Raw genomic sequence first — 72,089 nt, forward strand, 5'->3', positions numbered from 1 at the left:
ACATTATCGGACGTTTCGTGTGATGTTCCTGCACCGTCATACGTGTTTTCAGACATCCCAATCTGGTTTTCAGAATTCTTTAAAGCTGCACAGAACATAACATTAGATATTCCAGAGCACCATGTCTTATAGATGAAGATGTCTCATTATTGATAAACCGGGCTCCATACTTACCCCATGCTCCGGCAGTGACCTGCCTCAAACGCTCTGGAGGTTTGCTCAGCACGACATCTTCATCCCTGTCGGCGGATGCCACCTCAGCTGTGGACAACAGTGCCTTTCAGTGGCGCAACAGAGGAAAAGAGCTCAAACGAACACACGCCGGCTGCGGCTCACACGCCGTCTCCATGACTCTCAATCACATTTCTGTGTAAGACTCTCTCAGCAGGAGGGTCCCACAGTGTCATTAGTACCACAATAAAATAAATTTAACTCTTCTTTCCCCGCGTCAGTTATTCAATTAAGCCTTCAGTTATATTTTCTGTTAATTTTATACCTGGGTAATTAATGGTTTAAGTGCTGCTTCAAAGAATTTTCCACACTGCCAGGAAGTATATTTAAATCGCTTCATTTTCTTTGAATGTAATTTGATTATTTTGCCTTAATACGGTCAGATTTAAAGACATTAACACAAAGCAATATCTGAATCAGTCATAAAAATCCTGCCATGTGTAATTCACACTGTCACTGTAGGACGGGCTGTGAATATGTCCACATTCCCAGACATGGAGTTGTGGGGGGGTGGGGGGGGTCACAGCGGGGTCGCTGAGGTCACAGGAACCTCATGTCCTGTGGCTGCAGCCCCCGCTGGCAGACATGGACCTCACAGCTCACTGGATTTTGAACTGTTTTTGCATTTAAGGTTTAAACTCAAATTTGATTCCAGATTCAAACTTTGGACCAAAAAAAACGAAAATCTCAAACAGTTTGTGTCTCATGTCTCCTTAATGACAGCGTGTGTGTGATGAGCGTGGCAGAGATCAGGTTAACTGGGTGTCACTTCTGCTGTCTCCTTATCTAGCTCCATCTTTTCTTTGGATCCAAGTCTGTCGACCTTCCTCCTACCTTCAGTCCTCCCACCATCCTCCTCCTCCTCCTCCTCCTCCTCACTCTGTCCTGGTTAAATGTCTTGATTGTCGTGTAATAAACAGCAGCCTGAACTCTTCTTCGCTCGTGTGTTTTATCTGCGGATTCTCTAACAATTAATCCCCCCCCCACACACACACACACACACACCACCCTCTCTCCTCCCTCCCCAGTGTGGGATCGTTAATATTCTGCTCCACTCCACGCGCAGATGTAAAAAGCATTCTCAGCTGACACACATAATTACTATGATACATCCCGGAAAGGTTTCCGTGTCTGAGCGCAATTCCAAATAACCAAGTGCTGCGCTGCTAATTATTGATCAATAAAATTAGTTGGGAGAACTTTAGGTGGGCGGGGCCGCGCGCAGGTGTCTGCCAAGTGCGGTGCGTGCGTGCGTGCGTGCGTGTGCGTGCGCAGAGGAGGGAGAGCGGCACTGACCTGTAATCACCGAGAACAGCGGGGACTTAATGATGTTTTGGTCTGCTGATCAAATTTCACATTTTCGCACAATCATTTTGGGCACCTGCGCAGAAAACAAAGCCTGGGCGGAAACTGCTGGCCCGGAGGAACAACTGGTTCTGTGTGTGTGTGTGTGTGTGTGTGTGTGTGCAGACACTGGCTTTTTAGATGTTCTCCTTTATTGTGTTAATAATATATGCACGCACAGATGCATTTAAAGTTTGTTTCCTAGTTTCCTCACACTTCCGGAGGCACCCTCGCAGAAACGAGGCGGATAAATGGATATTTATCTCCCTCTAGTGGCCGCTGGCAGTGAGGCCGCTCTGCCGCCTTCAGGTGCTCCTCAAAGGTTCCTGCTTAATCAAACAGAGCGACTGAGACACAGTAACACCTGAAGCGTGACTTAAACTCCAAAGTGTGGGACCAGGCTTTGTGCAGAAGGCCGAGCGGGTGGAATAAGGTGTAAATATGTAGTTGTGAGTTGTAGACAATGTTGGACATGTCTCTGCTGTTGGTGGTGAATGTGTAGTGTGGAAGAAGAGCCTGTCAGCGGCTTCTTCTAGTAAGGAAATATTCCAAATGGACATTTTAACCTTTGACCAATACTTCCACCTCCTCCCATCCCATAATGTCCCACAGTCCGGTCTCCAATTTCCACTAAAAGGTCGAAGCAATGAGCGGCAAAGAGTTATCCTAAAATATTTGTACAAAGAAATAAAAATAATTATACCAACGAATAATAGATAAAGACAGAACACTTCCACCATCGTGAGAAAAATGAAAAATAATGCCAGATGTGTAAAGAGCTAGTGAAGGTGCTCCTTCTCACTTTTCCTGCAGCACGTGAAGGCAGCAGTCATGTGTGTGTACGTAGTGCAGACGACAAGGATTATGGGTACAGCGTCGGGTGAGTTGCATAAGGTTACCAAAGGCAACAGAGACCATGGCGGCGGTGTCAGCCCCGGCCCGTGGTTCCACAGCTGCCGGTAACGCTGCGTCCTGCTCGGCCTGATGCAGCGCATCAGCAGCCTCGCTGCATGCCGGGAGCTCGGCAGCCTCGCAGCGGCCTCCCCCGGGGGATGCGCCCGGTACTGGGCCTGCAGCAGGCGGCCGGCCGGGCACCGCTGGTGGGCGGGGATGTGTGTGAGTCCCGCGTGTCCTTTCAGCGCGGAGCCCGTCGCTCCGGCCCGCGGGCTGTGCCGGCACAGGGTCGTGTTCGCCGGACAGAAACACAGACCGTTCAGCTCCAGGCCCGGAGACGACGGGCCGCCGCGGAGCTCCGACCGTCTGCCCGCTGTGTCTGTGGTCGGCATCCCGGACCCGATCACATGGATCCGGTGCAAAGTCTTGACGCTGCTCATCAAGCTGTACTTCGAGGTTGACCTCAGCTCTGAGGAGTTTGAAAGAGGAGTGAAGCAGGTAACTACCGACAGGTCTCCTTCTGACTGCAGCTGCTGCACCAGCAACAACCAGCTGGTCACAGTTCACCTTCTGCAGCCTCATGTCTCCAAAACAGTGCACATGATTCTCTCACTGCATGTGGCAAGTTGTTTTAACACTGCTTGCGATTCTGCAAGTGTCAATGAAACATGGAAAAGAGGTTTTGACATTTCATAGAGGTCAGACAGGATGGATGAACAGATGAAAAGCTAGAGGGGAGGAGTCACAAGCTCACAAGTCATAATCACACAATCAGTCACTCAGGGGGAATTTAGAGTGACCAGTTAACCAGTGTAAATGTGTTTGGACTGAGTCCCCACAGGAAAGCCAGGCTAGCACAGTGATCCTCATCAGCAGATGGGGTTTTCTCTCCTCTTCTAGATGTTCACATTCCATTTTTTTCTGAGTGCTCTGTGGTTCAAAGTCCTTAAAATGCTCAGAGGAAAAAAATGTAAATTCACACTTCACACACAAATTCCATCTGTTGATCAAGTGATTGAAAGCTCCAGAACAGAGAATGAACTTCCCTTTTTTTTTTTTTTAGCTTAGAAGACTTCATGTGAATTTCAGACACTCTGGGAGTTCAAACTTTATGTATTATTTAATTTTTTGCCAATTATAACCTGGTTTAAGACAAAGCCAGATGTTCCCAGCCTGGTATGAAGCTGAGACATCATAGTTTTAACACAGTGATGCAGCGTTATCCATCATGGTGCAGGAGAATAAATCACCTAATCGTCCCTCATCTGTCCCAGGCTTTGGTCCACGTCTCCAGCATGATGTCCAGCAGCAGTTACCACAGGCTGGTGGGGATAGTGTCCACAGAGGTAATAAATAACACAGATGCACACTCAAACTGGACATATATTCACATGTAAAGTCAACGTTTCTGACTTTTTCTCCTGTGGGATGCGAACACTTCCTAGAGCTTTTACGACCAGCTAGTGCACTGAAAAACCTACGTGTACTGATAAATGACACTCTTTTCCTTTTCACGGGGAATTGTGGTCATTTTCTAAAAAAGAATATCCTTTTTTGAAGGCGTCTCTCCACCTTCAAAGCAGTCTGGCAGTCCTGTAACGTAATAAATTCTCCAAAAATGAAGGTTCAAATTCATCACAAGGGTCTAGCGATCAAAGGTAATTTATTTGTCGGGACACGGATGAATCCCCGTCACTTTTTTTTTTTGTTTTGTTTTGATGATCTCTTTTGTCATTCCAGATGATAGAGTATGTTGAGGAGAAGTGCAGGGCCCTCACCGCCGCTCAGAGACGGCAGCTAGCTGTCAAAATGGATGATATTTTGTTTGTGCTGCCGGAAGAAGTGTCTGTCGTCTTTGATGAATATGGTGAGTATTGTGCGATCAGTCTTCGTACAGAACATGCACAGATTGCCAAGTTGGAGGGAGATGGAGTTATTTAAAGCTCTCTGTGCTCTCTTCCCAAAGATACGGTCACTTTGTCAGCGTCTCTGCTGCTAACCCCTCTGCCGGATGCCCTCTGGTTTCTGTCTCTGTCCCTGCAGGCAGAAAGTTCTGCTTCGTCGTCTTGAGGTTTTGGCTGCTGTCAACCCACGAAGGCCCCGACGACCCCGAGGGCACCAAGATCTTCAGAGTGGCCTCCAGTGAAGACGGCGGCCCACAGAAGAAATTAGCCACGGCCGTCTATGAGTAAGTGCTCAGCCTGTCATCCGCGCACGTCGCAAACATAAGTCCAAAAGTATGGATTACAATCAAATCTGCCTTCACTCAGCTTTGACATGTTCAAATCTGTTTCATGCAGTCTGCGCTGACTCTTTTTAGCTTCAAGCTCATTTTTGATCATTAATTTGCTCAGAAGTTATGTGCCAAAATCTGTTTGGTTTCTTTCTCCACACAGAGCATGCTGAATCACAATTAAAAGGCACAAATATTTACTTAGAGAGATAATTATATGTTGGCAAAAGCTCAAAGTTACCTGCAGGCTCGCCAACATATGGCGTGTCTGTTTTCGTTGGGAGGGTAACAGAGACACAGCTGATGGCGGTGAGTTAAATGTTTTTCCAGTTATATTTGGAGAGGATAATTTAGGAGAAATGTTCCAAAGTGTCATGTGTGGATGGAAGTGAGTTCATCTAATGCAAAAGTGACATATTTATTCCACTGAAGGGCTGCCACTAATACACTTTAAAGAGTGAAACAGGAATCCTGTGACTGTATTCACTGTAATACAGTGAGGCGTAGCGGCACACTTTCTAAATATTGTAACATTAATTCTATTAACAGACACACAGACGGTCGAGGAGTGACTTGTTAGCTCTTTTCAGACGTGCGCCTCTTTTATGTAAATGTGAGGACAATTTTAACACGGTGGTCTTATGTTTGAATAAAGACCAAAGTCACTTTAACAGTAAAGTGACAAAAGCAGTCTGCCGAGGTTGTCATTGTCATTCTGCAGCAGCAGGATGCACGATGAAATGCAAGTTGTGCTCCCTTTAAGTCGCACTGGAAATAAATGTGTTCTGTGGCGGAGTTGCAGACGATGAGCTGAGCAGTCTCACAGCCTGAGGAAGGCTGCTCTGCTCAGTCTGTTGGAGTCTGTCTCCTGCATGACAGCAGCAGGGAGAGCAGGGTGTGTGTGTGTGGTCCTTTAATATCTGTTGGGCTCTGCACAGGCACCTCACTTCACCTCATCAACATCACTGGTGCTTGCTTACATGGGTACCAGTGATGTTCTGGGCTGTTTCCGTCACCCACTGCAGAGCCCTCCAGCCCTGGGCCGTACACACCCTGTACAAGGCCGTGGCATGGGAGTTTTGCTTTCTTAAGAAATACAGCTGTTTCTAAGCTTTCTTAATCAGGGCGGAGATGTGTGATGACCATGAGAAGGTTCTCTGGGATGCTGATTCCCAGGAACCCAAAACTGCTCACCAGCTCCACCTCGGCTCCACTGATGTAGACGGGGGGGGGGGTCTTTGCCTCCATCTTTCTCAGATCAGTCATCAGCTCCTTGGTTTTGCTGAGGTTGGTCAGTAGGTCAGTAGGTTGTTCTCTGTGCACCACTCTGCAAGACCGTTGATCTCTGATGACGAATTTTCATCGTTGTTTATAATCAGGATGGACGATCTGACTTCAAAACAGAGTTGATTTGTGTCCATGTATGTCTTTATGTATCACTTTTCACCCGGCACATGTCCAAATTGGCTCATCTCGTCCCGATAATGTTTGATATTTAGGATTTAAAATCCGGATGTCACTACGTCACCACTCTCTGTGTTGGCTAAGCGGTAGCACTACAAGCTAACATCAGTCCGGGAGCAGCTGATGGTGCCGCCAAGCAATGATATGGTTGTTATGATTTAAGATATTAAAGCTGACGGTAAAATCTCACCTCCATTGTCTAAAGAACAGACAACTCATGCTGACAGCATCCACCCAACCATTTTTTCACCCAGACTCGTTAAACTTTTTTGTCACTGCAAAGCACCACCAAGTCCCATCAAGTCGGTCTCTGTTGTGTTTACATCTGAATCCCCATTAAACCACAAGAGATCTTGTGAAATGGTGCAATGCTCCCTCTGGCATGATACTCTTAATAATATCCTGTAGTGCGTTATGTGCCACTATTTTCAAATGTAATGTGTGCATGTTTGAGATTACAGAGAAGAACATCTGTGAAGTTTCTCTTTATGTATTTTCAAAATCAGTTAGGGTTCTGAAATTCCTGTAGTGTGAACCTGGCATCAAACATGTCATGAGGAGACACTCCATACATTTATCCCAGCTCCATCTGTTACTTTGTTTTCCCAAAGCAACGTAATATAACTAAATGAAACCCAAAACTCTTTGAATTTTAAGTAGATTTTTGATTTTAGCTTGTGAGACTCTCCTCGTGGCGGACCAGTTTAAAATAAAATGACTTTTCCTCTTGTGATGCAACTGGGGCAAGAGAAATCGTGTTAGCAGAGTAATAATCCCACCAGATGTCTCCCTCTTTATATCTTAAGTTTTAATTCCTGCCAACTAGATGGATGAAACGCACCACAAAGTGCTTCACATACAGCTTGTGAGAAAACAAAAGTCCCATTGTAATGTCTTGTCTTTCCATTTTTAATGAACGTGGGATTGAAAAATAGGCTCTTATTCTGTAGCTCTTCGTCCTTGGTATCTATTTAATTTACCGCTCTCAACACCAGTTGCCAAATCTCGTGAGCATTATTGTGGCTCTTTACTGAAATATCCTGTCATGTCTGAAAGAGGCTGTGAGGAAAATGAACGCAGTGGCCCCTCATTTCATCACTTGAGCAGCCACACGAAGCCTGCAACGTCGTGTGTTCCATGTCTGAAAGGGATCTTCTGACGTAAAGAGTGCAGTTCAGATTATGTAAAATTCTGCCACTGCATCATTTCAGTTGTTCTGATTTGGGTCTAAAGAGCCCCTGATGATTTGTTGCTGTAACAGAAAGGGTCATTTCACTCCCAGTGCATGTAACAGTCAAAGCCTCTTTCCATTTCCATCAGTAATCCAGTTTAGTGGCTGGACCGCATGGTGTGGCTATTCTACCTAATGCCCACCTATCTAGTTAGCCAGATTCTCTTGCCTATTGTTTCAGGTCTTAGAATCCCGTCTGAGAAAGCCTGTTACACTTCAAATGGTATCCCAAATGCCAGCAAACAGACAGTTTAGGAGGATAAAGAAGCCATTTTCAGAACACTAACCTTATTATTTTCAAGGTGAGACCAGTGAGCCCTTAGTTTGAGTTGAGAGTTCGTCAATCTGCTTTTTCCTTAAGGACTTTTTACCGCTAAGAGTTTAGGATACTGAATTTCAGTAGAAGAGACACCGGGTGCATGTTTTACTTCAGTCTGGGCAGCTGTGAATGTTTAGAATGAGAGTAAACGACCTTTAGCTGCTGTTGAACATAGCTGTCCCTTTTTCTTTCCAGATTCCACAGAGAGCTGACGAGGGGGGCCTGTCCTGACTGGAAGGTCACGACTGTTTGGCACTGGCACTGGAAAGTGGCTGAGTGATTTGACTTGACTCTGCAAGGCCATCTGTGGGTCATCAGGACACAAGGGGAGGAGGGGGGGGGGGGGGGGGGGGCGCAGTGATGGGCTGAATTTATTTATTCATAAAGACAACATGACACTGGACAGACGTCTGTTTGGATCACATGAAACGGGACCCGGAGCCACATCGCTGAAGCTGTGCAGACACCTTGCAGACCTCGGGAACTCAATGAACGAGCCCACTTTCCTACTTGAAGACCCTTAGTTGCCTTTAAATCCCATCTACTGTTTAAATGCGTTGCCAAAAAAAATCTAAACCTCACTCCAGGTCCGTGTACCGGCTTTTTCCAGAGCTCTCAATCGCATGTTCAAGTGCTCCTCTGAGAATTGCGCAGTTGTCATGTTGATGGCGCAGGTGTTTGACAAGCGCTCGTGTATGGTTACTGTTGGTCACGTGACCAAAGTTCTACACTTGCGGTGCACCCACCTCAGATGTTAGAGCCGGTTGACAAGGAAACCAGGTGTAGCCAGCATGACAAACACTGCGGTAACGTGTCCACTGATCGATGTGAGACAGTGTCATGTGATGACAACTGAGCCATCTCCATGACAAGAAAAATCAAACCATCGAGGAAGACCACGAGATGCAGCTGAAAGTTCCAGAAAAAGCTAGTAATTATATTTTGTTCAGCCTCTATTTCCAAGGTGAAGAATGAACTCTGACTCCTCAATTCCTTCGACTTTGTTAAATTCACTATGTTGCATCAATAAATTGCTTGTGTTCGCTCGACCCAATCAGTGCCTGTGAGATCTACTCTATGCTACAGCGGTAGTAAGCCTTTCTGACACTGCACTGATAAACTGTACAAACATTCTTCGGCTGGTAAGGGGAGCTGACCCTTATGTTTCATGTTGTAAAATAGTAAGGCCCTCCCCAGTGTTAGGTTTGTTTTCACACCCTCATTCGACCTAGAAAACTAGTCAGTGCTCTTCATATGGCTTAATGCACCTTCAGGAACCATGGCGCAGATGAAAGCTGTCCTTTTGAACTCTTTAACTGTCAACCATATTATTTTTTTATATTTTATCATATTTATTTAGTAGGATGAATAAATGATAAATTCAGGATGATAAAAAAAAACAGGCTCTCCCTGAGTAATTTCTGTATCGTGTCTGAGCACAGCATCAGCATTAAAGGTGAAGTTCTAATATTCCATAACTGAATCCTCCACATGTGATTCATAAAACATACATGAGAAGAAATACATGAGAGTTGTGGTTCTAATGATAACAAGCAACAAGATAATCCATTTTCCATAGCAGGAGGGTGTGTTTTTTTCTGCTACACGGTTGTCACGCAAGTACTTTATGGATCAACAAGAGATCCCAACAAGACTCTTCCACCAAGTGAAAATAGTTGTATGACATCGCTGCAAGCTACAGTGACAAATTCTACCAGAACATTTCCCAGCGGTTTAACCAAGTCAAACGCAGCCCGCGTCTGAGCCCACGGCCACCGCCAGAAACGTGTCACTTGTCAAAAACATCACGTCTGACAGGCTGGTGAATGCTGCGTGTCATCCCATTCTGTTCAGGCTTGCTGCAATATTATTAATGTTGACAACATATCTGACAAACAGAGAAGATTCTGTCATTAGCGGCCGCTAATTCATGCATAATGAAATACGCTGGGGATTATTCTAATTTTTGCCGCATAGTAATATGTGGTCTGTGGAAGTTTGCGTGGGGGTTTTTGGTTCCAGTGGAGCATCTTGCAGAGTCATAATGAGATTAAATGAGTGCGGTTAGCTTAGCACATGTCAATATGCTTATGGATATGGTGAGAGCACATTAAACAATTTGCCACGCCTGTGCATCACTCAGTTTAATGGAAATTAACAAGAAAACAAAAGCAATTGGTGAATATACAAAAAGCAAATGATTTTTTTTATTAGTTATTTTCCTGTTTTGTAATGTTCTGACATGTGGATCAGTCGAGGCTGCGTGCCAACCTGTTTCATTAATCTTGTTAGCGAAACAGAGTGCAAACAATTCCCTGCATCTCTTTGAGTCTGTGTCACAGTCTTGTATGTCTGCACGTGTTTCAGCTAAAAGAGGCCATAAATTAATTGTGCTATCCCTGTCAGACACCCATTTTAAGGGTGATTAATAGAATTAGAAGATAAATAGGCTCGGAAATTAAATCTAATACTCTGACAGAGCGAATGATAAGGCATGGAGAACGTACCTCTCAGTATTTACTCAGGTCTTTCTTAAGCATAGAAATAGGCTATAATATTAAAGCGTAGACAATCAACCAAAGATTTAACAATTTCACAGCAGCTTACGTGCACCAACAAAAGACAGGTGACATGCTGACATGACACAAATGAGCTTTTTCTGTGCACGAGATTCTGTCATTCATGTTAATAGAGAACATTCTTCTCTAGAAACTGAGCCGAAATAGGGGAAAAACATTGTTTGCTGACATGTTTATCTCCAAACTTGTAGTGTCTCTGATATTGTCTTGTTCTTACTAATGATTACAGAGACATGACAGGAATACAAAGCCTTTAAATTGCCTTAGTGTATATTGTTTGTTGTGCAGGGGGATAAAATAAAACCAAAACTACATTTTATGCCATTCAGTGTCGTGCAGATGATTCCACACTGTGAGTTTGTCTTTAATACGTTGACTGGTGTTAATGTTCAGGCCAGAACAAAGACAGCTCAAGTCAAGCCCGAGACTCAAACCCAAATCATAATAAACATTAATGATAAACACATATTCCCTTATTCAACTAATCCATTTTGGGGTTTTTGTCACATACCTGCATGCTGCTGTGCCCTCTGCTGAATACAAACCTGGTTGGTTTGTATTCAAGAAGAAAACTCACCTGTAAACCTGACAGGTACGCTCTCTTTGAGGAATTCTCAGAACAGTGAAGGAAATGTTCATTTAAGGAGCAGTTTGGCTCTCCAGCAACTGAGTGTGCACTAAATACTAGTCCATATACTGAAAATGGTGTGGCAGGTACAGAAATGTTTCTGTTTCTTCACATAACCCCCTTTTTGTTGGGTGCCCTTCCTGGCTGTCAGAGAATTCATGAAGTAAGAGGATCAGTAACACTGCTGTATGCTCATATGATAAAACCCATTGGTCAGGCAACTTAAATGGACACTACGTTTTCTCTATTTTGTTATCTCTAACATTTTAACATGGACTATGAGCAGCATCCACATTACACCAATCCATGATGCCCTTCACTGAGTTGTAGAATTGATTTTGAGAGATTGCCCCAAACCAATACATTACAGCCTCTTAACAGCTACTTGCTAAGGTGGTCTACTGGACCAGTTCCAAAACCTTTTGGACATTTTTGTTTCAGACCAAAAAAAGTATAAATGTAGGGCCCAGGTTTAAAAATATCTTAGTTATCCTTTAACTGATGGTATTCATTGTAATTATTCTAATTCTTATGTTGTCTACAGCTGAAGTTCAAACTTTTATGATCTGTTTTTCGTGTGAAACATATGAAGTGTAAAAATAAATAAATTCTATTTATACTTTTTATGTGAGGTGTGTCCGTCCCTTTTCCACACAATCTACTCAAAGGGTCTACATACAGTGGATAAGGATGCACACTATCACAGTGCTCCATGTGTCATACTGTCTTATACAAACCATAATTGTAATAACTTAAAAACATGCCTCATGCATATACAGTGGGGCAAAAAAGTATTTAGTCAGCCACCAATTGTGCAAGTTCTCCCACTTAAAGATGAGAGAGGCCTGTAATTTTCATCATAGATATACCTCAACTATGAGAGACAAAGTGAGAAAAAAAAATCCAGAAAATCACAGTCTGATTTTTAAAGAATTTATTTGCAAATTATGGTGGAAAATAAGTATTTGGTCAATAACAAAAGTTCATCTCAATACTTTGTTATATACCCTTTGTTGGCAATGACAGAGGTCAAGCGTTTTCTGTAAGTCTTCTGTAAGTGGGCTGCAGATTCAGTCTTCCCAGCCTGGTGCAGGTCTACAATTTTGTTTCTGGTGTCCTTTGACAGCTCTTTGGTCTTAGCCATAGTGGAGTTTGGAGTGTGACTGTTTGAGGTTGTGGACAGGTGTCTGTTATACTGATAACGAGTTCAAACAGGTGCCATTAATACAGGTAACGAGTGGAGAGAGAGAGGACAGAGGAGCCTCTTAAAGAAGAAGTTACAGGTCTGTGAGAGCCAGAAATCTTGCTTGTTTGTAGGTGACCAAATACTTATTTTACCCAGGAATTTACCAATTAATTCATTAAAAATCCTACAATGTGATTTCCTGGATTCTTTCCCCCCATTCTGTCTCTCATAGTTGAAGTGTACCTATGATGACAATTACAGGCCTCTCTCATCTTTTTAAGTGGGAGAACTTGCACAATTGGTGGCTGACTAAATACTTTTTTGCCCCACTGTATTTCTACATTGAACTACTGATATGCAGGAAATGGTTTTTACTTTGGGGTCTTAATCACCCTGTCGGCATTTATTTTGCCGGTTGCAGTAGTTTAGTAACTTTATCTAGTGTAACTACAACTAGTCTGTAGGTGCTCATTTGTCCATATTACAGGAACTTGGTGAGAAAGTTGAAGTTTCACAGGGTTTTATTGGTCTATTTATTGCTACTGTCCACATACATTACGTGCTCAATGTCGCCAGTGTTACAGTGTGAAATACAAATAAAACATTATTGTTTTCATTATGGTTGCTTACATCATGGCTTTCATGGGAAAACTTCATAAAAGCAAACTATCATTATAATTGTTTACTCCTGTGTGCCAGTCAATTTTGGCTGTGGAAATCTATTCTTCAATACGTCAAAACTACATTTTAGAGCTACAGAGTTTTCTGCAGACAGCAGAGATATTGTTTAGACAGAAATATTAACTGTGATGAGGTAAAAACATCTTAGTACAAACATGAGTATTACACTGCTTTTATTTCCTTGAGGATGTCACGGAAAACCTCGACACAAACCTCCCCAGCTGGATGCCTCATAGACGCCAGCTTCCAGGCCTCCTCGAACGTCTCCTCAGAAATATTCACACCCACATTCTTGAAGATCTCTGCAATCTGTGAAAGAGGGAGGATTAAGGCCTCAGTGTCAAAAACCATTTTCACTAAAGCACATTACTACAACCTCCTTTACCTCCTTCTTGGTGCGAGGACAGAAGAAGTGTTCCTCGTGAACACCATGAATGGCATGAACTGATGGATGCAGAAGATCTCCAGCTGTGGACGTATCACCGTAGTTGTTAGTGTCACTGACTCTCTTTATACGCGGAGCTGGAAGGTCTGAACGCACAGAGGGGATCCCATAGGTGCGGCTACCTATGAAGAGAGAGACCACATGAAGAGGGTGAGATGAATGAAATGGAAATAGGACAAATCAAAGGACAATTTCTGCAAAAAGGCCTTTAACGCAAAAAAATACAGTGGGGCAAAAAAGTATTTAGTCAGCCACCAATTGTGCAAGTTCTCCCACTTAAAAAGATGAGAGAGGCCTGTAATTTTCATCATAGGTACACTTCAACTATGAGAGACAGAATGGGGGGAAAGAATCCAGGAAATCACATTGTAGGATTTTTAATGAATTAATTGGTAAATTCCTGGGTAAAATAAGTATTTGGTCACCTACAAACAAGCAAGATTTCTGGCTCTCACAGACCTGTAACTTCTTCTTTAAGAGGCTCCTCTGTCCTCCACTCGTTACCTGTATTAATGGCACCTGTTTGAACTCGTTATCAGTATAAAAGACACCTATCCACAACCCTAACCCTAACCCTAACCCTAACCCTAACCATCACACTCCAAACTCCACTATGGCCAAGACCAAAGAGCTGTTAAAGGACACCAGAAACAAAATTGTAGACCTGCACCAGGCTGGGAAGACTGAATCTGCAATAGGCAAGCAGCTTGGTGTGAAGAAATCAACTGTGGGGGCAATTATTAGAAAATGGAAGACATACAAGACCACTGATAATCTCCCTCCATCTGGGGCTCCACGCAAGATCTCACCCCGTGGGGTCAAAGTGATCACAAGAACGGTGAGCAAAAATCGCAGAACCACACGGGGGGACCTAGTGAATGACCTGCAGAGAGCTGGGACCAAAGTAACAAAGGCTACCATCAGTAACACACTACGCCGCCAAGGACTCAAATCCTGCAGTGTCAGACGTGTCCCCCTGCTTAAGCCAGTACATGTCCAGGCCCGTCTGAAGTTTGCTAGAGAGCATTTGGATGATCCAGAAGAGGATTGAGAGAATGTCATATGGTCAGATGAAACCAAAATAGAACTTTTTGGTAAAAACTCAACTTGTCGTGTTTGGAGGAGAAAGAATGCTGAGTTGCATCCAAAGAACACCATACCTACTGTGAAGCATGGGGGTGGAAACATCATGCTTTGGGGCTGTTTTTCTGCAAAGAGACCAGGACGACTGATCCGTGTAAAGGAAAGAATGAATGGGGCCATGTATCGTGAGACTTTGAGTGAAAACCTCCTTCCATCAGCAAGGGCATTGAAGATGAAACGTGGCTGGGTCTTTCAGCATGACAATGATCCCAAACACACCGCCCGGGCAACGAAGGAGTGGCTTCGTAAGAAGCATTTCAAGGTCCTGGAGTGGCCTAGCCAGTCTCCAGATCTCAACCCCATAGAAAATCTTTGGAGGAAGTTGAAAGTCTGTGTTGCCCAGCGACAGCCCCAAAACATCACTGCTCTAGAGGAGATCTGCATGGAGGAATGGGCCAAAATACCAGGAACAGTGTGTGAAAACCTTGTGAAGACTTACAGAAAACGTTTGACCTGTCATTGCCAACAAAGGGTATATAACAAAGTATTGAGATGAACTTTTGTTATTGACCAAATACTTATTTTCCACCATAATTTGCAAATAAATTCTTTAAAAATCAGACAATGTGATTTTCTGGATTTTTTTTTTTTCTCACTTTGTCTCTCATAGTTGAAGTGTACCTATGATGAAAATTACAGGCCTCTGTCATCTTTAAGTGGGAGAACTTGCACAATTGGTGGCTGACTAAATACTTTTTTGCCCCACTGTATATGCATGAGGCACGTTTTTAAGTTATTACAATTATGGCTTGTATAAGACAGTATGACACATGGAGCACTGTGATAGTGTGCATCCTTATCACCACACATCTCTATTTCCGACTCACTTGAAGTGGGCGGACCGCCGCTGACAGCCCGGATGAGGGAGGAAGAGGTCATGAAGTGGTCTGGGGCTGCCCTTGGTCGCCTCAGGGTCCTGAGGGTTTTCAGTGAGCTACCTGGCTCAACTGGCTCCAGGTCCTCAGGCTTAACCAAGACCTGAGAGGCAGGAAGCTGTGCAGATCCTGACGAAGGCCTCCTCTCTATAGTGGCTGGAGCCGTGCTGGTCGGATGCTCTGCAGGAGACAAAATAAGAGGAAAATGTTGCAGAAATGAGCCTTTGCATGTCACCTCCACGTTACCCTGATGAAATCCACTACCTGTACTTGTGATTCAGTACCTGAGCTCTGAGCAGGGGAAATGAATGCATAAATCGGTGAAAGTGAAGCAGAGCTGCATGGATAAAGTCTTGGTAAATAAATTGATGCATTACATTTAACTGACCATTTGTAATTATGCGTTGCTCTAGACTGTTGATGGGCATCTTGTCCTTCCAGTTGAGGAAGTTACCAAACTCCAGGAAGCTGATTAGTCCGTCCTTGTCTGTGTCACAGTACTCCATCAGGTCGCCCAGAACTGACTCGCTCACATCTAGTTGGAACTGACGGCACACTGCCTGCAGGTCCTCTTTGTCGATCATTCCCTTGCCTTTCTAGAGATTTCCATAAATAGATTCACACGAAAAGGCTGTGATATGAGAATTATAGAAGCAATGCTACTTAACTGCATGTCTTAACAACAGGGTCACATCCCTGACCTTATCTCAGACCCTGCAACTGACCTTTCCCACTGCAGACATTTCACCTTGTCAAACACCATTAACATGTATAATAGCTGCCAGGGCCAAACTAGAAGCCAGCATTTATAACAATGAGATACCATTTATTAGTATTCGTTCTACCTGTCCTGCTATCACAAGTAAAAATGGCCACTGTGAGAAAGGACTGTGCTCTGACTTCACCATGGGGGTAGTGTCGAGGTGTCACCCTGCCTGCAGTCATACCTTGTCATAATATCTGAACGCCTGCAGCATGGAGGGGAAGTTATGGAAGTTGACCTTCTTGAGGTGGTGCCGCACCGTGTTGACCAGGCTGCGCTGTCGGTCTCTGCCTCTCACGTACTGGCCCGGCTCTGTGGAGTGGATTATGTCTCCAGCACCTGCAGAGAGAAAGCAAAATGTCATTTGATGACTTGAACGGTTCCCGTATGTCAGTACCAGTATTACAAATTATGTCCTGAGGCGTGTTCACGCACGTGACCCAGGAGAGACATTTTTTTACATAAACTCTACCGAATTCTTCTTTTGGAAAGACATTCCCAAAGGTGTGACCTGGTGGAAGATTCAAGGTATTTCCTCTCCTTGAAAGACGGGTTTAATAAAAAAGAAATGAAGTTAAAGATTAGTTAAGTATGATATGGTATAGTCCATAGAGGTCACAGAATTGGTCAGAAGCGGTGTGACAGAAACTTACACATTGTTCATTCTGCCAGTTTCTAGCACCACGTTTTCCCTGTTCCCAGATCTCCTCCATGCAGTTTTCTTTGGGTTGTAAAACCTGTGGCAAAATGATATGGGTGCAAGATCAGGCATGCTTCCCCCTCAAGTTCAATATACACTGAACGAATACATAGTGTTATGAATATTAACAACAAAACATTTGTACACGGTTATTTCAGCACTTGCCTCAGCGTCTCCCCCAGTTTACGGCCGTCATTGAAATGAGGTGTGAGGATCCCAAACCTGCTGTCTTTACTGTAATGACTCCAGTCGTACTTCCTATCAATCCGCTCACCTGGAGTAGAGCAAGGTGATTTTATTGTGGTGAAACGCAGACATTGCATTTCAAAATGATTGACAAAAAAAAATCAACAAATAGATAACAGTAAAGGTGTTATGAATAACATCCATTTTTCCACTACTCTTACCAACAAAATAGGCATTGTGGCTACGGATGTAAGCCTCATGGCTTTCCTGAGCTTCCCTCTCCACCTCCTCTACTGTTTTTGAAGGGTTAATAATCTCCCGCACGTCCAAGTCTGGACAAAAAAAGGAACAAGACACATTCAAAAGAGAAGGGGCTCATCATTTCATCAAAATAATTCCTTCACTAAAACATACATTTGAGGACTTAAAGTTATTTCTTCCTTTTCTATTTAACAGTGTCAGCCATGACCTTATTTGACAGCACACCTACCTCTAACTGTTTTCACTCCATGCGTAGTTGCGTCATTGTTCCAGGTGGGAAGTCCGACACGCTGTCCACGTGACCTGCCCAGCGGTGCTTTCTGGCTAGAAGCGTACTCTGCTTCACTGAGCTCTTGTAACTTTTGTTGGAACAAGGTCTTTTGGGGAGGATTTAGCAAGCTGCTGCCCTGTTGGAATCACAGGAAGAAAAACAAAAGAAGAACTTATTAATCCATTTTCCTTTTGAATGTGTGAAACTGTGAATGCAAAAGCAGCTTGTGGCATGAACTAATCACACAGTGGTTTCACACACTACATATCAAAACAAATACTGAACACACTACAGCAAAAATGCCACTCATCTTCTTCTCTTAACTTGACCCATTAGCTATGACTCACTGGCAATGATCTAGAAATATGTCTACCTACCAAATCAATTGGTGAAAACCCTCCCTATTGCTGTGTTAACCCACAGGAGTGTGTGTGTGTGTGTGTGTGTGTGTGTGTGTGTGTGTGTGTGTGTGTGTGTGTCTGTGGTGCTCACAGTGAGGGAGGATGTTGTGCTGATGCCGTGAACAAGGCTACTGGCAACATCTGGATCATTTGCCTTCCCTTGGTGCACTCTGATAGCTCCAGGCTCGGGTTGGGTGCTGTTGCGAAATTTCCTCACCAGCGGTGGGGTGGGGGGCTGAAACAAATATGGATATGGCACATTAGACAGACAGGGAATGCACCTTCAGACTTTTCAAAGGTGGCTGACGCTTCAAATTGTAAGTCATACTTCAGATGTGGCACAGCACCCAGAAATAAAACCGTGAGTGTTCATAATTAAGATGTATACATATACATATCAATTTAATGTGTATTGTTATTATGCCATTGTTCATACCAATATTTTATATCTTGATGCTTTGATGCCTATAAAGCCCCTTTGAATTGAGGATTGAGCTGAAACTGATACTGTAACCATGCAAATACAAAATGCAAATAATAAAAAATTAAACTTACTCTTGCCACCTCTTGTAAGCAGGTCATGGCCCTGTCTCCTATAGGAAGTAATTTCCCGGCCTGGTGTTAAAAGACACACAGTAAGACGAAGGTTTATTAATTCACCATCGAAGGAGTGAGCAGTAAGCTAACGCAGCGTTAGCTGGCTACGCTAACTTCTTACAGGAGACGTACCGCCGCTATGTTCGGACTTCTGTCAATGTACTTCAGTCGGTCAGAAGTATTTCTGCCAGCCACACTCATCTTGAATCCACTTGTAGCAGCAACAGAGGAACCCAAGGCAGTCTGTATGTGTTAAATGTACTGCACCGGGGAAAGGCTTCACCCTAAAAGTGTCCAGCTGCACCAAGTTCTCGTTGGACGCTGAGTGGTGCGCCTGTTTGAGTTTGGTTGCCTAGCAACAACTGTGAGGTCACTTTGAAATACCATTACAGGTATTTTAAAATACTTTTCAGGTGAATATAAAACTATGCAGATGTAATTGTGGCTACTGTGTGATTATATAAGGTCACAGTCAACCACAAATGTGACAAATAATTGTTTTTGTGCTTATTTTTATTTAACACAAGTACTGTATTCAGTGTTTTTTGGCCTTGTTGTTAAGTTTTGCCAGTGTTTTGTGGTTTCATTGCAGTTTTAGTGCAGTTTTTTGGAAAGGGAAATTGGGAATAAATCCTTGCATGTGATTGGTCCGTCGCAGCGATACGTAGGCGGATTGTCAATTCCAGTCATACGATCTGTCATCATCGTTCGTACAATGCGAAAAGGGAAGTTGAAAGAAGTGGGAGAGGGACATCGCGGAGCCTTATGAAATCTAACGTTACAGCAGCTGGCTGGGTAATCGACACACTGTGAAGTGCCGCCAATACTGTCCCGGAGACGCCATTCACATTAACTAGCTTCCTCTTTTTGGTAGGTGAGTAGCTAATATTAGCGTTAGCCGGAGGGCTCCTCCCGATGCGGCCACAGCTAAACAACCGTGTTAGCCTGCCCAGCGTCTATTATGTGGCTAGCTAACGTTAGCTAGCCGACACTGGAAGGGCCAAGCTAGTTAGCATAGTAAGTTAACGTTGTACGGCTGGTGAATCCGGATCAGTCGTCATGTTTACACCACTAACACATTGACGTTAACCCACGTTTGATATAACAACCATCTGCGATTGTAGCTTTAGTCAAGTGATCGGTGAGGCTGCTCACTAAATTAACGTCATGCCGCTAAGGTTAGCTAGCTGTCACTAGCTGTACACACCCAAAACTGCATCATCTGTGTTTTGGCATTCTCAAAGCTTATATTGAGGTCAGATGTAGAGTGTATTAGCTCGGCGTGTATGATATTACCCAAATGAAACGTAACATACGCTAAATGATGCTCTCTTACAGACAGAGATTGGTGTTGGAGTAGACGTTGTGAACTTAGTAGGTAGCTGTGTTGCTAACGCTAGCAGTCGTTACTCTGCTAATTCGAGCTAGTCAACAACAACAACATAGGTTATTTGTGGTGGACTGTGTGTCGTAATGCGATTTCTACGAAGTTGAGTTATTACTTTTGGACCGATGCGTTGTGTTTACGTGGTTTTTTTTGGTAATGAGGAATATGTGATTTACTGAAACTATTGTTGATTGTGTGATTAGTTCGGTTGGTGTTGTTATTCACCTTAAACGCACAGAAAACTGTGTAAGTTCACCTTGAAGCATTGAGCCACACGTGTGCCCGGAGCTGTGTCTCACTGTGGCTCTGCCTCACATCACATACAGCTACAAGTAAGGAGTTACTAGAAGTTTGCTGTCACTGATTTTCACTCTGTGTGATATCAGCTGCCAGAATGTTGGAATTACTGTCAGGCAGAAAGTTGACACCAAGGCCCCCTGTGTCTGCCAAGCCCTGTTATGTTGTAGCCATACCTGTTCTACTTATCTGCTCAGGTAGTTATGGCGAGGAACCAACTATTGTTTACAGAGGAAAGAAAGTGTGGCTGGTAATGTGAACCCTTGTTGACTCGCTGTGTCATGAACAACCATAAATTTCCCTGCATGGTTATCGTGTTGACCTTTGGGTTTGGCCCGTCTTTAATAAATATAGTCTGCATAAAACAACAGCATAAAACATTATAAAATCTGAATATCTCTGCCATTCTACAGTGTGGCATTATAAACATTTTAGGTTCTGACAGACGTCTTTGCTTTTTAGTCCACAATCTCTGAAATAAAGTGTGTAAATTAGCCCCCTTTTTTCAGAGAATGTTTCATAAAGTATGGTACGGTGTACTTTAGATTCTGGATTATACTAAGAATGGTTTCACAGTTCTCAGTTCACGCTTGAGTTATGAGAAATTATACATTAACCAAGTATTCTTGCTTTGGCAAATTTAATTTTAAGTTTTTGTAGAGTGAGCTGCACATTTTTGCTCATTAGTATATATGTTGCATATTTTTTTCACATAAAACCTAACTGGTATTGTGAGGTTGTCACAATGTTTTAGGCTGATCCTCCAGAGAAGATATTTGTGTTATTCAATCTTAAAATCAGTAAACAACTATGCACCAAATGTCTTTTTGTTTTTTATGATTTTACGAAAATCATCAATCAGTACACAATAAAATATAATAATATAAACTCCTAATTTTTGAACACAAACGCATCAACCCTGTGAATTTCAGTTTTACCCAGACTTGTCTCCTGACATTGATTCGTCTCTGTTTTCGTATGTGATGGTGACGTTATGCTCTCTCTTCTCTCTCCTGCTCAGGTGCTTTCCACAGTTTTTTGCAGAGCGCCAGCGGCCAGAGGGAGACCGGACAGCGTGACATGGCAAATAGAGGCGGAGCTACGCGACCCAATGGGCCAAACGCAGGCAACAAGATCTGCCAGTTCAAACTCGTGCTTTTAGGAGAGTCGGCTGTGGGGAAGTCAAGTCTTGTACTTCGTTTTGTCAAGGGACAGTTTCATGAATTCCAAGAGAGCACAATTGGAGGTATGTATCGTCATAAGGCAATGCTGTGGTGTTTTCTTCTGTGAACAGGCCTCCGACTTTATATCCGAGAATTGATATTGCTACTAACATTCTATTTACCGTCTTGCCACTGAGCATTGATCGTCTCGATCATCATCGTAAGGGTACAAACAAATAGAATCAGCTTCCCAGTCACTAAATAGTTTACCAGCGACAATAACTTCAGTGTGTCAGAGTATAGGAATTATTACAAAGAGAAGGGCAAATGGGTAGAAAATGACTGAGTGTGAAAGTAGTCCCTGGACATCACCCCCACATGTTCCTGATGTGTTCAGCAGTTGACATGAGGTTACAGCTGTTTGTTATCAGCTACATAATAAACTTACTGCATAGAGTATGGTTAAATCACATTCCATCTATTCCATTGCATTGCTATTATTAGACTCACCTTAGGCCAAATACAGAAGAGAAGTGCAAAGATGGCACCGATCACAGAAAGCAAATATTCTCCCACTGGACGACTAGGCACAAAGAAGACAATCGGAGGTACAATCCGTGTTAATATACACAGTAAAGTGACAAAAAAACAAAAGAAATTCTGAGAAGAGACTATGATTAAATCTATAGCTGTCACTCCACGGTTAGGGGTCAGTGGTTACCTAAAGGTTTGTCACCCAAAGGTGGCCCCTACGATCCCCAGAGCGGCCAAAGTGAAGGAGTGAATGTGAAAGGGGCTTTCCTAAAACATGAACTGTCAGTGGAGCTTCACACAGGAAATGATTGGTTGTTTAATTAAGATGGTCCAAGTTTGTAAATACAAACTACATACTGCTCACATTTGTAAAGGAACGCTTCAATAGAATATTGTTGGTGAAATGTAATTGTCAAAATTAGTTATTTCAACAAAAAGTCTGTGTGGGATCGGTAATTATTGCAAAACGAACCTCCTTGGGATGATTCCAGACCCCTCTGCTTCACACCGGGTCCCTGCATCATCATTGTCCTGCTTATTAGACAACTTTGTTCTAAAGAAATCAGTCATTTGATGTGAAATATGAATTAAAGAATGGTTTTAGTGATCTGAAAAGAAAGACTGTGGGATGCTGTAATTGACCAACCAGAACTGAGTATTCAACAAAGCTGTGTAATAGAATGAAATAATATTTCCTACTGCAGCTTTGATGCATCAGCAGTCATCCAGATTTTGGATGTTCATTGTAAAACATGTTTGATATTACCGGGCTCCCATTTTCCAAATGTGGAAATGTGGACTAAGTCAACCAGATAATCCGCCTGTGTGTGTCTCCAGCATCGGTCTTAGATTATTACCCTCGCAGACACACATTTTGTGTAGCTCAGTAGCTACAGGCCCAATTGTCATCGGCTCCTCTGCTTTGTGCCCCTGCAGCTGCCTTCCTGACTCAGACGGTATGTTTGGACGACACAACAGTCAAGTTTGAAATCTGGGACACAGCTGGTCAGGAGCGTTACCACAGTCTGGCTCCCATGTACTACAGAGGTGCCCAGGCAGCCATTGTGGTGTATGATATAACAAATGAGGTGAGTCAGGTGCCAGGTTTTCTGTCATGTGGTTGCTGCTACCGTCGCTGCTCTCTCTAACCAAAGGTGGAACAACATTGTTGTTGGGGGTTTCCGTCTTAAATTTCCCTTTTAGCAGCTGAGCCAAAAAAAGAACCTTATTTTGGTGTTTTGACAAATTAAGAGATGAGTCATCACTCAACAGTACAGTCGTTTGTAGACGGTGTATAAATACCTGCAGACGTGCAGAGTGGTTCAATAATGAGTGAGAAGTTTGGAGCTGCATTTCTGCAAAAGGAGTTGAGGATTCGGTCAGAGTTAATGGTGTCCTCAATGCTGAGAAATACAGACAGATACTTGTCCATCATGCAACACCATCAGGGAGGCGTCTGATTGGCCCCAAGTGTATTCTGCAGCAGGACAACGACCCCAAACAACCTTCCTGCTGAGTGATTTGATTAAGATTTTTCTTCAGTTTGCTCACTTTGTGTTTTGTAAATTGAGGGAAATAAACACTTATTTTTTTGAAAGCATTCTTCCTTTACAGCATTTCTTTACACCAGCCTAAAACCTGCACAGTGCTGACTGATGTACATACTAGGTCTTTATACACTGTCTACAAAGCACTGTGTCACTGAGTGATGACTCCTCTGTTCATTTGTTAAAACAGCAAAATAAGGTTCTATTAAACAATGAGTGTCCACTTTTTTTACTGTATTTTAGTCTTAGAAATGTTGATAGCATCTGAAAACTGACTGAAGACTGTGATTTCTTAAAAGAAAAGATAGTTACAAAAACAGGCGACAGAGTTTAATATTTTGTTCATCTGGACTTTTCTAAAAGATGTAAAGAGGTCTGAAGGTCTCAAGAGAAGAGGCATGCCACCCACATTTTAGATTCATTTTATTCTCTCGTGCTCTGTTCAACTTGTGCATGGCAGTAAATCATACTGTACGGAATGTTGCTTTTACTGTACTTGAGCTGAGGACATTTTCATTTGTTTCATATTTCATCAAAATCATAAATGTAATGAGTCTCTGTTCCGGGCCTCGATTATTAGATTTAGCCAAAGCTGGGGGGGAGACAACATGAGAAGAGTCCTGTTCTGTCCTCATCTTTCCACCGCTTGGATCTTATTGTTATTTTCACTAACTGAGTCATACCCCCCCACCCCCACCCCTCCCTGTTTTGTTTGCCAGGAGTCATTTGTACGGGCGAAGAACTGGGTTAAAGAGCTTCAGAGGCAAGCCAGTCCAAATATTGTAATAGCTCTGGCTGGGAACAAGGCTGATCTCGCAAACAAGAGAGCACTGGACTTCCAGGTTTGTCTTCTTTAAATCCTCATTAATTATCCGAAACAGAATCCAGAAAATCATTGTCGAAGTTGCGTCGATGTCTGTTATTATTTAATGAAACGTATCGACAGAGTAAGGCAATCTCTGTCTCTCGGCTCACTCCTCCGCATTTAGTTTTTTTTGTCCACTTTGCGTCTCGTGTGATTTGCCCAGAGTCACTTTAATGATTCGATTTCACGCCGTTGTTTTCACTCCTCCAGGATGCACAGTCGTACGCGGATGACAACAGCTTGCTTTTTATGGAAACATCAGCAAAGACCTCTATGAACGTGAACGAGATCTTCATGGCCATCGGTGAGCGTTCGTTATGTCTGTAACTCTCCGGTCTTGTGTCTGTGGTTGTGTTAGTAGCCTCCAGTGTCACAGGTTCACAGATAGTGGAAGCTATTTGGATGTGCACTATTTAATATTAACATTGTTACAGTATAGTGCTCATCAATTAGTTCAATATTTGTTTAAGTTAAGTTGCAGCTCATAATGCTCACTGAGGTGTTTACCCCCCCCCCCCTCTTTAGAAACCTCCTGGTGGTGGGTTTAGAGATAGTGGTGCATTCGGTCAGACCTTGTCTGAATGCAGTTTTTGTCTCTGCAAGGTGAAACCATCTCATTAAGGGAAGACGTGCAGGATTAGCCGGCCCCTCAGGTTGTCTCAAGGACAACGTGGCCTTTGTACATAGCAGCACCTGAAAGCTTATTACCAGCCCCCTTCTTCTTATGTGATGCATATGCTGTTTCACAATAAAGATTTCATGCAAATGTCACCATTTCAAATGTAGTTTGAGGGTTAGAAGCAGTGCTGCCAGTATGTTTGTCTACTAGAGAGAGCTGACAAACTGGATTTTTCTCAACAAAGTTGAGTTAAAACCTCTACACACCCACTTTCAGCTGTTTCATTTATTTTGTTGCCAGATTAGACTTCTGATCGAGCTCAGACGTATAAACGTATGTGTAGGTGTGCAGAGAAATAAGGATCTTTATCAAAACGTTGTCTGTTTGTTAACAAAGAATCTGCTGATATTTCAAATCTGATTCAAATATTCGTATTGACCTAAAAAAAAAAGTGGCATTGATCTGGCTTAGTCTTGTTTGTTTGTTGTTTTATGTTATTTAATATATTTAATATAATATTTAATATATATTTTCTACAGTGGGCTATTTTGAAATGATTATTGACATGTCTTTGAAGCAGCTTAACACTCTATTAAAGATTGAACTTCACAAATCCAAAATATGCATTCAGACCAACCCCAACTGTTTGGACTGCTAGCTGAACTTAGAGAAGCAGGTGCAGCAGAAGCCATGGAAAGCTGCTCCATATTGTCCACACTGGTAACAGTAGTGGTATTTGGGAGGGTGGTGTCCCAGAGAGCATCAGAGATTTGCCAGAAACACTCGATTTTGCCTTTCACCGCTGTTAGTGAAAGTGTTAATAAGCACTGCAGGCTGAGGCCAGGATCAATTGAAAGTGTAACAAAGTGACTGTTGAGTTAATTTACTGACTTAAACAAAGAGGCTTTAGTGTTCGGCTGCTCCTAAGAATCACTCGTCCTCGTTGGGGTCATTCGATTATGCCGATAACATCGCCGCCGTCGTTGTTCTCATTGCAGCAAAGAAGCTGCCCAAGAACGAGCCCCAGCCGGCCGGAGCCAGCGGCGGGCGGAACCGGGGGGTGGACCTGACAGAGACGGCTCAGCCCACCAGCCGTCCGTGCTGCAGTAACTAACCCAGCTCTTCCTCCTCATTTTCCCCCCCCACACACACACACACATACACACACCCACCCCTCCTCTGTCCCCTGCCTCTCAACTGAACAACATCTGGACATCAGGCTCCTTGGCTTCCTGACGTCTCACCTGACCGTCAACCTCACTCCCCTGGAATAGCTAAAAGACTCTGTATAGCTGCGTTTCTAATACCTTTTTTTTTTTTTTTTTGTTGATGTTCTTTTTCTTTTTCTTTTTTTTTGTTTTTTAAACTTTTTTTAAGAAGTGTATATCAGTATAATGGATGCATGTATCACTACAACGCCTAAAAAACAACACATTTTTATCTGTTATTCAGTTGGAAGACTAACCCCATTTAAGAAAGATGAGCGAGGGAGGAACCTGTGAACGTGCGATGTGTGTCATGTGTGAATTTGACCAAGTGTGATTTGCTGATGAGAAGGTTTTAGCCTCATTTGTCACTTCACGGGGGTCGACTGGATGCGAATGATGTTGCCACATACTCTTCGTGTGCGTGTTAAGTTGTGCTCACAATCAGAAGAAAAACCAAACTGTTCGCCTGGCCTCTCAGGCACCGTCGCCGCGAGGCGTCAGCGCATTGAGACGGTGCCAGGAAAAAGGACTGTTGTGCAAACCATGAATCCCTCCCTCCTCACATCTGTTGCACAAGAAGACGTCTTCATCCAAGGTTCCTAATGGAAAGAGCAGAAAATCAATTAATACTGTCTAGGTTTTGAAAAAGCTGGAAAATACACAAAAAAAAAAAAAGCATCTTTCTTCGAGAGAAGACGAACCGCCTCCGTACACATCTGGCTTCCCGTAACGTGCGACCATCTGTAGAGCGGCGTGGGCTTGTCACGCCGCCGTACATCGTATTGCACAGCGACGTCTTCGTGGTGTGGAAAACATGGAGCTTTTGGAAAGTGTGGGAAAACATCACGAACAGATACTTTTTAGGTGTCTTTTAATTGGGCTTTGCTATTTAACAAATCGAATCATCAAGTCCATACCACAGAAGTTTGACACTGTTATGGTTTCACATGGAAAAGAAAATTACCAGGAAACTTTGAGACTGTGGAACATCCCGCTTGTGAACATACGACTAGTTGTATGTTAACCTCTTGTCTTGTTAATCCACTCTGTTTCCGTTCAGGCCAGTAGTCAACCTGTATCAATTGGGGTGATCTCTATCAAAGGCGGGGGGGTGATTTTTAGAATAGAGCTCAGACAGCACACAAACAGAAAATTGGACTACTACCCATTGTCACAAGTCTGTGGAAAAATATACTCTAATGTTGTTATAGGGTGCAATGTTGCAATATTGTCTTCTTCCTCCTTTAGTACAGCTTGCAGAGCTCACGAGCTCACCAGGAATTTATCTAGAGGTTCCGAACAATTGTACAGTTCTATATAGGTCTGCTTTTTATTCTAATTTTATTTTATTTTTTAAATTTTCATCCTAGACCTTGTCACAAACTGGTCAAATGTTAAGCAGTGGTGGTCTTTTTAGGTAAATGTAGTGTTATTAACAAAATCCCTCTCTGGTGTCTTGTTACTTTTCTCAGAAATGGTCCATGGTCATGTTTGAAAGGAACTTTTATTGCATTGCACAGTGTTTATGTTTTAATTAATGCCCTTCGATTTTATATGACGGACTGTATCGGACTTGCTAACCTACAGCTATAAGCAGGTAGCATAATTAACCTTACTGGTGGTCTCTCTTACAGCTCAATGAATTTTAATGATGTAAAACAGCATTACTAGTGATGGGCTGATCAGTTTTGAGTGTCTGAATTCAACTTAATAAATTCAATAAAGAGGTCTCTTGTACGCCTTTTTCTCTGAGTGTGTGTGTGTGTGTGTGTGTGTGAGTGATCCAAGTATCTGATTTCACTGAAACCAAAATTTCATGTCGGTCATTAAATGAGAAAGTCCAAACGCTCCAGTGGTGTGACCACAACTGGGATGTTTTTCTTACATTCTGAAACCACTGTCACATCCACTAAAGTGGTGCAGATGTCTCGGTCCTCAGGAGGGTTTCTCACTAGTGCTGCGATGAATGATGAAATGAAACAACAAGTCATTTAGCAAACAAAACTAAGAGAGCACAGTGTGTGCTTTTAGCTAAATGCTAACCTCACCATGGTGCTGGCATTAAGCAGCTCATTTTTTATCATGTTCTCTGTGCCACATGAAATGTTAGGCCAGTGTTTCCCAGTATGGTCCTGGAGGTCCACTGTTCTGCATGTTTGTGATCTTTCCCTGCCCCCAGTGGGTGACCAGTGGGCCCCCAGTGGGACCAGGACTGGGAAACACTGCGTTGAGGCAAGGGGAACGTGTGCGCCAAATTTCATTGCAATTCATCCAATAGTTGAGCCGTTTTTTAGTCAGGTGAGCAGCTCCTTTGCAAGGTAAAGACATTTTACTAAAAAGGCACAACTGTTGACCTCATGGTGGAGCTAGAGGAGACGTCTGGGCATCACCGCCATCACCGAGCCTCATCTTCCACATGCTGGAATTTCAAATGCAATAATTTGGTGCATTTCTGTTTAATGTCATTGAAAACTGAAGATATTTGGATTATGAACTCTTCGTCAGACAAACTATATGAAGACAATTTGAAATTGTGATGCATTTTTCACCATTTTATGACATTTTAAATAGATATTAAATGATGAATTTAGCACTGCACCTTAGCGGAGAAGAAGATATTTGAATAAGAGTGGTCAAAGTCAGTGCAGCAGAGACCAAGACATCGAGCTCAAACTCCTAAATTGCTGAATCCTACAATTCCCACAATGCAACTTGATAGCATGTTTTCTATAGACCCTTCTTTCCTTTCACCACCCACATCATCCAGATCAAACTCCACACCTCCATTTGTAGTCTCCATGCCGATGCCCAGATAACTGACTGACATTACATCTCTGTTTTTATCATTGTCTAAAAACACTCCATTACAAGTAAGTCCTGTTATTTAAGTGAAAGTACAAAGTTGTAATCAGCAAAATGTTGTGAAAGTAAGTGAAAGTACTCAGTGTGCAGCTTATAGTTCTTTTAGTATGGAATATATTATTCTGTTTTTATCACTAAATAATACTTGTAATCTTGCTGAGCCAATTTTAGATGCTTTCTATACTACAGGGTGGATCAGTTGTGCAGTACTGTATCATATCATAGCTGTGCATATGAAGTGTCAAATAGATGCAGTGCAGATGTAACAGTAAAACGTTCAATATCTCCCTCTGAGCTGTAAAGTAGTGTTAAATTAAAGTATTCTGGTAAAGTACAAGTATGTCAGAAGTGTACTTAGTTACATTCCACCACTGGGTTGAGTAATAGCTCTCACCACAATCATTAAACTGATCTTGAGGAGTAAAGCTGAAGTGTTTGTCAATTGATTGATAATGAAAATACATACTACAGCCCTACCTCTAGCCACATTTTCCACTTCCTTGGCTAAGCTCCGTCAGTTCCAGGCCCCGTGTTTCTCCCATATTTCCACCGCCTGCCTCCTCTCGTCTCTCAGCTCTTGGCTGTGCTCCATCCTGACACTTCACCTCAGCAGATGAGTCGTCTGAACTCAGTTCACATGTTTGGCCAAGTCTCAAGTATCTGTGCAGAAATTACCCCCTGCTCCTGTCAATTACAGTCCTTACAACCTCATTAACCGCCTGTTCATCCAGCACGCCCACACACCACTGGAGGAGAGAGTCAGCAGATAGAAAGAGGAGTTGTGAAGAAGCACAGCGCAGGGATCAATAACCGTTTAAACTCGTACTCTCTGAAGTGGCCCGGAGCCCTCGTGGCCTTGATGATGTCCCTCAAATGACTAAACATTTTCTGATCTCTAGTGGTTTCTAATCGTCTGCTCAGGTTTTGAGATTTTTTCCATCACTCCAACATCGTGGAGAATGAGATTTTCTTTTTGGTGCTCGCAGCATTGAACATTTATTGTAGAGACTTATTTTCCTTCTACAAATAGCGCAATTGTTCCTCTGGATAATCCACACAACACACTGTCAAGTGCTCAGAGCAACTATGACTAAGTTAGTCCTTGAAAAGTGTTCACATTGAGCTCTGTGGATTATCTTGATCAGCGGAGACGCTGTTTCTGAAAACAGATGCTTTGGCACGGTGCAGTTTTTTAATGTAATAACATTTTAATCCTGTGCGCACCATAAAAAGAACACTATTCACCTCCACTGAATTGGTGTGGCAACACAAATCCTGACCTGGAAAGATAAAACCCAAACCTCTGGAGCTTTCAATCATATCACATCTTCATCAGTAGATGAAAAGTGTTCAAAGTGCTCAGAAAAAAAGTGGCATCTGCTGATGAAGTTGCTGGTCGTGTGATATGATCAAATACCAGTGCAAAATCAACTGCTGTTTCCAAATCCAAGCTTTGAACCTGGATAAATACCTCTAGAGAGTAATTAGTCATAAAGTATTAGTTCATTTTCATTATGTTGTCATTTTTTCAATAACTTCAGTATGCCCTTCCAACACATATGTTTTAATATGATTTTTCTGAGTGTAGTTTGGGTGAACTGACCCTTTAAGCCTGACTGGATCTCATTGCATTATGAAAAAGCTTTAGAGTACAGCTGTTCACGAGGAAAGATGCCTCCAAACTATTTTACAAATCTGTTGAATGGTAACCATAAAGATTCCAAATTGATGTGTTCAGTGACATTAACAGACATTTTTTATTACATTTCATAAGTTATGTGGCACTCTGCTTTTCCACAGCGTGCCCTTTTCTTCATGTTGAGAACCACCACTAACCACAGAAGAGACATACAAGGCAACTTTCTGGATGGCATTTTGCTTTCATCGAGCTTAAAACAAATGTTGGACACTCTGAGTCACTATGTCACATGCTGCTTTTACTGGGAGCGCTGCCCGCTAACTCTGTCCAGAAAGTTAAATCACAAGCATCTGATGAAAGGTTTAAGCATAAAATAAATACCAACCCCAGTATGCGAATACTATCTTTCCACTGGGAGAGTCTAACCCCTGATCTTTCCCACTGTGAGTATGGCAGAGTCAGTATGACTGCAACCACTCAAACAGATCCTGGAGATGTATTTACTGTCCAGTGAAAGAATGGTTCATTCTATAGATCCCATTATGGTTTGTCAGTATCTGTCCTCTCCCTTTGAAAGAGCGCTTAGTAAGTATCACTGGTGTTTTTCCAAGTACATGGCTTGGAGAGCTGGTCCAGAACTAATAGCTGCAGTTTACTGGATAATATGAGGCCTGAGCTGTGCCCACGGAACCTGTCAAAGATTCAGAGGACGCTTGGTGTCCTCGACATCTTATTACCAGAGCCAACGGTGGCCATATAACAATGGCAGACAGTGAGGTGGATTCAGGTTTTTAAGGGGTAAGACTGTCAGCCTGCTGAAGGGCTTGAAGGAGGTCACATGATCAACAGATCCTTGCATGCCGGGCCAAATCTAAATGTGTTTTCACCCACATTTGCGAAAAGATGGAGAGAAAGAGAGGACAGATTTTTTTTCGTACACATTAATAATGGATTATATGACTGTGTGTGAAAAAAATCCCATGTAATAATAATGAACACAGATGTACGATCCGACTCTCTGCACTTCCCCTCAGTCCTCTAGTGTTTTATTGCATCTTTCAGATCATTGCTTTGGTTTTGCAGAGCTGCAGAGTTCCATTCTGCATCACCTGACTGCATTCCACCTATTTAGCACCAAATTGCAGACAGACTAAATTAGCATCTGGCTAGCGGGCGAACATAGTCGAGCATTTGTCAAATTAGCTTCAAAACCTGGTGCACTTCCTGGAGGATCAGTCTGCACGGGGAGCAGGTTGTAATGTAACATAAGTTATGCCATGTACATAATGTAACATCCTTCACATCACGTTACATACTTCACTTTTTACATTATATTTTAACCCAGTTTTGGTGCCTAAACCTAACCGAGCTGTGACTGTTCACAATGTTAACTTTCATAGCTAATGTGACTAAAGTTATTTGCTTGCTTGTGGGCGGCCCCCATCTGTGCTATAGAGGCAATGAAAAAGCTAATCTATGTGTTTTTGGGAATCATAGGAAATCGGTCTATTCTGTTGTTTTGGTATGAAGCTGTTTGCCAACATGAGCACCATATAACTTAAAAGGTGATATTACTGCATGTCGGCTTACAGCTTGTTTCCACTGCCCACAAGTGGCCACATCAATTAATTCATTTAGGTTTAATTTCACAAATTGCCAAAACATGGAAAAGCAGGTGTGTGAACCTAAAGTAAAGTCTATAGTCTGCGATGCAGCTATGTTAGATGATGCCTCTCCTTTCTCTGAGCTGTAGAGGTGTCAGTACGCTCAAAGACGTCTGATTATAGCTGCTCTGAACAGAGGGGTGTCAGACACTTTTTACATACTGAATTTTCATCCAAGGTGTACTACAAAAGAACAATACATCAGAGGGGCCTTGCTGAAAGAACATCATTCTCAGCTGAATGTTAAAGCTGATGAATAGACGCACTTTTGGATGTTCAGACATATTCCCCACTTTTCAGACTCAGCAGTCTGCACCAGCCCACAATTCTAAAATGTACAGTGATAATGGTCGAGTCCATCTCTGCCTGTCTGAGGATATCAAAGTCTTTTAAACTGAATTCAGCTGTTTGCAGACCTTTTCACAGTTTCCCTGGCAACAAAATTACTTTTTTGAACTGTGCAGGATGTGACTGTCTGCAGCCTGCCAAGTCAGAGAATACAGTAGGAACAAAATGTTTGTGGGCGTTTTGACATTTTGGTCATTAAGGTTTTTGTATTACAGTTTTCATATGTTGACTGTGACAACTGCGCTAAAGTTTTGACATATTAAAAGGATTCCTCTCCGTGCTCATGGCCGATTGTATTTGTATTTGCTGCATTTGCTGAATCTGTCATAGTTAGAATTGATGCTGATTAATTCAAGTCCAAATCTGGCTCTTCCCACTCTTTGGCAGAGCTCCTGAGATGGATGTGGAAAATCCTTGTTCCATTCAAAACTGTGAATTCAGATTTCTTTTTATTTAAAAAGTGACAGATACTGAATATTATACTCACTTTGTGTATAAATGTTTCCTTCAACAGTATATTGAGGTGTCAACACTGCTTTTAAAATGCCAAACGCTGAATATCTGCTCTTACTTTGACTTGAGTGGATTTGAAGAGTTTTGGCTTCAGCTGTCCAAATGGAAATCCAAAGTAATGAAGCAGGGCTGACAGAGCTGCTGATATTGAATTACTGATGAATCATCACTGCTGTGAACAAATATCTCATACTGATCTCTAAGTATTGTCAGTGGATCAACTTGTTCGTGGTCACAAATGTCAAAAACAATGTTGTGCTGAGGGAAACACTGCAAATTGTGTTAAGTGCAAGTAGAGCAAAAGCTGAGTACTGGTGCTTCATTTCTTACCTCAAAGATACAACACAATGCCAGTCGCTGAGCTGGAAGGGATGCAGTAAGTCCTGGTGTTTTGGCTACTGTATCTGACATACTATGCACTGGGACATACTAAATATGTCTCTATGCTGGTATGATTATTGGAACACACTCAGTATGTGTGATGTGAAGCTGTTCCATTTAGCCTAATCATTCTATTACACAATTAAGTCAGACACAAAATAAGCTCATCCTAAAAGTGCTTCCAGGCTTCTGTTGACAAGGAACAGTGTCATTCACATGGACATTAACATTGGATTAAACTGCTGTAAAAAATATCGCTTCATGTGACAGACTTTGTGACGAGGCCTTTAGTCAGACAAATACTGCCAAAATATAATGAAAATGTACTTTCAATTTAACCGTGTTGCTGCTCATCAGTGGCTTTACAGATCATTGGGCTCAACCCTTCTAACTGTATTTCTGTCTGGTGGCCATGTGAGGGCAGCAGTGCACTATAGCTATATGATATTTGCACCAGTCCAACAGTATCTGGAGAAAACAGGTCTGTTTTCAAGAGAGGCCCAGAAAATAATATCCCCTAATCACTCTCTTACAAAACTGATGCATTTGCAGTTACCAGAGACCTGAACAGACCTGTAAGAGAATCATGTGTTTTTCTCTTCTTGCTTACACTATACGCTATAATTTTCTTTACAATTGTAACAAAATGCATTTCGTTATAAAGAAATCACTTAAAAAAAAACATGTCTGTTTTGGGATGATTTCCTGATTAGTCCTGACACTGAAGATGACCTGAAAGCACACGTTTTAATGTTTGCATGTATTTTCCTGCAGTACCCGTATTCATGTGGAAAATATGGAAAGAAGCGAGACCGCTCGTGCCCCTGGGAAATCAGTCATCAAATTAGTCATTGACCAGGTTTACCTTGGCAATAATGTCATCTATTTTTGCAGCAACTTCTCACTTATCAGTGCATTTCAGATATAATTTATTCCAAACGCAATGCTGGTGGTGCTGCCAGAAATCTAAAATGCATGAATTCGTGTGCACCAGAGGACTTTTCTTTTCTTTTTCCAATGTAAGTGTCCGTATATCAAATATCACCGAGAACTGCAAAAAGAGAACTGTGAAAATGTTATGAAAATATGAAGTGATTTAAAATTGCCAACAACCCTGTCCGCCTTTAGCCTACCTGTGAATGAACAGAAATGTCAGCAGACGGGTAATATCAAAGTGCTGTTTTGCCTGCCTGCATTTGATATGTCAAGGCAAAACACAAGGTCAGACCTCCTGAAAGTCACAACTGTTGCCTGCTGGGATCTCCATAGCCGTTGGCATGCGTCACCTGTCCTGACTGTCACCGGTAACCTTGGGATGTCGCCACGGTGATAGTCTCATTACAGAGATAATTCTGAAAATATTTCCGTCATGTTCCGTTATGTGATCTTATGATATTTCAGTGACGACTGGGGGCGGCAGCGGGTGGGGGGGTGCTTCTGCGAACTTTTAACTCCCTGAGCTACAGGCTGTGAGATATTTCATCCATGTTTGACCTGCAGGCAGAAGATGTGGCTGAGGAAACGGTTACCACAGCGACAAAACCACAGCAGCCTTGGCTCATAAGCTCCCGTGGTTTATCGCTGTGAGACTGATGCTTATCTAATCCACCCAGTTCTCCAGTGTCTCACGCCGTGACTGCAGACAGGTCGTATGGTTTGATATGTGCAAAAAATAAAGTTTTAAAATAAGACTTTCATATTCAGAGCTGGCAGTGACCCCCCTCCCACCCCGGTCAGGAAGGAGGGCCCCCTCCTTCCTGACCTACGTGCCATGTAACCCATTTGCCATTATCACACAGTCACACCTGACACCCCAGTGCTCCCACTGCCATCCTCCCTCCTTTACAACAGTTTGTTCCATTTGTCGGCCCGAGTAAGGAAGAGAAGTACAGAGCAGAATGAAGTCAAAACAAACAAAAGAATATTTTCTACAGACTCTTGTTAATATTAAAATAAATGGGAGATGATAGACAGTATAAAAAGCAGAAAATAATATAATATAATGCTGAGCTTTGGCTCAGCTGCCTGGTAATTAGTCCAGTCCTCACAGTATTATTACACTGTTAGCTTTGGCTAAGATGTAAATATAAGCCAAAGGGCTGTGTTTACTTCAGTATGTCTCAACAAAGTATAATAAAACCATTTCTAACATCCTTGGGTTTCTTGCAATGCGCTAGATAAATCCAACCTATTATTGATATTCATCATCACACAGCTGTGTGCCTGGGCCTCGACTGTCTGCGTGAGAGTGTTTCACACACTTAGTTAAGCAGCCATTTACACAAATGCGCTGCTGTCATACAATCTTAAATGTGTAAAGATTTGAATATTCTAATTAATGAATTAATGATGAATTGATTCATAATGAATCTCCTCTAATGACAAACTTAAGCGCAGCACCTGTAAATTATAGATGGCAATACCATCATTCAGTCAGCTGCATCAGGCCCATTCAAACTAGCCCCCCCCCCACGTTTTCAGACATAAAATACTATTTATACTATGACTTGGCTTGATGGTTATCATTTACTCAAATAAGATCAACACACTGTCACATTGCACAAGCTCGGAATTCTCGGCCCTCTCGTTTGTCAAGTTTTCCTCTTTTCCTCGATACCAGAAATGCAACCGTAGCAAGTAGCTCACTATCACTATTGTCATTCATACTTTAAGAGGCTACAACTAAATTCCTTCTGCAAAAAATTCCAGAAAATACAGCGAGTAAGCAAGACACAGCTGAGCTGGTTGACGACAGACGGACCAGAGAGAGCATCCACTTACTGCTGCTGCTATGTGCTGACATTAAACTCGGAGAGAGTACAAGTTAACCTGATTGCTGTTGCCACAGTTCACTTTCATGATGTCATTTTTTCTTTCTGTCTTTTCGTCACCAGGAGGATAATTCTACTTCATCCTCTCATCGAAGTTGTAAGCAGTGGCCCCTTCTTTGACATGAGGGGGAGGCAGGGCCTTTGCCTGAATTGCAGGGCCCTATGCAACTTGTGTAGTGAGCGTATAGAGTCAGATGCGCTCTACCTAAAGGAGCCTATAGACAAGCAAAAGGGCGTTACAGGACTCATGGGGGATGGGGTGGGGGTAATGGCTGCAAAAGTTCCTGTTTGTATGGCATTATGGGAAATAAAACATGACACAGTGCCCTCTACGGTGGCCTACATTCTAGACAATGAATCTACAGAGTTAATAGTTCCCTGTGTGTTTTTATAACAGAGTAGTAATAGTTATACTTTAAGTCTGAGTCAGCATAATAAAATAAATGTAATCTTAACCAGAGTTTGAAAGTGTAAATGCGTCTCTGTTTCCTGCAGCTGGTGCCCTCCCTACTTCCTCTACCCCTGCCCCTCAGACAGCCCAAGTGCGCCACTGGTTGAGTGCCAGAAAACGCTTGTTATCCAGAGCGGATCATGGACGGTTCGGACACGTGACTGAATTACATTTATAAAATGTTTACAAAAACGTTTAAAAGCTAACATTTGGTGTTTTACAACCACCAGTTGAATTTTATAGCTGCATTTGTTTGATTTGTTTCCACTGGAAGTTGGATGACCCATTTTTACTGTGGATCCTATTTTTGCAGGTGGAACAAGTGAGACAGCAGCAATAAATTGCCTCATTGCCTGCAGGTGGTACAATTGTTAAAAGTACAGCAGCTATGGATGAACTTTCCTTTAGGAGGTGACAAAAAGTTGCTACTGTTGTTCTTCAGTAATGTTGTTATTTCTTATAATCATAGATGTTAGTTGTTAATGGTGCATGTGGTGCATTGCCTATGTTTTTATATTGGATTAGCTAATAATCAGTGGGACTGAATATAATAAATTACTATATTATGATTCTTATTTAAATTGTGAAAACAGGGACAGTTTGGAGGGGAATGTCGAAGACCCAAACACATTTTAGTGTTTTATAGATATCATCAGGACTCGGGACACCTTGCTTGGAACCAGGATGTAGTAGGATAACACTCTCCGTTACAGTCAGCGCTCAGTTCTCTTTGGCATTTGCTGAGTGATGGCTGTAACATACATACATAAATCCTTTTCACCCCAGAGGCGTCCTGGGGAAGATCTCCGTTCGTCCCAAACACAATTTCTATCATCCGCGGGGCGACGGGAGGCCAGCAGTCTGTGGCTCTGAGATACCATAGTACCGTGGTGTCTAGTCACCAGTCTGACAGTTTAGTCACTGATTTGAAATGGAAAACTAGCCAGAATTCATTACACTGTGTCATTTCATCTAGTCTATGGGATGATTCAGCTTTCTAATTATATTCCAGCACACTCTCCACACTGGTAACAGTATGAGCCTTCTGGATAAACCATGACCTGAATCTTCACAGACAATGTGATGAGGGGAAACTCTTTTGGAAGGGAAATACTGAATATTTCATTTCACTTTTAGATAGTTTTGATCAAAGATGAAAAAAACATCCTCTGAAAACTAGTGTTTTAGCAAACTTTACAACAGGAACAGCAGGACTGTGTTTGTGGAACTGAGTCAAAATGCAGTAAACTAGAATAAGGTAGTGAACATGTCACCCAGTGTTGTTTTAATGTTATCTGAGAACAACGGAGCTCTATGGCACAGAGTCATAAGATGAATGCACAGACAAGACGTGTAGGTTTTAGTCTTTTAATGGATATTTTTTGTTAACAATAAGAAATAGAGAATATCACCTTTGACATAATCATCTACCAGCAAATGTATTCTATCTATCTTATATAACACATACAGAACCACTTCACCGACGCTTTCATCCAATGCACCACAAGTATGATAAATGAACATAGATTGTCAGCATCGGTGGCCCTAGAGAGAATGAAAGTCTGAACTCTGAGAGCTTCAGCACAGCTCTCTACAAACTGAACTGACTAAAATAAGCTCAATAAGCCTGAGCACAAGATAAAATCACTCTCTAAGCTCAGCTTTTTTCCCTCTGCAGGGCTCCAGGAAGGTTATATTAAGAGATTGTGATCTTGCAGCCACCACCACCACCACCACCTTGCGTAGCACCTTTGGATCTTTCATCCAGTATCTCCGGCTCTTTTACAGATACTTTCTCTCCATATGGCCCAAATTAAACGTGTTAATGTCTTCTGCCGGGATGCTTTTTTGGTTCCTTGAGGTGAAATGGAGCCGTGTAAGTATTTAAACCATCATAGAGTCTGATATATGAGCCAGTCGTTGTCATGGAAGCTCTCCTTTTACTAGTTCCCCGTCCTTGAAATTTATAGCACCTCTCAGATGGGTTCATACACGAGTGCTCATGGCCGGACGGTCAGACACACTCTCTCGCTGTGTGTTTATAGCACTGAGTTATTCATCAGGGTCAAAGTGTCCGTCTCACTTGACTGACATCTGTTTGAGCCAATAATTAACGGCTCAATAATTGATGTGCCCGTCATATGGGCAAGGTGATTAGGGAGAGGTTAGGTCAGTCTGTAACGCATGCTAATGCAGTGTGGATACCGAGCCCTGCAGAAAAGATACTGTACATCGACTGAGGCGTCCATGAAGTGATGAATGTTTCACTATTAATCATCAAAGCTTCTCTTACCTTTGATACAGCAAAACCTCTTTTTAGCGGATTTCCTGACAGCACTGGCTCAAGGTTTTGTTCATCATGAGTATTATGCACGACAAATGCAACAGCCACCGCTCCATGTTTGTATTTTCTCAGGTCAATAATCGGTGCCCAGAAATTGCAAATAATTCTCTGCACTTGTTACAGTATTTGTGTTTCTGTTACTCATTTTGTTTATACACCTCAAAGTGACTCAGTTAATTCCTCAGTGTCAAATAGTCGTCCCATTTGTTTGTTTATTCCTCGTCGCTCTCGCTGCACAACACTTGGATTGCAGGTTTAGACATCCTGCATCCTTAGATTGAGATATTTCATGTATTTTCATGTTTATGGCTAAACATAATGTTCTGTTCTTACCTTCACGCTGTCTTTAAAGTAATACTAACACAGCCCACCGTGTTGGGTCTGGGTTTACCTATGAGTGCCTGGTACAGTTAATACACTACTGAGTCAGAGCTCTCGCATATCTAACCATATATCTGATTCCCCATAATGCAACTCACCCACCCAGTTTGGTAAGCACCTACACAATTCCAACAACCTGACCCCAGTATGTAACACCAGTTCTCTGTCTCCAAGCCCAAACTAAGGTAACCCACGTAATGTCACTTGAGTAATTCTCTCTTTACAAATCTTAACAAACCTCCTCCACACACATCAACTATTGCTGTGTAAAAAGATATTAAAAAAAAAGTCATGGATAATGTACAGTGAGCCATTTTTGAGTCATTTTTGCAAAACAAACCCCGACAGGGTGATACAGGACCTGCTACTACTAAAGGAATCACTGACACAAAACACTGACAAAATAAACCACAACATTGAACACAGAATTACCTTAATGATGGGAGTTGACAGTGCACATGTTTCTTTTCATTTTTCAGCTGCATCTTCATCCTCGGGAGCGACAACAGCTACTATTGTTGACTGTAACTAAGGACTTCTTACGGAATAACTGGATGGTACTCAAGGCCATTTTACCACCAGTATAATCGTAGCTTTTCTCCCTCACTGTCTCCTGCAGGAGTCTCCTGTCTCCTGTACAATCAGTCTGAGATCTGCACAAGCAACATATATTCATCCAAGAGCAGCTCAGACACAAAGACGGGCGTTGTATATTAAAACAGTGCAAAACCTTTAGAAACAAACAAACACAAGCACCAATACTGAAAAGCAAACCGAATAAACCCAAGATGACCAAGAAAACAAACTTTTAAATAAACGAAACCATTAAAAGGAATTATCATGACAGAAAAATTGGCCTCGCTGAAACTGCCACACGAAAAGAAAAAAAAAGCACTCAAATGTTTAACGCTTCAAACTACTCTAAAGCAAACAACAAAGCTCGACAATGTCAGAGGAAAATCAAACATTTCAGAGCATCCTAGAAATCCAACAAAACACATTTTAATTTTGTTCATCAATGAAAAACTAAAAACTGCTATCAACACAAAACAATGAGAGGAATTTGAGCTGAAAAAAAAAAAAAGGGTGAATATTAGGGTACGAGTGTGTTTCCCAAAATGTTGAACTATCCCTGTAGCTGTCGCATTTCGGGGGCTCGACTCTGGACTGCATAGCCAAAACTTTAGGGGTTATTTATGACTTGAGCAACGACTTTGTCCCATGTGTGGCTCATCTCCGCTGTGGTGCAGTCAGTGGACTACAAAGACCATCAGAAGCTGATGGAGATCAACAGTTAAATTGCGAGATTTTCTGTGCTGGCTGCTCAATGTGAGTCACAATAACAGGAGAAGGCAATGCTGTCTATATTCATGAACGCCGTGATAACACAGCTGTCAGACAAGTCCTTCAGGTTTTCTGGATTGCACTCATGCTGTTCATGTACCTGTGTTCTTTGCAGAGTCCCAGAGTTCTGAAGAGCCAAATGCAAGCTGGTGTCTGACAGTGAGATACTTCACTAGTGTGTTATTAAACTGGAGCATACTGAGATACAAAATCAGCCTCTGCAGATCATGTCTTTCCAAAAGATAAAAAAAAACAGGGAGGCACCGAGCATCAGATCAGTTTGGATTAAAGTCCACTGACTGCACTTTCTGGGAGCGAGTATTCACAGCAGATAATTATATTAGCTGATCATCAGAAGCGGCTCACCAAACACCTGAAACCCAGAAGGAGCCCTAATTTTAAGTGCACAGGATGTTTTTTTGCAAGAGAATTCTCAGAGATAATTAGTTTGTTACGGGGGAACCTCAAACGTTGTCACTGCCTTGTCTTGAGGGTGCAGCGTAGTGGAATGACAGAATAGTTAAATTTCCCAAAGACTCCCAAAGTAACATATGAGCATTTTCATCTCCCGCAAATAACTAAGGTCTCTAACGTCATCTGATGCTGTGAAACAGTTTGTTTAAGCACCGAAACTAGTCGCTTGCATGTTCAAGCTAAAACTGGGTGTTGTAAATACATTTTTTGTATTGTTGTGTGTTGTGTTGCTCTTTAAAAGAAATCAGGAAAAGAGACACATTAAGTATGTTTCTCTCCCACAAAGAACTACGTCTATGTCTTTGTCTTTCACTCCCAAAGAACAGTATCTATCAATATGCAGCTGATCGGCAGCTCTTTCCTCCGTGATGCTGCCGTGTTCGACTTTAAAAGAAAGGTCCCAGTGTTGGTGTTTCATTTATTAACTAAACTGGGGTTCATGGAACAACATGAGGATTATTCTTTATCAGATCCAAAATGGATCTATAAATCTCCACCATTAATCTACCACATTACACTGCACAGAAACTGCAACTTCACACATCTATTAAAATGATTCCAAGTATGTGTGTGTGTGTGTGTGTGTGTGTGTGTGTGTGTGTGTGTGGGCAGGGGGTATGTACTATGCACACCTGTGTGTATAATGTGTGTGTGTGTGTGTGTTGTTTGAGAAAGTCTTCAACCTTTTGCTCTAAACCTATTTTGGGCTTCAGTGAGTCACTTACAAAAAAAAAAAAAAAAAGCCAAGTTGTTCTGAGAACAACCGGTGAGCAAACCTTTCAGTGACTCCTCTGCAAACCTCCGCTCTTTAAATCTTTATCTTTCATTACTGGGGCTTAAAAGCACTCTGTAAAAACACACAGGACACTAAAGCCGGGTTGCTTTTAATGCAGGTGTTCTGTCAAATTCACAAGTGAGACCATGTTTCAAAAAGAGCTCTGCCCGTGAGCGAGGCTTTTTGTAAACCGTGAGCGTCCGGATGAAGTTAAAATGTCAAAGCTTTAATGGACTGGAATGTTAATTGAGGCATTTATCATGATGTGGAATCAAAGCTTTTACGCGGACATGGAAACGGGCTGCCCGGACCTGCCTGGCCCTGCCAGGAAGCCCAAGGGCATTGTCAGTGCGGCTAATGTCGAGTATCTGTTACAACATCCAGCCTGAGTGCTGTAGCCTGCAGGGCTTTCTCCTCTCGACCGGCTCTAAATGAAAAATGAAAAACAACTCAATCTGACTAATGAAAAGCAACAAACTTCTTGTTCCAGTGACAGAGAAGCATGAAATGATGAATCTGACACAGGAATGTGGCCAACGCACACAGTCCAACGGTGCCAAACAGGTAGCCTGCGCATGAATCACCTCCCTGTGCCGCGAAAACAAGGAGCCTGCAGAGATGAAGACAACGTGGAGGTGAAGTCATCTCTTCCTCATCTCTCATTTCGTTTTAAAACTCACTGTGATTAATACCATTGCTGCCATTCTTTTCAACAACTTTCTACTGGTGTTGTTTACAGCATTGGAAATCGAAAAAGTTATCTGTTGCCCACTGTTTCAAAAACAGATGTCTACATGCTCTTAAATGTTACTGTAGGCTTGTAAGTTCACCTCGGGGCTCGTAACTCCGGTAACAGTCATAAATAACTCTGTCAGACTGGGAGTTGTTGTTATTTTTTATAGGTTGAGCAGAGCTTATTGCGATTCTGTCATAACCATGCAGATAATATGCTGACAATGTGATGCTTTTATTCCATTCGATTGTTCTCTCTGTACATCCCCGCGGAAAAGGAAATGTCACATGTATCTACTACAGGATATTTCTGAATGTCATGTAAATATGGTTCAAGATCCGTGACAACAGACCAGTCGGAAAAGAATCCTTTGTACATTTTAGGATCATAATGAGTTGTGTGTTGTGCTCACAGCTCCATCAGGCCTGCCGATAACGACATACAGGTTGTGCCCATTAAAAACTAATGAAATGAAAAAGATTCTTTTGTAGCAGTTCTCCCAGGTTCTTAGGTGATAAATATGTTATAATAATGAGTTTTTTTCTCCTCCTTCTGCCATTTTCCTGCTGTCACCAGCACATCTTGACTGACATTTAATTTCACGTCATCACTGAGACTGGCATCACGCCCGTGTTAATTATGTTCTGCTCGGGAGGGGGTGCGTTGTTTTGCTCTGACCAACAAGATATTATGTTGAGTCGACACCGAAGCTGCAGCAGCGGCTGCCATGAACATTTAATGTTAAAACTGACTGAAGAAATATGATTTATATAATTGAAATAGAATTCTAAAGTCATCATTTCTGCCTGACTCACCACCACAGCCCAGAGTACAGATTTTCATCACATTCATGCCTGGTGCTATTTTTTTGGGTCGCAGTATTGTCTGGCTCTGGCACTGGAAGACGTCGTCTCCACCGGATGCAAACAAAGCTGTGATAGGCTGAGCTGTTTTAATAACTGGGAGAACAGCCATCAGAGCACAACAATAGAGTCAGCTCACTCTCTGTAATTATTGGAGATGTGGGCTGAGATCACGTGGACACTGAGGTCATGTCCTCCGTGGTCATTTGTTTTTTTATTCTGTCATTTAGCAATATGAGGGGAGTTCACATTCTTGTGTGTGTTCGATATTTTATTAGCTGATTTGATCTGTTATAGCAGTATTTTTAGACTCACTTGTGCTTTTAGGCCAAATACATGAATAGTTTATCAGTTTCTTTTATTCCTGGCAATAATGTTTGAGTTACAGTAGCAGTGTTATTATTGGTAGTTTTTCTTTTTAATGTTATTGTCCTTAAACTATATGTATAAAAAACAACTTCAAGTATAATTGATCAAACCAAATTTGAAAAATTACTAATTATTGATTATTATTAAACTACTTCAGGGGTCTAGGAGGGGCTACTGTTCTTTACCTTTTTGGTAAAAGTTTAATTTTAAATCCACTCCAATCCAATCTTTGAAATGGATACAAGAAAACAGAGAAAACTCTTTCTTTTTTTGGCCACAGTGTTTTTAGCTTGCAGCCAGACTGAAGTCCTAATATACGACTTCACCGGTTTCTGCTTCACAACTCAAACATAAAGCTTTTCTCTTCTCATTTCTTTCCATTCAGATATCAGTCTGTCATTCCTCTTACTCCTCCTGTTTAAACCTGGTAACTGGAGCACAACTGACCTATTGGTTTTTCACAAACGTTTTCTTAGGTTTTTTTTTCTCAGGTCTTGAAAATGAAACCTGTATCATATTTTTCGGTTTCAGTGTATGAACTATTTATTGGTTATTGAATAGAAGACAAACACTTCATGCCGGTGGTCTTTCACCTTTATTGTACTCAGTGTCTTGACACGGGCTTCAGCTAAGGTTCACTGGATTTCAGTATTAGTCTGGTCATCAAGCAAAGCCAAAAAGTGAGATTTTCTCCTGTCTGACACACACTCAGGCATAATCTACATTCCAGTACTCGCTTGGTTGGACATCCAGCTGTTCACAGCGTTTTCCCTGCTGACGAAGGCGAAGGAGTCAGTCAGGCAGTGTTTTTCTGCTGATAGCTCTCCTGAACAGCAGATAGAGAGGCTCCGCATCCCACTTACAGATGTTTGTGATCATTACTCCAGTGAGATTAAATGGAAGCGAGATGGTGGCCAGAGATTCAACTCTCCCCGGTTCCACAGGCGGCCTGCTGTATTGGTTTTGGACAGCGAGTGGGGGCTTCATCTGGCTGGACGGCCAGCTCTCATGCGTCAGGGACTTTGGGGGTAGATGTGCTACAAACAAGGGATGGATGAATAAGCTTTAGGGTTCGTGGAAAAGTTCACAGACTTGAACAACTGAGTTTCATACATCGTATGAGTTATGGTGTTGGGGGTGTACGGCTGATTGGTGTCTCTCCAGGATGTCAGAGTTAAGACGCTCAGACCAGCGATGTTATTTCCTGGATGGAAGAAAGCCATGTGGGCTTTAAGATGTCAGACATGGATGTATTTATGGTGTGTGCGTGTGCACGTGTGTGTCATTGTCTGTGGTTTTTTTGTGCTTGCTGAAAGTTAAAGCATGGCCTGATGTTTGCCTGCCATGTGAATGTCTTTCATTAAGCCCTCTGCTCGTTTTTATCACAACACACTGGATCTGCTGTGGCTGCACAGATATGGATCCTTAGTTGTCACGTGGATCACTTTGAGATGTGTTGTGCCTTGTTTATTCTGTTTATTCTCGGCGTTTCAGCGTGGTGCACGATGTTTTCAGACTGATTTACAGAACAAAGACAGAAGCAGAGAACTTACTTTTGTTCAACTTACTGTACAGAACCAAACACGTTATACTGACTGTCTTTGTATGAGGTTGCTGACACTGGGAAAATACCCTTATTACCATACACACAGACTGGAATCATTGAGGGAAAAAGGCTGGTGATATTCTATACTTGTCACCAAATATCCAAAAGCAAAGAGTGTTGTCTGTGTAACTGGAGCAAGATATCTTTTTCCTCTAAACTCCATTATTGTCATTAAAAACACAAGTGAGTCACACTGTTACACTGAGTGACATGTTCCCTTGTTACCATGAGCACACACACACACACTGTAGTTTATTTTGACTCAATTGCACATGCACCGCCCTGCTGCTGTAAACACTCAACAGAGCGCCAAATGTGTATTAATCCATGGCTGAAGACAACAGATGCTCTATTTACTGCTGTTCAAGTCACGTTTGCTAAAACTACAATTCCCAGCTGTTTTAGGAAATTACTTCACTGACTGCACCGATCTGTCTCTGTTCGAGAAGTTACTCAAAAACTCATCTTGTCAAGCCAGCTGTTGATTGACACTTTATGATGATTTAATGTCCGGTGCTACCCTGTGCCTTTAGCCCCTTTTGAATTATGTAAGATGATTTGCCCTCTCTGCAGAGCATCTACAGACTCCACCGGAGGGCTGCCTCCATCATCAAGGACCCCACCCACCCCCAACACAAACTGTTCACTCTCCTCCCCTCAGGCCGGAGGTACAGGAGTCTGAAATGCAGGACGTCCAAACTCCTTCTTTCCCTCCGCCATCAGGCTCCTTAACAGCCGATAGGAGTCACAACTACCTCTAATCTGCACATTCATCTGCACATTGACTGTACTTTATGTTAAGTTGCACATTTTGTAAATATATTTATATGTTAAGCAATAGCAGTTTATTTAGCAATAGTAGTTTATATTTATATGTTTTTATATTTTATTCTATCCCCTTCTTTTTTTACTCTTTGGCATTCAGTGTGGATGGCAAAGTAAGATTATCATTGTACAGGGAAACCCGTTTCTGCACTGTACACTTGACAATAAACGCTTTGAATCTTGAATGATTTCTAACTTGCTGCGTAAGGCGTCTTTGAGTTTCTTGAAATATACAGTCCATAAATCAAATGATGTATAATTTTAAATCACTAAGTATTGAGAGACATACAAACGCATTGATTTTTTTTTTTTGTTACTGACAATTAAAAACACAATTATGCTTTGAGGTAAAGTGAAGTGAATGCTGTGCAGATGCTGTGTGTAGTTTTACAATGCCTCAGTGTTCCGCTGTTCACCGTCAGCTGCTGCTCCAGTGAAAATGACGGCTGTGGAGGACTGCTCTGGAAGTGTGGGGTCCTGTGGGTCCCGGGGGACCAAATGCAAATGTTGTGGGAAATGGCTGTTTGAACTTGATGAAAAAATAAACCTTGGGATATGAAAATTTGTAGAAAGTAATTCCTTTATGTGTGAGTCAGAGATCAGACTGTCTTGAAATAACTACTGGTTTATTAAGTATAAACACCATATGAAGTCCTTTTAAATGACTGAACTAGACTAAACGATGGAAGACCTGCTTACAGCGCTGCCACTCAGCCTTGCTTCTAACGTTTCCCAGTTGCCACTTTTCCCCCTTAGACCAGCACTGTAAAAGAGGCTTCTGTAAAACTGTTGAAAGGACACCTCCAGCTATGGACATAATCAATTATTACTGTTTGAATTATATATTTCTGACCCATGAGGCATGAGTTTAATCTTTGTAAAAATGTTCAAAAGCCAAGAAAAGGTTGTTCTTTTTGTGTGTGAATGATATCACCGCTGTGCATGGACCAGTCACTGGCCCAGCTGGGGCTACAGGCATGATGGGACTGACACTATTGTGCATACTCAGTGGGCCGCATACACCCAGAAGTAACCCAGAAGCCAGAATCTTTTTGGTGTGAGTGCCAGGTGAGCTATTCTAATGAATAGACTGAATAGGCATCATCCCAGTTGTTATTATATGGCCTGAACCTGAGCACGTTCATCAGTTTTACCCTGGACACACATACAAGGCACGGGGGTGAATGACCAAAGTGGAGCATCATTCAGCCAAATGAGCTGCAAAAATCAGATCAAAGTTTAAAAGCAGAGGAGGAGAGCGTAATTTTTTTTATGTTGTTACCGACAGGTTTGCACTGGAGGACTGCACTGTGATTGGGATCCAGCAGTTCCCAAGGGATCCTGGGGCAAATCTCGCAGAAGCAACAAGTATATACTTTGCTGCAGACAGGAGTGAGTGGTCTGGAACACACACATTGCAGGAGTAATGGTCAGAAATCCAGCGGGAGTGGGCGGAATCGGGACAGTCCCGCGCAGGGCTGTAATCTGCGGCATTATTGTTCCAATCGCTCATCGTCATTCAGCAGCCTGTTGCCACAATGTTTTTGTTACATTTCATCACTTGTGGACACATCTGCTCTGCTTGCTCCTTCTAGATAAAACCAATACAACACTGTCAATAATTTGACAGAATTATAATTTGCCAGCAGGGATATTTACTCCAGGATTATAGATTAGCCTCTGTATTACAAACACACACAGTGACACTATCAAGGAGATTGAACATCCTTTAGAAACATATTGCTGGTTGTGGAAATGGATTTTGATGATGAGTGTGCTCTGAATGTGAAAATGCATTAGTGAAACGCAATGTTGTTATAAATGCACATCTGGATACAAACGCCAGGAGTGTGAACGTCCTTCAGTTCGTTGTAAGAGATGCGTAACACTATATGTCTTCTAAAGCTGGATTATGTGTTCTGAACTTTGTACTTAGTGTGTAAAACTAAATGTTATTAAAAATGAGTAAAGAAAGGGAGAATTTCTTTAAACTCATCTTGTGACCGCTAGTTTCATTAACTTTCATATCCTGCTGCTAGTTTTAATAATGCACTTACTGTAGTTGATGCCTTAAGCACCATAACTTCATGTGATAGAACTGCACAGAATCACCAGCAATAACAAATTAGGACTCTTTATTTGAAATTGTTCACCTTTTACACACTGACAGTTAATATGCACAAGCCTTTGTGGTCCCTCTGGCCCGAGACATGGTCAGTGACACTGTGTGCTGGACATCAACTAGGATGGCTTATGGCGAGTGGGAAGCTCACACACACACACACACACACACAGGTACACACTCATACATGAACAAGCACACGCACACATGCAGAGGTACACACTTGCACACACATACGGATGCAAAGACAAATACAAAGACACACATTACGACACGTACTCTAACAATCTAACACCGTCTAGCCATCTAATGTAGACATCAACAGAGGAGGGGCTTAAAGTGCATACAGGAACAGAGAGGGCCTTGCTCGCTCTTATGATCAGTAACAGCCTTTTAAATTATGAGCGACAGTAATCCTCCACAAAAGCAATGATCTTAGTGCCACACTGTATCTTTACAAAAAGCAGATCCCTATTTTAGCTCAAACTTTACCTTGCATCATGAAATAATGACACTGCATAGTTCACTGGGTTAGTCTTATACATTATTGCGGTACAATGTAGGTCCCAATCTGGGGTCTGGGTTTGGGCCGTGGGCTGCAGCATGGCACATAATATATGTGTGCTGGAGCCCGGGACTTCAGTGGGACAAGGGAAATAAATCCATTGTGAGAAAGCACCCAAATACTTCACTGCAGTCCGGTGTGGATGTGGGATAATCCAAATGAGGAGTTGTGAGAAGTGTTAAGGGTCCAATCACAGCATGAAGGTGTTCGGAATCCCGGAAGCATAAAAGGAGCTGACACGACTCCTCTGCCTGGTCTGGGTGAAGTACAGTTTGGTCCTTGACAGGAGGCGGTGCAGAACCGTCCGGGTCAAACAGGTCAATAAGGGGCGAATAGGACTTGTGGGTGGGAGGTCCTGATAGGCCCAGGGGCCGGGCGGAGCAGTGCAGCGGGGAGGGTCTGTGTTTGGAAGAGGGTAGGGGTCGGGGCGTGGTTAGTGGCGTGGTTTGTGCGGTGTGTGTAAGAGTTGCTGATGGCGGCGGCGGCCGCTGCCACTGCTGCCAGGTGGGCAGGTATGATCTGCCCAGTCAGAGGCTGACACTGGCGCTCCTTACCCAGGGCCAACTTTATCTGTCAGACAAAAACAGTGGAGTCAGAACAGTCTGTACGACACAGGGTGGACAAAACAATGGAAAACACTGCAAATTCTACGACAAAGTCATTTTTTCAATACTTTAGTGTGAGGATTATAAATGTGTTTTTCTACAAATCCCTTCTTTAAGAAAAGAAGCCAAAGTCTACAATGCTGTCTAAACACACGTTATAAAGGAGCTATCTGCTATCTGATCAAAGAACAAGTCAATGATGTTGCCAATCATTGATTGAATTAATACCAAACCCTTATTTTTAGTGCCAAAATCATTTGCCAAATATTCAGTTATTCCATTAACGGAAAGTTTATTTTGATAAGCGAATAAACACGAAATATTTCCTGTTTCCAGCTTCTCAAATGTGAGCATTATTTTTCTCTGTTTCACATCATGTGACAACATGTTGTCATAATATGGCTCTACGGAGGGAATACGGTGGAGTCACAATTTAACTTTGATTTATAACAAGACACATGGTTACACAGGAAACCGTCTGCAGGCACAGACACGGTTTGGGCCAGAGAGCTTTGCAGAGGATGAAAACAGTGTCAGAAATCAGCTGCTAATTGCTGAAAGTGTTCCTGATGATCTGCAGCATACAAATGCTAAACAGATAATTCTTGAATAACTTGACAAATGTGCCTCCAATTTGGATATACAGCATTTGGTTTCCTTTTTTTTTTTTTTTAAACAAAACACTCACACATCTACGGAAGCCTAGAATGGCCATGCTTGTAATTATTTACTTTAATGCAGTTTGTTGCAATAATGTGTTAAAATATGGTGCTAACTTTTTAGAGGATTGTGGCAGGTATTACTGACACACAGACAATAAAGCACAAATGCAGACACACGTCGCTCAGCATACACAGCTTTAGTTTGAGGAGCTGTGCTAATGTGATGGCCAACCTAAATCCATCTTTGGCTATTAACGCAGTGAGCAGTGACCGCGCTGAGGTTGTGCTGGCTGATGTCGTGCTGGCAGGCAGGAACACACAGTACTCCCAATGCTTTTTATCCTTTTGCTCACAAAAACCTACTATCCTGTACTCAAATCATGAATCACGGACAACAAATTACAAAGTGACGTTTGGTTAATAGTAAAAATAGACTAATATTTTCCAAATGGTGCTTGATTGAGAGGGGATGGGTCCAAGTGGCCTTTGATGAACATTTCAAGTAATAAAAGGAAATGTTTGCTTTATCTCGTTATCTCGAGATAATGAAATAATTAATCCGTCGCTTGAAGATAACGGTACCAAAGCAATAATTGCGAGCACAGCTGCTCTCAGCGTCCGTACACACCAACTTGGAGTGCACATGAAAACTGAAGAAATGAGTCAAAAGAGTGGAAAGAAAAGCTGTGTAGTCGTGAAGACAAAGAAACGACAGAGAGGCAGACAGACAAAAGGGAAAAAGCTCCCAACCTCCAAAAAACAGCCAAACGGGGTGAAAAGGTTACCAAAGTTATCTGGCTTAATCGTCTGTATCAGTAATGGAAAAGCTACGGTCTCCCAGCACCAGGATGGCAGCCGTTGTCATGGGTTATCAATCACTGACTCAGGCATCGTAACCCTATGGGAAGCATTCTTTACTCTCCGCTCATCAAAGGAGCTCCTCTCCGTTAACTCAGTCAATGATGGGTTTCAGAAAAAGTCATTTCCCCCACACTGCTAACCCCTGCGCTTCGTCTCGGGAAACAGTGGGTGTGATGAATGCCATCTTCTGAGGGCTTCTCTAAGATGGAAAGTCAAACTCTCCTTTATCTTTCCCACTTTGAATCCACATGGCTCCTTCATGCATCCTACCAATCCTGCGCCGTTTGGCACTCGAAAAAAAAACACCTTGACATTTTCCTTAGCTCATGGAGTGCAAGAAGGCCGGGTTTGCCATGTAGGACAGCGAGTACCAGGAAGCTAAACAAGCACCTTAGGAAAGTATTTGAAAGTTTTCAGTACACTTCTCTAATTCTGCGGTTTGTCAGCCTGCCTGGCACTAATCTGAACTGCCTTGATGCAGAAGACCACACGCTGAGGTACTCAAAATAAGTTAAAACTGACATTTACAATTACCTATAAATAGTATTCGACCCTGGTTTGCATTCCGCCTCGAGCTTACTGGCTCAGAAGAGGCACGATACATGCCATTTATATCTATAAAATGTCACGTTTTCAAATTAAATCGCATCGTTCTCTACCACAAATTTTTAATAAAAGCCAGGTAACAGGTGAACCAGTTATGGAAGTTGACAGTTTGTCATATTAGGTGCTGTCAATTGGATCAACACTTTAGAAGAGGCATGAAACATTAAACTGACAAATTTCTGCATTCTGCATTTGTCCAACATTCTCTTCCAGTGCAAACACAAGAGAGAACAGTACATATTGGGGCTGGGCACAGACCTCTGCTTTTTGTTTGACCTGCAAAGTGCAGAAAGAGGAAGTGGCTGGAATATGAGAATTGCAATGAATACAGTTTCAGATATCAAACGAGAACTGTTTCTCCTGGGTTGATACATCTGTCTCCGAGGAGGCTATTAGACCTGAGTCACTCTGATTGTTGTCCTGACACTGGGACTTTTGTCGCTGATAAGATGACTGAGGCATGCAGTGACTCACCGGCTGCTTGGTCTGGCCTTTCTGCGGTTTGCTGTAGGGGCTGTACTTAGGTTTGGCTGGTTTACCTGCTGCTCGGTCTTTATGACGCCGGCTGCTGATGTGCTGAGAAGGAGACAGAAAACAAGCTTCAAATGAGGCCTGAGTCACATTAAATATACAGTACATTTCAGAGTGCAGCTGTACTTTGATTAAAGCTCTGGTAAAATGATAATTTTCATCTTCTGGAAAGCATGAATGTTCTCTGAAACTCTGTCAAAGTTGATATTGCACGTGTTAGTAGAGGAACAATCAGGGGGTCATCAAAACCACAGGATTCATCTTCTGGGGATTATGGAAAACAACAAATGAAATGGAAACCCAGCAGTCTGTTTTCATGACAGACTCATGATCAGACTAATAAGCTGGCCAAGGGGAGGGTTTGACCAGTTACATGGCAATCTGCTGAAATATTCTCAGCACTGTATCTTTCTCTGGAAAAAGAACAATTCAAGAGAAAAACAGTGCAAATTGACTTTCTCACAATTGGCTGCAATTCTTTATAGATACCTGTTACACCTCAGCCTCGGGCTAGATGCCATTTCACGGTAGATAGCTTATCATGTGTTGAGGTGGGAACCTGACCAACTGAGAGGGAGGGGGCAGTACTAAAAATACACCTCCTGTTTAAATGCGAAAAGTAGAACAGCTTTAAAGGTTTCATTGTGGCTGGAACCACCCATGGGGAAAATGACTGCAGTTATGGCACAGCAAGGTACAGCACGGAAAGCATTTGCTAAATGACACATCATGTTCCCGTGTTAAATATAGAATGTCACTGAGAATGGATGAGATATTAAGGGTTTTCTCATGTTTCTCGTTTGTTGAATACACAGCTAAAATACAAGAGTGTGGAATAACATACACAGAGTACAATACGGGGGTATTGTACTCTGTACTGTGCAGAAAAAAAGCAAATAAATAATTCAGTGTGGGTACATGCTGACAACAAAAGGCAGATTTCTGGCTGTGTCTAAACTTCACAAGTCCTTGCAGTAGGTTTAGCAATCACACTTTTCCTCTGGTTTCAAGCTGTAACTGAAATTTGTCATGCTGGATTCTTTTCACAGAGAATCGCCGCTGTTCAGAAGTACTCAGTAAAAGTCCCTGCATGAAAAATTCATACAAAGCCTGTCTATTTTCAGTGAGAAAGCTCAAGGTTAGCTCAGACAAAACTGAGTGGTTTTCAAGTACTGTAGATGAAATTCTCCCCATGACAGAATGATCAGCAGCTACAAGAAAAGAAGATTTGTGGAGTGCCCCAAAACAACCACCAACAAAATAGATATTCCCAGGCAGAGTTTTCAGCCAAGCCACATTGAAGAAAATATCACAGAGAGATCCGATTATTATCAGCTTTCCTCAGTAACCTGATTTCCCCAAATCGTATTTAAACTAAAAACCCTTTTCCGTATTTGAGGAGAGGGATTAGCAGGAACTTGGTTGGTCCAGCTGCCTGTTTTCTTGGCAACATACCGGATGTGCTTAACCAGATTTCTTTTTTGCAAGAGTGCGTGAGGATGACAAAGACTTGAGACTGGGAAAGCTTTAGTGTGACAGCAATGCAGCAGGATGAAAGGAAAGATCATTACTAGAAGTGGTGCATCGTTGTATCAAAAAAAAAAAAAAAAAAAGCTTAAATCCAACAAAAACTTAAATCTGACTAAATAAGTAGGTTTTTCTACAGATGAAACTACTTGTAACATCCAGATAGATGCACCTCACACACAGGAAATGGTCTGACTGCAGAGCCTCCATGTGTCATCAATCTAAATACATCAAAAAAAGAAAGAAAACGTATTGAGGCCGCAGCGTAATACATCACCGATACACTTCAAACCTGTCACCCTCGTTGGAAAAATACACCAGGGGGTGAGAGAAAAATCTGATTAGCGAGCAGCTGCAGGTAGATGCAGGTTTTACTGTGACCAGCTCACTACGGTGCATGTAAATATATCTCCCACTCTTAACCCTCTCTTCTAGTAACCCTGCTGTCTGCTGTGCATGTAAACATAGTAAATGAGCTGTGACAGAGCAAGATAAAACAAATACATTTTCCAAGCTCTAATCATGTGTGCCTGTGTTCATTCTTCTTCTTCTCTTTTTGCGTGCCAATTAAATTTCAATGAAAAAATAATTGTGTGTTTTTATAATAAATTCCCCTCTTTTCCCGTTCTGGGAATCATTACAGTGATTTGTGGCAACGAGCTTGTAGCCAGCAGGGCAGTTCTATAGTAGGAGGTGTGTGTGTGTGTGTGTGTGTGTGTGTGTGTGTGTTTGGACGTCGGCTGTTCTAAACTCTTTCGCATTTCCAAATGAGCTGATTTGTTTCCATCTGTCCCTCACTGACTCCCTCTGTTGCTTGATTTTTAAAAGCTTCAGTTAAACATGATACGTGTGGCTCATCCTTCTTTGGTTCATCCTCCTTCACATTCAACTCTTTATCACAGTCTCATTTTTCCCTGTATCAGCTGCTGAAGTGTTGTTTAGGCTGCTACATATTCATCATCTTAGCAAATTACTTGTGATTCAGAAGTAGGTTTCTGAGAATGACTTCACAGCCTAACAGAGAACCACCTGCACCGCTTTTTATTTATTTTTTATTTTTTACTCTGCTTTGCTGGTTGAGGTGAATGCTCGTTGATGTTTGAATACAGGAATTGTAAGAAAAACCTCCCTGATTCTTTTCACTATTTCTATATGTCATCATCAGCCATTCACTCACATTCAACTAAATGACAAACTGATTTCCATTTACCTTCTTGTCATACTTCAACAGACTATTCTTTCTTACATTTAGAGGTGCACAGTTATGGAAGTCACAGCTTTTAAGACACAGTTAATATTATGTCATTGCGTCCTGAGCCTTATGGTCAGATCATTCTAGATATTCACTTTTTCTAGGTTTGTTTTTTGCTCCGTCTTTTCTTTTCTTTTATTATTGTAGACGTCTGTATGTTTTGTGTTAGATGATGATTGCACTATGTGTTGTTTGCTAGTTTTATTGTTTTAGATAAGTAATGTTGTCACTTTTGTATTTTCTTGAAGGAGAAGAGGACTCTGCACTGTAATTACTCGATTTTCCATTGAGTGTAATTGTTCCCTTATTATTGTGGAAACAAACAAAACTAAACTGTGCGGGAAAGTTGAGGAGATTTTCACACCAACTCCATCTGTGCACGTGTGGCCCTCTCACCTGTTTTAGCTGAGTCTCTGAGTTCACATGCACATCGCACGTCTCACAGTAAAACGTTTTGTTCTGCAGGCCCGTTGATGATTTAGTGATTGTAGCCAGTTTGCTCTTGACTCCTGGTCGGGGGAAAGACTTGATGGAGCCCACGCCAGTCCTGGCCTCGAGCATCGTCTTGTGCTTCGTACCTGCAGGTTCAAACAGGAAGCGGCACGGTCAGTGATGATCCCTCGAGGAAATGCAAAGTCAGAGGGTTGAAAGGTTTGACTTGTAAATCATCCTAAAACATCCTTGATCACAGCTGAGAACCCTTTGTCGAGAAACTCATTCATGCAAAAGTTTCACATCGGAACACATTTCCTAACACAGTTGAATAATGATGCAAGACCAAGGAAATGCACCCAACCCGTCCAATCAGAGGTGGTGAGAAAATCCCATGCATCTCTTCTGACTCCAAAATAAACGGTGGTAACCATGACGGTGATATTGAAAATGCCAAATGGCACGCCACAAAAGAGAGTCACGTTGGCTATGTCCACTTCTGTTATAGAGTGTCATAGTTTCCAAGCATGTGAGGTCAAAAGTGTTTTTACAGAATGCATCAGTGTGTCATGTGATCGGCTGGAATACGGAGAGGCGTTTTTTCTGAAACAGACAAAAATGTCCAAACTGCTCTCTGTCCCACACTTAACCTCCTCTAACGCTACGGGCACATGTAACACTCTCAAATGTAGCCAAAAGCCTCTACTCTCTCAAAATGTTAACGTCTAACCCACAGGAGCTATAATTGTTGAGATCTAAACCTTAACTGATAGGTAGAGCACCATCGAGCTCTGTCTCACTGCCATGTAGCAGACAGAGCGGCCAGGTGTTCCTGGTAATAGGAGTTATATAAGTTATATGGTTTGGACCTTTATTGATTGCCATTGAATTGTCTTCAGTTCACTGCTGTCGTAAATGCTGGCTGAAACCTTCCCACACATATCTGTATGTGCTTTGGACATGTCCAGAACTTTGGGACAGGTTACTTTCTATATATATTGTCTGGTAAAGGAGCAACATCAGCTCTTTGCACAGCTGTCATTCTTGGACTCAGCCGCTGAACCCAAAGACTTTTCCTTTGTTGGCCATTACCGCAGCTAAAATGATACTGCTTAGACATTGGAGGTAAAGATATCCACCCACTTCTAACAATGCCTCTGCTGCCTGGTTAGGAAAAGGTCGCATACAGAATGAGTTCACATGGGACTCTATCACTGCCTGGCTATTGGTAACTCTGAGGTCACTTCACATCTGGACTGCTGTGCTTAAATCTGGAGCAGATGTCAGTGTGTGTTTTTTTTTTTTCTTGTATGGGTGTTTGTGTCTTGGGTGAATTTCATTTGGCCTTTTCTCTGTCAGTAAACTTTCAGAAAAAGGTTTCTTTCATAACATTATGTCATAAGGCTAAATCAGTGGGACATTTCTGTGCTGGAGGCTCCAACTAAAAGCATGGACGACTCGACGTACTGTCATATCCCCACTCAGCGTGTGTGAATGGGCTATTAGAAATTACTGTGACAGTGATTTCGGATACAATACCTGATTAAAGCTGGATGCAAGGTTGCTATGGAAACCGGTGACAAACACCACAAAAATCAGAAATGTGTTATTTAGGCCTGACAATTAAAGTTTAAGACAGCCAATATAAGTCAGTGACAAAGAACACCTCAACACCGATGCTGGGTGATTGTGTAGAAGGGCAAACTATTTCATGGAAACTGCAGAATGCGTGGTGGTGCAATCATGCTTAACTCATGGTGTTTGATGAGAAAAACACACGTAGGACCAAAGCAGGTAAGTGCCTCATTTATACAGTAGGGGCTCTTTCATCTTCTGTACATATGGATTTTTTTATTTGCAGCAAAGGTTGGCACACTCTTACCGCTGTTGTGAGCCTCCAGCTGCGACGCTGAGTTGACTGCCACTTTGCACAGTGAGCAGTAAAGAAGACGCCGAGCTTTCTCCTCCTCTGTTTCCCTGTCCGTCTCCGCCTCCAGTTCGGCCTCAGGCTCCGGGTCTGGTTCTGAGGGCGAGTTCAGCTTCGACAGCCTCTCGTCCCCTCCAGTAGCTGAGGTAGTCTCTGGGGCCGGGGCTGCAGTGGTGCTCGGGACCAGGATCGGTGAGGCCACAGATGCCGGCGTTGGCGTCGTAAAGGTCGTCAAGGATGCCAAGGGTGGCGTCGGCCTGAGCACGGGGGATAGCGGTAGGGGTGCTGCTCCAGGAACGCCGTCTGCAAAGAGAGAATAGATGATTTGTTTTGAATCATACGACTCCATCCATCATTTAGAGGCAACAATGTTTTATTCAGGTAAACCAGCCAACCAACCAGGTGGCTGAACAGGTTTTTTTTCATTCCTATCTTACTCATTTGTTTTAAAAGTAAAATATGAGCATACAAAACATGGAGTACAGTGTGGTGTGTGGACAGTGTCATAAAAGACAATTACCTTAGTCGAATCTGAATGCAGTCACAAAGGTTTTGTGAGGATGTGAGAGTTGGGTTAAACTGAGGTTGTTCAGTTGATTTGAACATGCTGGTTTATGCATGAGAACGTTTCACTTTAAGACACAGCCAAAACAGGATTCAAAGAGTTTAAGAGCAAATGAAGAAGACCAGAGCACAGGGCTGGCTCATGTAAAGGAGCAAACACTAATCCCTGATGAAATGTCTCCTTGATAAGAATTTCTGCGGTGGGCCGCCCCTTACAGCACATCGCAAGTGCAAATAGAAAAAGAAGTAAAAAAAATAAACACACTGGTTTGACATCACATGTGCAGCATAATGAAAATATCCTGCAGGTGAGAAAAACACAACCAAATATGGTAATGCTGCAAATAGCAAAGAACACAACAACCAAAATTGAAAGAGCACCAAAATTGAAGCAATTAAACCCGTTTTCTGTTTAAGGTTCAGAAAAAAATAGCCAGTTTATTTGTAGATGGATAGAAAATTGAGTTAAGACCAATACAAGGAGCAGCCAGTCCAAAATGGCACCACACTCAACAGATCACACTTTTCTAGACCAGAGACAGTAATGATAATAAAAATGCTTGAAATAAACAATTCCGAGCTCCAAGATGAGTTATTGAGGAGGTAATAGAATGCATGTTATGGTATGTGCTGCTTGTTCATATCAGACAAATGCGACCTGTCATTATTGAGTATTATTGAGAGAGACGGCTCTGCAAAATCTTCTTCTTCTAATCCCGCACATGAGATCACATTAACATGTTATACAAATAGCTGCTGTGTTCTGACAGAAATGTCTGATATTTTTAGGAATAGACAGCCCTGGATCAATATATTTGACTCGTAAAACAACACCACATGTCAGTGTATGGAATACAGAGGACTGCTGCCACATTCATGAAAATGAAATTTTGCCTTAGCAGCACCACCTGATCGATGCCAATGCCTCTGAGTTCTTCGCACTCCAGTGTCACGAAATGAAGATCAGCCAGCCAGGAGAGCAAATCAATAGTGAATTATGTGGCGCTATTTTTGTGAGCCATTATATATGGTTCTTATTTATCCTAGCGGAGGTGTCGGAGGTTGTCGGTATCGCAAAACTGCTCCAAGTTACGTCGTTGCCAGGTTTGCTTGTGCCAAAATTTGAAAAATACACCTGCGTTTGGATGTTTCTGTTATGACCTGTGGTGAAACAAGTACAGACATCCTTTAAATAAGGGGAATCAGAAAGAGCTTCTGGTGAGAGATATCTATTTAGTCACGACGAGGTGCTGAATGGCACCCAGGGGTAGCAGCTTATTTCACAGTTGCACTGACACTCTGGATGAAAGCTTCAGCTAAATGCATCAGATGTATGTAAATATATGCAATGTGGGTCTTTTTCTGTTACTTTTTCAGTGTTTGTGAGCATCCAATCCATTAACCTTTGAAATGGGTTTGAGGCACATTTGTACTTATAACACTCTCCTCTTACAGTTGACCGACTGGAATTTGCTGCACTTTTGTGAAACTCGCTGCACGCTCTGAGTGTAGATCTTTAAAGCAGCGAACAGGAGCAGGTGGTGGATAAATGTATGAAAAACAGGCGTTGAGGGAAAGCTACAGGAGGGTTTCTTCTAACAATATTTCACAAAATCCTACATATCCAACATATGATAATGAATGTCTTATCTTTGAAAGGGTTCGTGATCAACAAAGCAGAAGATGCCGTATGTCCTTAGTATAATATTATACACCTAAACAGTAGGGTTTATTATTAAAGACAACAGCAACAGTAAAACTACCTGTAAATCTCAAACAGTGAATGCTGCTGAACCAGTCAGTGTATTGGTGAAGCCCCACGATCGGTTTACTGGTGTGTTGACTATATTTACAACCAACAGCCCAAACGGACACCACCCTGTGACTCTACCTCTCTCAACCGCATAAACATGAAGCCCAACATTGTTTTAATCTTCTGCTTTGTTAACATACTGAATCCAATCATTGTCTGCTGTTTTAGCAGCTCCAGGTCGCAGTGACACCCAGCTAATACATCCTTCTCCCGAGCCCCATCCTCTCGCTCTTACTGGGAGATCCTGAGGCCATCCCAGACCACATGGGATACATAATCCGTCTAGTGGTCATCCCATTCGCTCATGGCTGGAGTACCTCCACAGAGAGGCATCTCCTTCTACTCTGAGCTCCTTCCAGAAGTCTGAGCTCCTTAACAGGGCTTTCATAACATCAGTGCAGGTGGGACATTGCACAGAGCTAGTATTTCCAGAACAGATGCTTTCTGCACCTCTGTTAGAAATAATGTGACATATTACATGTTGCACCTTGCTCTAATAACGTCGCATCTTGTGAAATAATGCAACATAATAATATTGCATCTACTGCTTGCTGCCAGCAGTCAGAACTACGCTAATATTCCACCAGGCTGTGCAGCAAAAACTCAAATATTCACATTCTCCACAGCTGAGGAGAGTAATGGTTTGTTTTGTGTAACTCTACTCTCCTACTGGGACTTCAGCACAAGAAATAAAGACGGCAGAAAATATTAGACCACAGGGATAACATGTTATCAATGTAATGCTGTGATTGTTCGCTGTCTGATGTAATGGGCAGCATCCTGTGAGCTGTTTTTTGATGCTCCTAAATCCGTGCACTACCTCACAGAAACTATTTGTTCTCTAGTGTTTGGTCTAAACGGACCATAAGGGTGAGCCCATCCAGTCTTTGAAAGAGCAGGGAGGAGGGAGCTTGTATCCCAAAGCTCCCCAAAACATCATGACCTCATGTCAGGTCTGGAACATGATCAACAGCTGAATCAAGAGCTTCGTCGTTTACTCAGATTCATCCCTTTTCACATTACAGCAGACACAGCACCAGTCCGGCTGTCGATCTCACGCTCCATCTCATCCTGACTGGTGAGCAAGACCCAGAGGTACAAGAACTTCTTCACTTGGGGCAGTGACTCACTGTTAAGATACCGTTTTGCAAATAAACCATGAACCCGCTAATTTATTCAGATGCACAAAGCGAATCAGGACTTTATCTGGCTTACATGTTGTGTTCAATGAAACATTCGGCAGCTGTGATCCTTTTCCTGTCTCTGTCAGTGCTGCTGCTGCTGCACTTCTTTTTGTGTGTGCCCCTGGCAGGATCTGTCTATCACATGACCAGATGACCTTAAGCAAGGGCGTCTATTGATTACTGTTGCCAGCAGAGGATTGAGCATTGATGTTGCAGCGTGAGGCACCGATGACTGAGTGACCTCCACCTGTATATCTGCGCGTCTTTCAGTACACGTTGCAGATGCCTGTGGACTGATGTAAAGAAGAACATCTGGCATGAAAAGGCCATTATTCCAGGCCGTTACACTCGATACCATGACTGGAACATTTATTTAAAGTCTGTGGACTCGACTCCATAAAGGGGACCAGTGACTTCACTTATTAGCTGTGTGAAATTTATGTTCTGTTTAATTTGAGTTGAGGCTGAATAGGCTGCAGGCAAGAGCCAGAAAATCTACCCAATTCTTCCAATACACATACACACATATATACCGCCACCCTTAGACTTAATCACAGTAATCTGAAGACAAAAGAATACTCTTTGATTTGAACCTTAAGACAGTATCAGAAACACAAAATCAAGGTTTTTAATTCATGTTCACATTACAGATGTTGAGCTGAACTCTTTTCATGTCGACAGTCATCAGTTCTGATGCAACCACAATGCTTTAACAGCCATCAATGACCTAAGTGTAACTTTACATTACCGTGGCGCATCATGCCCAAGCCATTATCACGAGAACAATAATTAATCTGTGAACTATTTATGAAGTGTCTGACCTTGTCACTCCTGATGAATAATGTTTATGCCACGAGCGGAGCGGCAGTGACCTCTTTGCTCCCGGCAATTAACGGCCACCTACTCCCAATCCGCTCCGGTGTGCCAGGCATCAAAGCAACCTGAAATCACAGCGATTAACTTGCTCGCTCTCTCCACTAGCTCACTAGCGACCAAAGAGCTGCCATCACACCTGCCTCTCTGGGCAGCTTTTCCATGGCACGGTCATGGAGTGTGGCTCCAGCAAAAGTGCAAGCGAAGGTTTGGTGTTCGAGTGAGCCAGCAGGTTTTTGCCTGTGAGTTATCAGAATGCTTTCGGCAGGTGTCCCACCTTGAGTGGGCTAAAATAAATGCACCATCGGGATAATCGTGCAGAGCTAATAGGGGAACCATCTCGTTATTGTTGGGGATTACTTTTTTGGTTCCATGTTCTTAGCTGTGGCATTTTTCCTGTTGAGCCTCACACATCTTTTGTCTTTTATCTATCAGTAGCAGGAAGAATCTGCACCAGTCTCTCTCTAAGAGATGTTTTTCTCTGGTCAGACTGACTCTACATTGACTCAGTGTTTTGAGCAGCAAATACAACAGTCCTCATGAACTGCTTTATATTCAGTCACTTGTTTGAAACGGTGGTTGGAGAGCACAAATTGCTCAGGGTGCTATTATTAAGGAATACTCCATTTTGGCAGTCTGCTTGTTTTGCTCTGATACACAAAGTGTGAAGATCAATATCAATTTTATCGTTATGAATTCAGTAGAGAGCTGGCCCTCAGCACAAACACTAACAGTAGGAAATAGTTATCCTCCAAAGAGGTAAAAAGTCCATTCTACATTGTGGAAATAGGAGTTTCTCATCCTATCATTATCTCATGTTTTGATAGCTTTTTACCTGCATCTCACAGTCTTCACTGGACGCAGTCTGCTCTGTTCGTTTAGTGCGAGTTGGCTAAAAACCAGTAGATATTAAAAATCACAAAGATGATCATCAAAAATCTGCAAAGCTGACATCAGTGAGGGCAGGATGCCTGGTGCAGTCACTGTGCCTAGCTGTTGGTTGGCACGGGGCTTCAATGACAAGTGAGTGTTAAACTCTGTTTCATTGCTATTTCTACCATTTAAATAGAATACGCTTATTCCCTTTGTTGGTAGATGAGAAGTTTGATACCAATGCCCGTGGGTTATGTAAGTCACTGAAGCCAGGAGCCTAGCTGACCATAAATACTGCAGGAAGAGAAAACTAGGTAGCCAAGCTCCCTCCAAAGTTCAAAAATATACACACATAACATGACTAACATTTCTGTCTGCTATAGAGATGTTGTTAGGCATATTTGTGCTAAACTAGGCTAATTGCATCCTGGCTCTAGCTCCACATTTCACACACAGACGATATCGATCTTCTCATCTAACTCCCACCAATAAAGCGACTGATTGTATTTCTTTCTTTTGTAGTTCCGTCTTTATCTATCACAAAGCCCGGTTGGTGAGGCCATGCCATGTTAAGTCGTGCATGTATTTGCCCTTGTGTCTGGGTGAACCCATCTACCACGGTGTCATTAAAGAGCCATTTGCTGTTGGAAGGGCAGGTGATTAAAGTGTGCTTTGGCTGGCCTAGGACGCCGTGCACTCTGGGAAGCCTCCAGTAATCCATATCACCAGTCAGTGTGACCTAACTGGCTCTGCAAGGCCCAGTTAAGAACTCAATCCCCTCTCATTAATGGAGGTAATGACTGTGATCAATCTTAAGTTGGTATGGGCGAGCTGGGGCCCGACAGCAAAGGAGTAGGAGGGAGAGAAAGAAAGAGACAGAGAGATTGAGGCCAGGTAAAACAAAGGAAAGGATAGACACAAGAACAAAAGAGGATTGATTTGGAAGACGCAGAAAGATGGAACTGGAGCTGGAAAAAGAGAAAAGTTAAATGAAAGTTAAACTGGAAAATAGCAAACTTGGAGCCAAAACAACACTGGGAAATCAACTGAGTGAAAGGACAGAGACAGGGGGGAGGGAGGTTGGGGACGTGGGAAGGTGAGAGGACAGAGATAACATTAAAAGTGAGTAATCGAGAATGGGGCACCATTAAAGATAGAGAAACTGAGAGGGTGGGAGTGGCGAAGGCAACAACGACAGAGGGTATCCAGTGTAAAGCAGATCAGGACAGGTGCTGCTACCCTTCGAGACAAGACACCACCTCTTTTATTTCCTCCATTTGTACCTCAGCCTCTCCCGACTCCCCCCTGAGACTTGCTTTGGCGATAAAGGAGAAATGCTGTGCTGAAATCCTTCCACTCCACTTAGGCTTTCAGGCAATCACAAGACTCCCCAGAGATCTGATTACCTTTCTCAATGAAGCTGGATTAAGCTCTTTAATTAAAATGATTGGGCCTTATTATATGCTGTCACAACTTAAAGGACAGAAATCCCTCGTGGCCCTTGAGTTCTGTCAAATTTCATTCAGCGTCTATGGTTTTTTTTTTTTCCTCTCCTCTTGTCAGTATTCAAAGGGAGTAAATGAGAAAAGAGTCACGGATGAATATTCCTAGAATAAAAGATTGATAAGGTGAAAAATTTGCATTCACAAATAAGTGTGCATCGACGCTTGCAATCAGCTTTTTTTTATTGAAGGGAGAGAGAGTGACGTTATCTCTGATATGTAACAGCAGGACTCATTGATTTGAATTCACGCTGATTTATCTCTTTCCAATTTCATCCGAAAGCAAATGATCCGCGCCTAATTTCTGCTGGGAAGTTTCTGCGGTTGCACGTCGTCGTCCCAAATCCCCACAAATGAGAACATTTGCAGCACCACGCAGGTACGGAGCCAATCTAATCACACACTCATCAGGTGTGCTGCTGTCTCTGACGTCTGTGTGTAAGGGCTTTTTCCAACCCAGCGCCTATGTACGGGGACTTGGGCACAGAGGCCTTTTTCTTTTGGGTGCAGGGGGGGGTGGGGGGTGGGGGGTGGAGGGCGTCAGTGGTCGATGGGGACCTGAGGAAGAAGACTGTGGGGGGAAAAAGCCTTAGCTAGCCTCCTGCCTCCCTGCAGCTTGCTCCATTGTACAGCTGCTGTCAGTGCTGGCATGGCTCCCCTGACAATCTGCTCTTTAATAGCTAATATCAGGGTACATTTCCTCAGGCACTGGAGTGGAACTGAGAGATGGCGGGCTGTGCTGTGGGCATTTCTCTCTCTCCCTCTTTGCCTCCCTCGCTCTATCTCTGCTCGCTCCGATGCTGGTGTAAGGACACACAAAACACACGAGCGCAGCACAAACTTGACAGACGGCCGCTGAGTCATCCGGCTAATCTATACTACCTCACTGTGTCCAGCTGTCCATCCATCTCAGAACACACACACAACTCCGTGACGAAGTGAGGAATGCAGACGCTCTGTGCATTTTATGAAATCTACCTGGTGATTACGCGCTCTCACAAAGACTCATTACTCCTTAACGATGCACTTGTGTTCTTTGCACATCACCTTAAACCTGCCTGGAGCAGATGGGATTATGAACTCTAAAAGAGCAGTTTCATTTCAAAATTCATTTCCTCCATTACGATGTGTAAGAAGTTGTCTGTTTTTTGCTTGCATCTGTTGTTACAGAGATGTATTAATATACTGAATAACCTGGAGAATATGATGCCTACACTATAAAAACATCTTAGAGGAATTTAACACAGTCAACTCATCTTTAATTTAAAGTAAATTCATTTGGATTAATTTCTAATTATTTCCGCTTAAAATTTCTAGTTTAGATTTTTGGACCATTTCACAATTTCTGAACATGATATTTTTTCTGACTTAAAGTATTTTTAACATGAGCTGTTGACTTTAATGAATGTGCTGCTCAGAGTTCATTAAGCTCACTAAATTAAAGGGGAACTCCACAGGTTTTGCAAATCAAAGTGTGTTTACAGGTCCTGGGGAGATAACACTGCACATGTGAAAAAAGTTGTGTCGACGGCCTTTTGTGGCTCCAGAGAGACCAGCGCAAAATCTGAAAAACTATCTGGTAAAAAATTGGGGCTATGGAGTTAGAAAGAAGTGAGTTTATCAGTCCTCTGCAGCCCGCTCCACATCTCTTATACGAGGCTGCATTAGTTACAACTAGCATAACACACTCCGATCCCTGACTGAACTGTTGGCGGTCGAGTTGATCGTAAGACACCCTTATTTTTCGTTCTTTCAAGAAAACACACGATGGAGACTTGCTGTGAGCCAGCTAATACATAGTAGGCTAAGTCACTCTTTTCTCTGGCCGTGTTAATGTGAAGTTTACTATGGAGTTTTCCACACACACATCTCTGAATTATTCTCTAATGATTTAACAAGGTCACTGGGAGCGGCCTTGCATGTTGTCTTTGCGCTAAGTTCACCACAGCGGTAACTTCTTTGTTGCAACAACAGAAATGACTCTTATATTAATGGAAAACGCGTCACGTGTGTCATGTGATATTTTAAGTTAATCGTTTTCTCAAGTTGTGTTAACTGAGTTTCATGTTTTCTGAACTCATGAGACGACTTTGATCGAAATCACGTCAGCTGACAGTGTGTTCGTACAAAACGTGAGCGGACACAAGAAAAATAAAGTAATCAGGCCGCTTGATACAAAACAGCCGAATCACACGGCACGATTTATAACTGAAACATAACCTCTACAATCTTACACTGCTTCCGAGCAGGGGTGTGTTGTTCTTTGGAATGAAATGATTACTGACCAAATATGTGGTCATTTTAGGGTGAAACAAACCCAGTGAAGCCAAACTATGCAGAGAGCAAACAGAGCTCTGCCTCCCTGTTGTTTCTGCCTTCTCTCACCACGACCATTACTCCTCCCTGAACTTGGCTTTTCATTAGAGTGAGTTTGGTGCCACTGATATACCGTCAAATACTTCAGCCTTGCAGATAATGCAGCATTTACCCGCCTCGACAATTAATTCTTCTGACATCTGAGCACATTAATATTCATTACCCAGTGCCACTTGTGACAAACCGCCGCCCCCGCGCACAGTAGATATGATAGAGAGATGGTGTTGAAATGTGCTGGTGTTTTTTTGGGTTTTTTTTTTTTAAGGGCACTGAAATGATTAATAGCCATTTGTCTGCTTGGTTATGGCGGCTGGCTGTTTGAGGTCTCTGAGGTCTGTGCCTGTGTATGATGTGTTTACAGATTTGTATGTTTTGTTGGTGCATGTTTAATTTCAAGGTCATCACGAAGTATCTCAGTGCAGGTAGAGTGGGAGGAGGTCAGTACATGAATCCTATGTGTATTGGGAGGGATTATATATATATATATATAAAAATATAAATATAAAGGTGGCTTCAAATGTTAATGTGGATGCAAAACAGCAAAATTAAACAAATTAAAGGTAAAAATCTTCATTTTAAACACCCACTTTCCTTTAATTTCTCACAGCAACATGCATACATTATTCTATACATTTTACTACTCTAGCATTCAAATTAAAAAAATGTTAAGTGTTGTTTAGCTGCACAGCATGTGTTTGTATTGAGTGAGACTGAAGAGGCATCTATTCATTTCAAATCCAGTGTGCTTCAGTACCGGCGCAGCACAACAATTAGTCCTTGTAATTCACTGGAAGGTTTAGTGGTGTGAGGTGCTCTCGTAATAAATAAATAAAAAAACTAATCTTGCTTTGACACATCTTTGTCAAAAGAAAAAAAGGTCAATGTCAAGTTTCTATTAACGCTCACCAAGAAAAATGCCGCTGCCTTGAATGATATCATGTGGGACACGTTATACAGACTCTACATCATCATGGAGGTTGGACACAGAGCTGACTGTGCACACATCAAACACACGACACCCAAGCAAGAAAAGACACTGTTGTGATGCAAATGATCGTCAGAAAGAGTGAAAGAAGAATCTTGGAAGAAAGGTTTCGTTGTTTTATCTAAAACCAGAGAGTTTGAATAATGAATGCTTGTTAGGATTCTGCCAACCGTCTTTCTACGATAATTCAAGGTGTTGAAAATGAAATGAAAAAATAAGACTCTACGTATGGAAGCAGGAGAAAGGCCGTGGAGTTCTCTCTTCCACAACTTAATTCTTTTCCAATTACAAATTTATTTCACGAGGACACATTTCATAATGACAGCTAATCACAACACCGGCTCTGCCCTGTTCATCTTGATTGACTGACACAGACTGTGATGAGTGTAATTATAAAATAATCAATATGGAGAATTGTGTTGTGGATCAAAAACAGACGGGCAGCAAACTGAACACAAGCAGGATGAAATAACATTTCACAACAATGACCTGAATTTTAAGCCTTTGATTATTTTGCATTTATTTTAAGTTTATATATTTTGTCTCCTACTGTTAATCTGAGTAATTGTTTTGTGATGTTTTATTTATTCACCAAATATTGAACCCTTTCAGTCTCCATACCACCTCGTGTTTGCTAGAGACTATATACACAATACATTTTGTTACCATTAGTTTCTAGAAGATATATTTATTTAATGTGCAATTCAGATGTAAAAGCTGACATTTAAAAAAATGTAATGGAACAAAAACATGCTGTCAGTTTGTGTTTTGCAAGTAAATTCTCTACGAACATGACTTGTCAGATACGTTCACATTTTCTTATTATGGTAATAGAAAACAATGTGGGTTGAATTATATTTGTTTCCAAACATAGTTGCTGTTGCATATTTATTAGTAATATATTTTCAAACGTTGTCATCATGAAAAGGGTCCATTGATGCTTCTCTCACTGTGGTGAGTCTTGGATGCTCAGGGTTCCCACAGCACAGAAACACCCCACAGTTCACTTCCCTTATGCAGCTGATAGAGTCAACAGAGAATATTCTGTTATATAAAGAGGGATGAAAACATCCTCGGTGCATTAAATATCTAGGTTTATTAGCTTCTGCCCAAGATATACAATATTTCTGCAACTATAGCTATTAATCCACAGTGCACGTATCCATTCACAACATAAATACATATTCCAGATACATTGATTTTCAGCCGAGCTTTATGGTGATACAGTCCCATTCAAAAACTGCACAAAATGCCAAGTTGTAAATTTACTGGGGTTATGCTTTGAAAAAAGCATCTAAGATTTCATAACCACTGTTGCATGAGACCTGGAGACCTCCAAGATGGTGGCCGGAGGGTGCATTACATCACCTGAAAGCTGTTTTATGGTAAATGTGGACAAACTACTGCAGTTTGTCCACATTTATGTGGATTACGTGGATTGGCTCGGGGGTAGCTAGAGTCCAAATTGCTCCCCTAAATATTTTCATGTTTTTGTATCATCTTAGTAGAGTAAGGGACAGAATGCTGCCAGGTGGAAAGCTCCTAAAATAATACAATGACCTGCAAATGACCTGTGTGAGGTTAAATTTAGAAGATTTAGGACTTGTAATACTATTTGTTTGTTTTTTTTAAACTCAGCAGAAAAAGAAATAATTAGTATTTGTAGCATTATTTGCCAAAATCACCAAACCCGAACATCCCCTCTTAGACATGATATGAATACCTGGTTGGACACCTCAGCCGTTCAATGATTACATTTTCACCTCAAGCAACCGTTGAACTTCAAGCGTGAATGGGTCAGACTCTACAAATAGGTCACGGTACATGAAGAGCTCCAGAAATGTGCTCCTAATTTAAATACTTGTGGAACATTGGAAGAAGACATGGGCAGTAGGTGAAATTAATCCCAGTGCGACGGCTCAATGTGTTTCCAATTCCTTTAAGAAACTTCTATTGTTACAGTTAAAGGGGAAGACTTTCATTGGGCCAATTTCATGACATAATAACAGGCAGCTTAAAGAATATTACAGTGGAGGAGACTGAGAGGGCAGGGCTCCTCGGCAGTGCTTTCAGCTGTCAAAGACCTTATTCTCCACAGAACCAACATGAAACATAGCAGATAAAATCATTTAAAATAATCTGCATCTGGTTCCCGTCAGGTGCTGGAAGTCGCATTAGTTGTTGTTTACTTTTTCCACATGTTTTAAAGAAGGAGTTCCAGTGAGAATAAGACTCTTATTTGGCAGACACCTGGCAGAGATAACCGGATTTAAACAGCCACCTGCTGCAACGTGATGAATAATAAGTTACACACAGTCAGCACATGACAATGTGCATCATCAAAAATGTAATTAAAAAAAGAGATAAAGCAAATGCAAAGTACAAATTCAACATATGAGTCTGGAGTCTGGAGCACACGTTTTTTGCAAACTGCCGTCATGTTGAGGAATTTGGTGTGCATACATCTAAAGGCAAAGGGGTTTATGAGTTTGAAGGGCCAAATTTAAAGGCAGGGTGAAAAGCCTGCCATCACGGCCTCTGTCCAGCTACATATAACTGCATCCTTGATCTCTCTCCAAGAACTCTGCGGCTTTCGTGTGTCTTTGTAGTGTCAATGCAATCAGTAGTACAAAAGGCGATAATGGCACACTCTTTCGGACAGTCTCTCCTCAATGGCTTTCATGGTGTTGTGCTTGATTTTACAAACAACAAGTGATGAAAGTAGTAACAGTGTGAGGAATGAAAAAAGGGAGCTTGAGAGAATTAAACTCGTCTCTCAGTCCAGAATAGTACCTCCAAGGAGCACTGACAAAGAAAAGCATCTCACAATAAAGTTGTTCTATGTATTACAAGCGTTGCTGGAATTTTTGCCTCTTCCTGACAGTTAAAAACCCCCAAATTCAACTGGCAGAAAGGAGGTTTAAGATGCTTTAGAGGCATTCACAACAAAAACAGCCCTGCTTTTCCGTAGCTGTGTTGTGGTGGCTTCAGGTACCGGTGAAACAAGGAAATACGAGTAACAACTTAATTCAGTTTTTCCGTACAGTTCTGTGTGTCTGAACTGACCTGACAAGTGCTTCGTTTGAAGCTTGTCTCATCCCTCTCATGTCTGACTGTCCTGTGTGTCCTACAGAGATATCCCAACTCGACAAATTCGATATATGAGTCGGCAGCCAGCCTTTGGCCGACCAGCCAGCACTGAGTTGATGTAATCAACAGTGAGTCCATCCAACTCCTGAAGTGACTGCATGTTGTGTGCAGCAAATCTAAAATGCCACAAAGGTGCCTTTGTTGGGTCCAACATTCATCGCCAACAGAAGAGCAGCAGCTACAAACAGAAACAAAGAATGTGTGTCTGGGAATGTGCAGCAGGCGGTAAAACACAAACCTTTCCTGTCGGTGCCGTTGGGGAGCTGCGAGGTGTTGATGCCCTTGGCGGTCTCATGGTTGGTGGTTTCCTTGGTGACCACTGAGCCTTTGAGCTTACTCTTCGGAGCATCCAGGGCTTTTAGCTTCTTGGCATGTTTGGTCCCCTTGTAGTGGGCCAAGGCCTGGCTCTGTGTGGAGAACAAATAACAGGCTCCATTTAACGCTGGGAAAGCAGCTAAACACAGAGCCAGGATGAAATGAAATATGAAAACTAGAGGAACACTGAGTCAATGAAGCAGACTAAACATAATTAGCAGGGGACAGTTGATATGCCTCCCAGCCCAGCAAAGACTGTCAACCTTTGGTTGCATTTTTGCCAGTTTTAGAAAAAAAAAAAGTCTTCTTTTAAAATATGATTAGTACACCCAGGTATTTTGTTTTCTAAGATATTTAAGTGCTCTACTTTTTGGATATGGACCTGCTTCCCCCCCCTAAAAGGTTATATTCTACCAAATGCACCATTTGGGGTTTTACAATTGTTCTACAGGCTGAATAGCTGATTTCAAATTTGTCTGGTTGTCAAACTATACAAGGGTGGCAATGAAATGACCATTCAATGTGAAAGAAGCTCATTTCTTTACTAATAAAAATAATACCTGGCTGTCAGTGACTAAGAAATTTGTTTGACCTGTGATGTGTAATTCATGGAGTGGTTTAAAGTCCGAACACGTAGCGCCACCGAGACTCACCTTCACCCAGACACACAGGAGTGGGACATACGCAAAGACTTTGAGCTGTCCTTGTTTACCTCCGCACACTTCCCTGCATACTTTGCCTGTGGCAGGAAGGGAGGTATCAGGAGAGATGCAATTGCCTCTTGGAATAAATAAGTGCGCCCAACCACACGTCCCCAGAAGACATTTGTAAGCATCTTTATTTATGGGCAGCTGTGGGGATATTCACTGAAGACTGCTGGGACAAAGAGACCATTTGAGGTGGTATTCT

At 42.2% G+C, this 72,089-nt stretch overlaps 4 protein-coding genes across 5 annotated transcripts in view; 2 read left to right on the top strand and 2 right to left on the bottom strand.

The window, feature by feature from the left end:
- Positions 1-2,478: 2,478 nt before the first annotated feature.
- LOC139205440 (m-AAA protease-interacting protein 1, mitochondrial) lies at positions 2,479-8,044 on the top strand. The gene is made up of 5 exons (XM_070835660.1): positions 2,479-2,967; positions 3,744-3,815; positions 4,210-4,336; positions 4,513-4,657; positions 7,912-8,044. Exons 1-5 carry the CDS (start codon positions 2,560-2,562, stop codon positions 7,994-7,996), a joined length of 837 nt encoding a protein of 278 aa, XP_070691761.1. The 5' UTR covers positions 2,479-2,559; the 3' UTR covers positions 7,997-8,044.
- A 4,908-nt stretch (positions 8,045-12,952) lies between these two features.
- On the bottom strand, positions 12,953-18,633 carry efhb (EF-hand domain family, member B). The gene is given in 13 exon segments (XM_070836008.1): positions 12,953-13,099; positions 13,176-13,353; positions 15,187-15,433; positions 15,642-15,849; positions 16,201-16,355; positions 16,489-16,556; positions 16,652-16,753; positions 16,882-16,990; positions 17,124-17,234; positions 17,393-17,570; positions 17,927-18,070; positions 18,391-18,450; positions 18,565-18,633. Coding segments are annotated over 13 exon segments (1,776 nt in total).
- A 496-nt stretch (positions 18,634-19,129) lies between these two features.
- On the top strand, positions 19,130-27,780 carry rab5ab (RAB5A, member RAS oncogene family, b). 2 transcript variants are annotated; one of them, XM_070835287.1, is made up of 6 exons: positions 19,130-19,306; positions 21,138-21,362; positions 22,750-22,901; positions 24,080-24,202; positions 24,436-24,529; positions 25,843-27,780. In XM_070835287.1, exons 2-6 carry the CDS (start codon positions 21,197-21,199, stop codon positions 25,956-25,958), a joined length of 651 nt encoding a protein of 216 aa, XP_070691388.1. In that variant the 5' UTR covers positions 19,130-19,306; positions 21,138-21,196; the 3' UTR covers positions 25,959-27,780. The 2 variants fall into 2 exon arrangements, with proteins under 2 accessions (XP_070691388.1, XP_070691386.1); XM_070835285.1 differs by having other exon boundaries at positions 19,130-19,302.
- A 20,831-nt stretch (positions 27,781-48,611) lies between these two features.
- znf385d (zinc finger protein 385D) overlaps positions 48,612-72,089 on the bottom strand; it is a 72,934-nt gene continuing 49,456 nt past the window's right edge. The window contains exons 4-8 of the mRNA XM_070835552.1: positions 71,104-71,272; positions 57,501-57,848; positions 55,583-55,764; positions 52,351-52,452; positions 48,612-49,712 (exon numbers count right to left, since the gene is read on the bottom strand). Coding sequence (XP_070691653.1) covers positions 49,461-49,712; positions 52,351-52,452; positions 55,583-55,764; positions 57,501-57,848; positions 71,104-71,272 — 1,053 coding nt within the window. The 3' untranslated portion in view covers positions 48,612-49,460. The remainder of the gene's footprint in view (positions 49,713-52,350; positions 52,453-55,582; positions 55,765-57,500; positions 57,849-71,103; positions 71,273-72,089) is intronic.

Source organism: Pempheris klunzingeri, chromosome 8 (assembly GCF_042242105.1).
Source record: "Pempheris klunzingeri isolate RE-2024b chromosome 8, fPemKlu1.hap1, whole genome shotgun sequence".
NCBI lineage: Eukaryota > Metazoa > Chordata > Actinopteri > Acropomatiformes > Pempheridae > Pempheris > Pempheris klunzingeri.

Coding starts and splice junctions, on each gene's coding strand:
- LOC139205440 (XM_070835660.1), top strand. CDS start 2,560: ATGCAGCGCATCAGCAGCCTCGCTGCATGCCGGGAGCTCGGCAGCCTC. Junction 2,968..3,743: donor TTGAAAGAGGAGTGAAGCAG/GTAACTACCGAC, acceptor CATCTGTCCCAG/GCTTTGGTCCACGTCTCCAG. Junction 4,337..4,512: donor TGTCGTCTTTGATGAATATG/GTGAGTATTGTG, acceptor CTGTCCCTGCAG/GCAGAAAGTTCTGCTTCGTC.
- rab5ab (XM_070835287.1), top strand. CDS start 21,197: ATGGCAAATAGAGGCGGAGCTACGCGACCCAATGGGCCAAACGCAGGC. Junction 21,363..22,749: donor CCAAGAGAGCACAATTGGAG/GTATGTATCGTC, acceptor GTGCCCCTGCAG/CTGCCTTCCTGACTCAGACG. Junction 24,203..24,435: donor AGAGAGCACTGGACTTCCAG/GTTTGTCTTCTT, acceptor TCACTCCTCCAG/GATGCACAGTCGTACGCGGA.